We start from the raw sequence: 72089 nt of genomic DNA on the forward strand, positions 1-72089 counted from the left end.
ATACTAAAACAGCATCTTCCCTGACAAGATCTTCTGCCCAGAGCTGTGGATTTCCCCTGATTTCACAGGTAGGACAAGGGTCAAGGAGGTCTTGCCCCTGGATTAACCAGTGCAGTTCGAGCAGGTGTCTTCACATGAAATGGAATTCCCTTTCTAGTCTGCTCCTTAATAAAGACTTTTTTCTTTCTTTCTTTTTTTTTTTTCCTTTGAGACAGTCTTGTCTCAGTCAGTTGCTCTGGTTTAAGCTCCGTGATGTCATAGCTCGCAACAACCTCCAACTTTAGGCTCAAGCAAACCTCTTGCCTCAGCTTCCTGAGTAGCTGGGCCTACTGGCTCCTGCCACAATGCCCAGCTAATTTAGCAAAGATTCTTTTACAGTTTGGCTCTTAGTGGAATTACTTGGTTAAACATTATGCCTTTTCCTGAGGACAAGTTCTGTGCTATCTTCAGTTTAGATATACCCTTCTAATCGCCAGTCTTGGCTCTGTGCACTGGCTGTTACTCTGAAATGGTATATGACTGGCTTCTTTGAAATATATTCCATGCATTCAAAGCTTTAATCTGTTCTGTTTTGACAGAGCTGACTTGGAATAAATATACAAAAGATGAGGGTGGTGATTATTCTAATATTTTTAATTGTTACTCAGAAGTTCTAATGCTATATATAATAAATATTAATATTCTGAATCTTGAAGTATAGTATTACAAAGATGTTATATTTGACATTTAAATTCAACTAAAAGCAACTTGATTATTTAAAATTTCCAGTTTATAAAACATTGTACTGTAAAATATACAGTTCTTGAGCGTACAACTCAATGGATTTTTCTATACTTTTGCCCCCTGTAGCCACCACCAGTACATTAAAGATAGAGAACATTTCCAGCACCCCCAAAATAGCCAGGAGTTTTTTAAACTTAATGCTTTAACTGACATTTTCTTTGCAATAAAAGTGACCTTTCATATTTTCTGGATCCCTTCTCTTGTTAACAGAACTTTAATTTTCATGCTCTTCATTTGATATCTTCATTTAAAATAGTAAAGGTTTTTTTTTTTTTTTTGTAGAGACAGAGTCTCACTATACCACCCTTGGGTAGAGTGCCATGGCGTCACACGGCTCACAGCAACCTCTAACTCTTGGGTTTACGTGATTCTCTTGCCTCAGCCTCCCGAGCAGCTGGTACTACAGGCACCCACCACAACGCCCGGCTATTTTTTTGTTGCAGTTTGGCCGGGGCTGGGTTTGAACCCACCACCCTCGGCATATGGGGCCTCCGACCTACTCACTGAGCCACAGGCGCTGCCCTAAAATAGTAAGATTGCAAGAAGCCAATCAAGCCTTTTATTACTACTGAGGAAATGTACTTTAAAAATAGCTTTACTTCAGTAGCTTGGCATTGTGGGGGGAGCCTATGGTCCCAGCTTCTTGGGAGGCTGAGGCAAGAGAATCGCCTAAGCCCAAGAGCTGGAGGTTGCTGTGAGCTATAACGCCATGGCACTCTACCGCAGGCGACAAAGTGAGACTCTGTCTCTTAAAAAAAAAAAAAAAAGCCTTACTTCAATAGATAAAAGCTCATTTTTAAGATAACTTTATTAAAATCAAATTTAAAAATCATTAAAATGTGGAATAAAATGTTATTAGTTTCTGTGACCTGTATATGGAGGAGGGTTGTCTGAGAATATTGGCAGTGAATGATGTATCACAAAGTAAAACACAGAAAAATTTGAGTATTAAAAACGTCTCATAAATTGTAAATGAATTATCAATCTTAAATCAAAAATACAAAAATATTTTCCATGATAAAGATCAATAGAGAAGTAAAGTTAATATAGAAAGAACTCATGCAAATAAGACACTCAAGACACCAAAAGAAAAATAAAGCAAATGAGCTATTTACAAAAGAGGAGATACAAATGGGTGATTAATTATCAGAAAAACTGAACATTTCCTTAAGAAATGAAAATGGCCAGATGCAGTGGCTCTTGCTTATAATCCTAGCACTTTGGGAGGCTGGGGCACAAGGATTGCTTGAGGCCAGGAGTTCAAAACCAGCACAGGTAAGACAGCAAGATTTTATCTCTACAAAAAATAAAAATAAAAAATGAGCTTGGTGTGACTGCACATGCTTGTGGTCCCAGCTATTTGGCAGGCTGAGGTGGAAGGATTGCTTGAGCCCTGGAATTTGAGTTTACAATGAGCTATGACCATGCCATTGTACTCTAGCCTGGGTGACCCTCAAAAAAATAAAGAAAGAAAGAAAAAAATGGAAGCGTAAGATTCAGAAAAGTGCCCAGATGATGTCTATACAGCTCAACGAATGATCAGAAAGGAAACACACCTCAGTTGTCACTATTACCCCCCACCAGGCCAAGAAATAAAATGTTATCAATACCCCTGAAGCCCCTCACACATCCTCTTCCAATCTCTGTGTCTTCTTTTCTTCCTAAAAGTAACTATTGTCCTGATTTTTCATAATATAGATTCGCGGGCCGTGTTTTTAAACTGTATGTAAATAGAATCATACAATGTTTTTTCTCCAGCTGGCTTATTTTCAACAAGGTGAGAGTTACCCAGGTTGTTGTATGGAGCTGTAATTTATTTCCTTTGCTATGTAATATTCCATTGTATGAATGTGCCACAGTAATCTGTTCTACTATTGATGGACACTTGAGTTGTTTCTGTTTTCTGGCTATTGTAAATTATATTGTCATTAACATCTTTTGGTGCACACATGCAAACATTCTTTATGTATCTTGAAGCAGAACTTCTGGGTTATAGGATATGTATATGTTTAACCTTAGTGGATAATGTTGAATAATTTTCCAAAATGTTAGTACCAGTTTCATACTTCTACCATCAAATCACATTGCTTATCTCAGCAGCACTTAGCATTGTTAGTCTTTTCCATTTTAGTAAGTCGTTAGTTTCTTTAATTTGCATTTGCTTAATACCTTTTTAGAAAAATGCAGTTTTTCGCTTACGAAATTATCAAAGATGTTAATATACAATGTGTATTTGTATATACCTTTAATGCAAACCAAGGCTGGGAGAGTTTTCAGGGTGTTCCTATACTGCTAACGGAGTGTAAATTGGTATAACCTCTCTGGAAATCACTTTAACAAATTATTTAATGCTGAAAAATTGTTTACAATTCTGACCAGTCATTTTATTTTTGAAAATCTGCAGATTCGAGTCTGGTGGATTGCCCAGGTGCATGGGTGCAAGACCAGCCTGAGCTAGAGCGAGACCCAGCGTCTAAATATAGCTGAGTGTTGTGGTGGGCTCCTGTCATCTCAGCTATTTGGGAGGCTGTGGCAAGAGAATTGCTTAAGCCCAAGAGTTTGAGGTTGCTGTGAGCTGTGACACCACAGTACTCTACTGAGGGCAGCAAAATAAGGTTCTGTCTCAAAAAAAAAAAAAATCTGTGCAGTTCTAACGTTAGCACAAAGATGGTCAATTGCAGTGTTATTTATACTAATGAAATTGTATAGTAAAAAGTTGGAAGCCATCTACAGATCTTAAAGTAAAAGAATCATTCAGTAACATGTCTTTTTATTTTTTTCATTCAGTAACTTTTGGTGTACCCATATAATAGAACATCATATATCTATCAAAAGTTACTGTTTATCAAGAGTTTTTTAACACCATTGGCAAATGTTTATAATTAATTTTTAAGTAAAAAACATAAAAATTTAAATATAGCATGATCCTAATTATGCAGAGAACAAGACTGAAATAAAACATGCTAAAATGGTAACAGTGCTTGTGTGTGGTAAGATTAAAAACCCCACCCCCCTTTTACTGAGATAGAATTCAACATTTTAACTATTTAAAAGTATACAATTCAGTGGTGTTTAATATATTCACAATGCTGTACAACCATCTTCAGCATCTAATTCCATTACTCCAAGTCTAATCTGACATTTTCATCCCCCCCACAAAAGAAACTACCTCCAAATTGTCTCTTCTTCCAACTTTTGAAACCACTATTCTATTCCTGTCTCTATAGATTTGCCTATTCTGAGTATATCAAAAATGAAATCATACGGGCAGTGCCGGTAGTTCAGTGGGTACAGCACCCGCCACATACACCAAGGATGGCGAATTTGAACCTGGCCTGAGCCTGCTAAAATCAACGATGACAACTGTAACTACAACCAAAAAATAGCTGGGCATTGTGGTGGGTGCCTGTAGTCCCAGCTACTCGGGAGGCTGAGGCAAGAGAATCGCTTAAGCCCAAGAGTTTGAGGTTGCTGTGAGCTGTGACGCCACAGCACTCTACCCAGGGTGACAGCTTGAGACTCTGCCTCAAAAACTAAATAAATAAAGTGAAATCATACAGTACGGTCTGGTTTCTCTTCAGAGTGGGTAAATCTTACTAAAGATTTCCGTGGAGAATGGGCAGCACCTGCAGCGCAGTGGGTAGAGTACGGGCCACGTACACCCAGGCTGGTGGGTTCAAACTGGCCTGAGCCTGCTCAAATCAACATGACAACTGCAACAACAACAAAATAAATAGTCGGGCATTGTGCCAGGCACCTGTGGTCCCAGCTGTTTGGGAGGCTGAAGCAAGAGAATTGCTTAAGCCCAAGGGATTGAGGTTGCTGTGAGCTGTGACACCACTCTACCCAGAGCGACATAGTAAAACTCTGTCTCAAAAAAAAAAAGATTTCGGTGGAGAGGAACAAGTTGAGATTTTAATCAATTTTTTGAGGCCTTGCTTTGGCAAGGCTAATAATAAACAAATAGAATCAAATCAAATAGTCAAATCAAATGGAAACAAATAGAATAATAAATAAACAAATAGAAAAGGATCACAATATGTGATCCTTTCGGCTGGGTGTGGTGGCTCATGCCTGTAGTCCTAGCACTCTGGGAGGCTGAGTCGGATGGATTGCCTGAGCTCATGTGTTTGAAACCATCCTGAGTCAGAGCCAGACCTTGTCTCTAAAAAAAAAAAAAAAAAAAAAAAATAAAAGGCTGGGTGTTCTGGCAGGCACCTGTAGTCCCAGCTACTTGGGAGGCTGAGGCAAGAGAATCACTTGATCATAAACCACATTTTGTTTATCCATTCATCCACTGATGGATATTTGGGGTGTTTCCACTTTTTAGCTATTATGAATAATGCTGTAGGGTGGAGGCTGGTCCGCGGCCGAAGTACAGACATTTTTCCTGTGAGAAATACCAGGAACAGTTCAATATGGGGGATATTCTGGCTCATGAATCTGAAATACTCGAACTAGTGAAAGAGTATTTAGATTTTGCTGAATTTGAAGATACCTTGAAAACATTTTCCAAAGAATGCAAAATAAAAGGAAAACCATTATGTAAAACAGCAGGTGGATCTTTACAGGACTCTAAATCATTGATAATTCAGAAGGCTCTTGTCTCTGCATTTGACAATGGAGACCAGAAGGTGTTCTTCAATTTATGGGAAGAACACATTCCCAGTTTCATCCAAAATGGTGACGCCCTTGCCCAGAAGTTGGAATTCTATCTTCACATCCATTTTGCCATCTATCCTCTGAAACATTCCGTAGGGAGACCGGACAGAGAGGAGCTGGAGGAAAGGATTTCTTCCTTCAAAACCTACCTGGAGACCAAAGGAGCAGCGCTGAGCCAGACCACCGAGTTTCTTCCTTTCTATGCCCTTCCTTTTCTTCCCAACCCTATGGTACACCCTTCGTTTAAAGAACTCTTTCAGCATTCCTGGACTCCAGAGTTAAAGTTGAAGTTGGAAAAGTTTCTAGCTTTAATATTTAAAGATAGCAACACGCTGAAGCTTTTAACAGTGTATAAGGAGAATGGACAAAGTAACAAAGAGATGTTGCAGCAGCTCCACCAGCAGCTGGTCCAAGCTGAACTTAGGTCAGTGACCTACCTGAGACGTACAGTAAGATCCAAGCAGACTACCACAATCTCATTGGAGTCACAGCAGAGCTGGCGGATTCTCTCAGGCCACAGTCAGTGGCAAGATGATCACTCCTGAGTACCTCCAGAGTGTCCGTGTCTGCCTCTTCAGCAACCAGATGTGGCAGAGCCTGGCTCATAGCGTGGACTTCACAAGGCCTGGGACGGCTTCCAGCATGTTACAAGCTTCTTTGGCACCCGTGAGACTGAAAGATGTCCCATTACTGCCCTCCCTGGATTATGAGAAACTGAAGAAGGATTTGATTTGGGGGAGTGATCGCTTAAAAGCCTTCTTGTTGCAGGCTCTGCGCTGGCGCTTGAGCACCTCCCGTCCTGGAGAGCAGAGGGAGGCGGTTCTGCAGGCCTACATCAGCAACGACCTCTTGGACTGTCATACCCACAACCAGAGGAATGTGCTTCACTTGCTGCACGCAAAGAGTGAGGTGGTGCGGCAGTACATGGCCAGGCTCATCAACGCTTTTGCGTCACTAGCTGAAGGTCACCTCTACCTTGCTCAGAACAAAATGGTGCTGTGGATGCTGGAGGGAAGGCCGAAGGAGGACAAGGATGTCATCACCCAGGAGAATGTCCTTGGGGCCTTGCAAAAGTTCAGCCTCAGGCCCCCGCTGCATCGCTTCAAGATGGTCTCATCTTCTGGCTGATTGATATTCTGAAGGACTCTGATTGCCTGTCTGACTACACACTGGAGTACTTAGTGGCTTTGCTTATGAACCTCTGCCTCTGGAGTGCAGGGAAGAACATGTGTGCCAAGGTGGCAGGCCTCGTGCTCAAAGTCCTTTCAGATCTGCTTGGCCATAAAAGCCACGAGATCCAGCCGTATGTGAACGGAGCTCTGTACAGCATCCTTTCTATTCTATCCATCCAGGAGGAAGCGAGAGCAATGGGGATGGAAGACATCCTACACTGCTTCAGCAAAGAAGGCAACGCTGAAATGATCCACCAGATAGAATTTTTCTTTTTTTTTTGGCCGGGGCTGGGTTTGAACCCACCACCTCTGGCATTTGGGACGGGCGCCCTACTCCTTGAGCCACAGGCACCGCCCCGCCAGATAGAATTTATCATCAAGCAACTTAATTCTGGTCAGTTTAATGTAAAAGTCCAGGATCTTTCTTGTGAATCATTCACAAGAAATGTACCGGAAGGATACATGGACTGTCTTATAGGGCCTTGTCATGCTTCGGCCAGCATTCATTCAAGAAGCATTTAGGGAGGTGAAGAGACCTAAGTGAACCCACTAACAAGAGTTCATTCAGGTATTCAAGGCCAGATTGTCCAAAGATTAATAATATCTTATCACACTTAACAGATACAGCCAACAAAAAGAATTTAAAGGCAATTACAGAAGCCCTTCCCTAGCCTTGTGTGTTCTCTTTATGTGGCCCCTCCCTTTCCTCTCCTAAATCCTGCCCCACTGTTAAGGGTGGCTTCCCCAGGTTCCTGTCAGGGAATGAAAACAGGTGCCAGCCTTTCCAGCACCACTGTGGAAAATGGCATCCTCCCACATTTATTCATTCATTCCAAAACAAACAAACAAACAAAAAATAATGCTGCTCTGAGTAGTCCTGTGTGAGTTTTTGTGTGAACATACTCATGTGTTGTTATTTCTCTTGGATATATGCCCAGGAGTGGAATTGTAGGGTCATACAGTAACTGTTTAACTTTTCAAGGAACTATGAAACTGTTTTTCACAGCAGCTGTACCATTTTACATTCATGCCAGCCCTTCCCTTTTTATTTTTATTGTATTTTATTTATTTATTTTTTGAGACAGAGCCTAAAGCTGTCACCCTAGGTAGAGTGCCATGGCATCACAGCTCACAGCAACCTCCAGCTCCTGGGCTCAAGCGATTCTCCTGCCTCTGCCTCCCAAGTAGCTGGGACTATAGGCACCCACCAGAATGCCTGGCTAATTTTTGGTTATCTCACAGCAACCTCTAGCTCCTGGGCTCAAGAGATTCTCCTGCCTCTACCTCCCAAGTAGCTGGCACTATATGTGCCCGGCACAGAGCCTGGCTAATTTTTGGTTATCTCACAGCAACCTCCAGCTCCTGGGCTCAAGCGATTCTCCTGCCTCTGCCTCCCAAGTAGCTGGGACTATAGGCACCCACCACAATGCCTGGCTAATTTTTGGTTATCTCACAGCAACCTCTAGCTCCTGGGCTCAAGAGATTCTCCTGCCTCTACCTCCCAAGTAGCTGAGACTATAGGTGTCCGCCACAGCGCCTGACTATTTTTTGGTTGTAGCTATCATTGTTGTTTGGCAGGCCCAGGCTGGATTCGAACCTTCCGGCTTAGGTGTATGTGGCTGGTGCCTTTGCCGCTTGAGCCACAGGCCCCGAGCCAGCCCTTCCCTTTTTTAAAAAATATTTTTTATCTTTTGAATTCCCTGCAATGAATGTATATTGTTTGTAATTTTTTAACTTTTGAATTCCCTGCAACGAATGTACATTGTACATTCTGTAGAGAGTGAATCATTCCTCAGAATTGTCACTAATCCACACGTGGCCCATTTTTCATTTTAGTCCATTTTTTTCTCTTTATTATGTATTTATTTATTTATTGGCAACAGAGAGTCTCACTATGTTGCCCTTGGTAGAGTGCTTTGGTGTCACAGCTCACAGCAACCTCAAACTCTTGGGCTTAAGTGATTCTCTTGCCTGAGCCTCCCAAGTAGGTTTGACTACAGGCACCCGCCACAATGCCCAGCTATTTTTTGTTGCAGTTGTCATTGTTGTTTAGCTGGCCCGGGCCGAGTTCAAACCCTCCACCCTTGGTGCATGTGGCCAGCGCCAGAACCACTGTGCTGTGGGTGCTGTGTCTTTCTCCTTAGCCTTGATCTTCGTACCCATTTCCTCATCGTCACCGTTGACATCCAGGTTAATATGTTGGATATATGTGCTTGCATATCTGTATCTATGTAACTTTGTTAAAATTAGGCTTACTGATGCTTTGTGTGCGCACATATTTATATATATATATGTAGATAGAAAGGAAATATATATATCCTGTGTTACGGTTCCTTGTTTCTGGCTGCTGACTGATAGTCTCTGTAGTCTGTTACCATAGTTGATTTCCCTGATGCCTACTTTGCTTCAAATTCCTACTGTAGAGAATCCTGCAGTGAATGTCACGGTTACTACATGCCTTTGCCTGGTCCTGCACATAATTTTTGTATGGTTTAATCGCTAGAACTGGAATTTCTGGGCCCAGAGAAAATGCATACACAGTTTCACCAAGTATTGCCAGATTTCTTTACAGAAAAGTTGTCTTGTTCTATCTTCTCACCAGCAATACATGAGGGTGTCTCTTTCCCTAAGTCCTTACTAAATTCTGGTATTAGCTTTCTTTTTCCCTTTTTTTTTTTTTTTTTTTTAGAGGCAGAGTCTTACTTTGTCGCCTGTTGTAGAGAGCTGTGGTGTTACAGCTCACAGCAACCTCCATATCCTGGGCTTAGGCGAGTCTCTTGCCTCAGCCTCCCAAGTAGCTGGGACTACAGGATCCTGCCACAACACCCGGCTATTTTTTTGCTGGGGCTGGGTTCAAACCCGCTACCCTCAGTATAAGGGGCCGGCACCCTACTCACTGACCCACAGGCGCCAACCCGGTATTATCTTCCTAATTTTTGCCTGTTAGTAGATATAAAATGGTATATCCTTCTTGTTTTAATTTATATTTTTTGGTTATTAGTGAAGTTAGCATCTTCATAAATTTGCTTTGTCATTTACGTTGTCTCTATCAACTACCTCTTTATGCCTTTGCCCATTTGTCTGTTGGTTTCCTTGTTTTTTTAAAAAATAATTTTCTTACTGCTTTTATAATGTTAATAGATTTTGCTGGCTTTCTTACTATCAGTGCTAATATAGTTATTTCTATATTGGTTTCTATTTTAAAAGGCAGAAAACCTGTAGAAATGCTGTTGAAGTTATAATAAAGTTAATGTTTGTTTTTAGTCCAGATGTCAGAGCATTCCTTCCAATGGACAGTCCAAAACACCAGTCAGATCCATCTGAAGATGACGATGAAAGACGTATTCAGAAGGTAGTAAGAGGAATTTTTTTTAACAGAAAAAATACCATTCCCCCAAAGTTGAAATTAGCGGCAACATATACTTAAAATGAAGTAACTTCATCCATAGTAGGTTTCTGCTAAATAAAATACATAAAGACAAACATGTACAACTTACTGATCACTTTTTTTTCTGATCTCTATTTCATATAAAATTTATAGGATGAATATTTATGTAATAAAAAGTAGTATAAGTGAATTAAAGAAAAATTTGAAAATAGCAGTTAATAAAGTATTACCCATATTTTTTGCCACCCAGACCTAGTAATTTTTTTCAATTTACTTGTTTATTTATTTTTTACTTTTTCAAATTTTTTTGTTTTTATTAAATCATAACTGTGTACCTTGATGCATTTATGATACCTTTGTAATTATGATGCATTATGGCAGGATAACTGATTTGATATACAATGTGAAATGCTTACATTGAACTGATTAATATGTCCATCACAATTACACTCTTTCTATTTTTTTTTTTTTTTTGTAGAGACAGAGTCTCACTGTATCACCCTCGGGCAGAGTGCCGTGGCGTCACACGGCTCACAGCAACCTCCAACTCCTGGGCTTAAGCTATTCTCTTGCCTCAGCCTCCCGAGCAGCTGGGACTACAGGCGCCCGCCACAACGCCCGGCTATTTTTTGTTGTTGTTACAGTTTGGCCGGGGCTGGGTTTGAACCCGCCACCCTCGGTATATGGAGCCGGCGCCCTACTCACTGAGCCACAGGTGCCACCCATACTCTTTTCTTAATAGTTTTTAAATGTACCATTGCATTATGCACATTAGGTGAGGTTCCCCCCCCAAGTACCCTCCTGCCTCCCGAGACCTAGTAATTTTTAATATTTTAGTGATTTTCTTTCCTGTATTCTCCTAATTATCTAATTTTATCTCATAAAAATTAATCTTAATTTTATTTCTCTAATGATAATTATAACAGTGTGTACAAGTATATATTTTTCACTTTACGTCTTACTTTTTGATCATTATTTATATTTATCATCATCACTGTACTTGAAATTATTGTTTTGAATTTTGGCCAGCAGGAAAGGCCTTTTCAACCACAAATTACATAGCTCTTCCTCTGCCTTGTCAGGTTTTTATACATAGAGCAATCCGTACACACATGCCATTTGGCATCAACTTTTATTTCTATGTATAGGTACATAATATATATTCTTAACAGAGAATGGGGTATTGTTATCTTTTTTAAATAGATTATGATAGCAATAAGTAAAATAAACTTGTACCTTATTTTGAAGATGTTTTCATCATTTACTTTAGAAAGTTGTATAGAAAGGGAAAACTGTAATAATTTAACTCAATATATTATGTAGCAATTAAAATTATAATTATGGGGCGGCGCCTGTGGCTCAGTGAGTAGGGCGCCGGCCCCATATGCCGAGGGTGGCGGGTTCAAACCCAGCCCCGGCCAAACTGCAACAAAAAAAATAGCCGGGCGTTGTGGCGGGCGCCTGTAGTCCCAGCTGCTCGGGAGGCTGAGGCAAGAGAATCGCTTAAGCCCAGGAGTTGGAGGTTGCTGTGAGCTGTGTGAGGCCACGGCACTCTACCGAGGGCCATAAAGTGAGACTCTGTCTCTACAAAAAATAAAATAAAAAAGCTGCCCGGAGCAGCGCTCCCCATGCTGTCTGCACGCCTGGCGCCCACGCTGCTCAGTCCCTTCCTGCGGCGATCCGCTCCCACTGTAGGGCGCCATGGCCTCTGGGAGACGCTCCTGGGGAGGCGGTGCGCGGCCGCCGCCTCCTCCGGGCCCGCGTGGGACCTGGGCCCTGAGCCTCCTCATGGCCTCACGGAGGCTGAGAGTTAGGAAGGAAGCCCTAACATGCAGGAGCGGTTTCTGTTCCCCGAGTACGTCCTGGAGCCTGAGCCCGCGCCCACCCGGAAAGAGCTGCTGGAACAACTGCAGCAGCAGCACCAGGAGAGGGAGCAACCCAGGCGGACGCAGAAGCCACGGGTCGGCCGCCGGGCGCACCCTGTCGTGGGGCACCCGGACCCGGCGGTGCCGCCCAGCGGCCAGCACTGCTCGGGTTGCGGGGCAGAGCTGCACTGCCAGGACCCCGGCGTGCCCGGCTACCTGCCCAGCGAGAAGTTCCTGCGCGCGGCGCAGGCGGACGGCGGGCTGGCGCGGGCCGTGTGCCAGCGCTGCTGGCTCCTGGTGCACCACCAGCGCGCCCTGCGCCTGCAGGGGAGCCGCGAACAGTACTCTGAGCTGGTGAGCACCGCGCTGCGGCGGCCCGGGCCCGCCCTGGTGCTCTACATGGTGGACCTGCTCCACCTGCCCGACGCCCTGCTGCCCGACCTGCCGGCACTGGTAGGCCCCAAGCAGCTGATCGTGCTGGGGAACAAAGTGGACCTGCTGCCCCAGGACGCCCCCGGCTACCGGCAGCGGCTCCGGGAGCGGCTGTGGAACGACTGTGCCCGCGCCGGACTTTTGCTGGCCCCTGGCCACGGAGGGCCACAGCTCCCCAGCCGGGACGGGCCGCAGGACAGAGAGGAGAATTCGAATCGGTCGGACAGGTCGTGCACGGTGGTCCGGGACGTGCGTCTCATCAGCGCCAAGACTGGCTATGGCATCGAAGAGTTAATCTCGGCACTTCAGCGCTCCTGGCGCTACCGTGGTGATGTCTACCTGGTAGGATCCACAAACGCTGGCAAGTCCACTCTCTTTAACACGCTACTGAAGTCCGATTACTGCACCGCCAAGGGCGCCCAGGCCATCGACCGGGCCACCATCTCCTCTTGGCCAGGAACTACATTAAACCTTCTCAAGTTTCCTATTTGCAACCCAACTCCTTATAGAATGTTTGAAAGGCACAAAAGACTTACAGAAGATGCAGCTAAAGCCCTAGAAGATCTTAGCGAGCAAGAACAACATCAACTTAATGTTTTGAAAAAGCATGGCTATGTAGTAGGGAGAGTTGGAAGAACATTCTTGGATTCAGAAGAACAGAAGGATGAAGATGCCTTTGAATTTGATGCTGATTCACTTGCCTTTGACATGGAAAATGAACCCGTTACAGTTGAACCTACATCCACCAAACAAGTAGTATTGACTGCACAAGATGTGAGAGATGCCCGCTGGTTTTATGACACGCCAGGAATTACAAAAGAAAATTGCATTTTAAATCTTCTAACAGAAGAAGAAGTAAAGATTGTTTTGCCAACAAATTTCATTGTTCCAAGAACTTTTGTGCTTAAACCAGGAATGGTTCTATTTTTGGGTGCTCTAGGCCGCATTGATTTCCTACAGGGAAACCAGTCAGCCCGGTTTACGGTTGTGGCTTCCAACCTCCTCCCCGTGCACGTTACTTCCTTGGACAAGGCGGATAGTTTGTATGAGAAGCAGGCAGGTCACACGTTACTGCAGGTTCCAATGGGTGGAAAAGAAGGAATGGCAGACTTTCCTTCTCTTGTTGCTGAAGACATTATAGTAAAAGAAGGACTTGGGGAATCCGAAGCGGTTGCTGACATCAAGTTTTCCTCTGCAGGTTGGGTTGCAGTAACGCCTCGTGGGAAGGACAGATTGCATCTCCGAGGCTACACACCTCAAGGAACGGTTCTGACGGTCCGGCCCCCGCTCTTGCCGTATATCGTTAACATCAAAGGACAGCGCATCAAGAAAAGTGCGGCCTATAAAACCAAGAAGCCTCCTTCCCTCGTGTATAATCTGCAGAAGAAGAAAGGATAAATGTATGAGGCTGACTTTGTTCCTGCTGGATATTGACCATAACAAGACACATTGAAATTATATTAAATATGGGAGGCACCTGTGGCTCAAGGAGTAGGGCGCCAGCCCCATATGCCGTGGGTGGCGGGTTGAAGCCCGGCCCAGCCAAAACTGCAAAAAAAGAAATTATATTAAATATAGCCTATGGGCGGTGCCTGTGGCTCAAGGAGTAGGGTGCCAGTGCACATGCCGGAGGTGGCGGGTTCAAACCCAGCCATGGCCAAAAATTGCAAAAAAAAAATAAAATAAAATAAATATAGCCTATAATAAAATTCCCCTGCTCCTACCCCATTTAAAGATCTTAACAGTTGACTTTTTTTTTTTTTTTGCAGTTTTTGGCCAGGGCTGAGCTTTGAACCTGCCACCTCTGGCATATGGGGCTGGCGCCCTGCTCACCCAACAATGACCTTTTTTTTTTTTGTGGTTTTTGGCCGGGGCTGGGTTTGAACTCGCCACCTCCGGCATATGGGACCAGTGCCCTACTCCTTGAGCCACAGGCGCCGCCCCATAATTATAATTTTAATTGCTACATAATATATTGAGTTAAATTATTACAGTTTTCCCTTTCTATACAACTTTCTAAAGTAAATGATGAAAACATCTTCAAAATAAGGTACAAGTTTATTTTACTTATTGCTATCATAATCTATTTAAAAAAGATAACAATACCCCATTCTCTGTTAAGAATATATATTATGTACCTATACATAGAAATAAAAGTTGATGCCAAATGGCATGTGTGTACGGATTGCTCTATGTATAAAAACCTGACAAGGCAGAGGAAGAGCTATGTAATTTGTGGTTGAAAAGGCCTTTCCTGCTGGCCAAAATTCAAAACAATAATTTCAAGTACAGTGATGATGATAAATATAAATAATGATCAAAAAGTAAGACGTAAAGTGAAAAATATATACTTGTACACACTGTTATAATTATCATTAGAGAAATAAAATTAAGATTAATTTTTATGAGATAAAATTAGATAATTAGGAGAATACAGGAAAGAAAATCACTAAAATATTAAAAATTACTAGGTCTCGGGAGGCAGGAGGGTACTTGGGGGGGGAACCTCACCTAATGTGCATAATGCAATGGTACATTTAAAAACTATTAAGAAAAGAGTATGGGTGGCACCTGTGGCTCAGTGAGTAGGGCGCCGGCTCCATATACCGAGGGTGGCGGGTTCAAACCCAGCCCCGGCCAAACTGTAACAACAACAAAAAATAGCCGGGCGTTGTGGCGGGCGCCTGTAGTCCCAGCTGCTCGGGAGGCTGAGGCAAGAGAATAGCTTAAGCCCAGGAGTTGGAGGTTGCTGTGAGCCGTGTGACGCCACGGCACTCTGCCCGAGGGTGATACAGTGAGACTCTGTCTCTACAAAAAAAAAAAAAAAATAGAAAGAGTGTAATTGTGATGGACATATTAATCAGTTCAATGTAAGCATTTCACATTGTATATCAAATCAGTTATCCTGCCATAATGCATCATAATTACAAAGGTATCATAAATGCATCAAGGTACACAGTTATGATTTAATAAAAACAAAAAAATTTTAAAAAGTAAAAAATAAATAAACAAATAAATTGAAAAAAATTACTAGGTCTGGGTGGCAAAAAATATGGGTAATACTTTATTAACTGCTATTTTCAAATTTTTCTTTAATTCACTTATACTACTTTTTATTACATAAATATTCATCCTATAAATTTTATATGAAATAGAGATCAGAAAAAAAAGTGATCAGTAAGTTGTACATGTTTGTCTTTATGTATTTTATTTAGCAGAAACCTACTATGGATGAAGTTACTTCATTTTAAGTATATGTTGCCCTAAAGTTGCCACTAATTTCAACTTTGGGGGAATGGTATTTTTTCTGTTAAAAAAAATTCCTCTTACTACCTTCTGAATACTTCTTTCATCGTCATCTTCAGATGGATCTGACTGGTGTTTTGGACTGTCCATTGGAAGGAATGCTCTGACATCTGGACTAAAAACAAAAATGAACTTTATTATAACTTCAACAGCATTTCTACAGGTTTTCTGCCTTTTAAAATAGAAACCAATATAGAAATAACTATATTAGCACTGATAGTAAGAAAGCCAGCAAAATCTATTAACATTATAAAAGCAGTAAGAAAATTATTTTTTTAAAAAACAAGGAAACCAACAGACAAATGGGCAAAGGCATAAAGAGGTAGTTGATAGAGACAACGTAAATGACAAAGCAAATTTATGAAGATGCTAACTTCACTAATAACCAAAAAATATAAATTACAACAAGAAGGATATACCATTTTATATCTACTAACAGGCAAAAATTAGGAAGATAATACCAGGGGTGGCGCCTGTGGGTCAGTGAGTAGGGTGCCGGCCCCTTATACTGAGGGTAGTGGGTTTGAACCCAGCCCCAGCAAAAAAATAGCCGGGTGTTGTGGCAGGATCCTGTAGTCCCAGCTACTTGGGAGGCTGAGGCAAGAGACTCGCCTAAGCCCAGGATATGGAGGTTGCTGTGAGCTGTAACACCATAGCTCTCTACAACAGGCGACAAAGTAAGACTCTGCCTCTAAAAAAAAAAAAAAAAAAAAAAAAAAAGGGAAAAAGAAAGCTAATACCAGAAGTTAGTAAGGACTTAGGGAAAGAGACACCCTCATGTATTGCTGGTGAGAAGATAGAACAAGACAACTTTTCTGTAAAGAAATCTGGCAATACTTGGTGAAACTGTGTATGCATTTTCTCTGGGCCCAGAAATTCCAGTTCTAGCGATTAAACCATACAAAAATTATGTGCAGGACCAGGCAAAGGCATGTAGTAACCATGACATTCACTGCAGGATTCTCTACAGTAGGAATTTGAAGCAAAGTAGGCATCAGGGAAATCAACTATGGTAACAGACTACAGAGACTATCAGTCAGCAGCCAGAAACAAGGAACCGTAACACAGGATATATATATTTCCTTTCTATCTACATATATATATATAAATATGTGCGCACACAAAGCATCAGTAAGTCTAATTTTAACAAAGTTACATAGATACAGATATGCAAGCACATATATCCAACATATTAACCTGGATGTCAACAGTGACGATGAGGAAATGGGTACGAAGATCAAGGCTGAGGAGAAAGACACAGCACCCACAGCACAGTGGTTCTGGCGCTGGCCACATGCACCAAGGGTGGAGGGTTTGAACTCGGCCCGGGCCAGCTAAACAACAATGACAACTGCAACAAAAAATAGCTGGGCATTGTGGCGGGTGCCTGTAGTCAAACCTACTTGGGAGGCTCAGGCAAGAGAATCACTTAAGCCCAAGAGTTTGAGGTTGCTGTGAGCTGTGACACCAAAGGACTCTACCAAGGGCAACATAGTGAGACTCTCTGTTGCCAATAAATAAATAAATACATAATAAAGAGAAAAAAATGGACTAAAATGAAAAATGGGCCACGCGTGGATTAGTGACAATTCTGAGGAATGATTCACTCTCTACACCTGGTACAATGTACATTCGTTGCAGGGAATTCAAAAGTTAAAAAATTACAAACAATATACATTCATTGCAGGGAATTCAAAAGATAAAAAATATTTTTTAAAAAAGGGAAGGGCTGGCTCAGGGCCTGTGGCTCAAGCGGCTAAGGCACCAGCCACATACACCTAAGCCGGAAAGTTCGAATCCAGCCTGGGCCTGCCAAACAACAATGATAGCTACAACCAAAAAATAGCCAGGCTCTGTGGCGGGCACCTATAGTCCCAGCTACTTGGGAGGTAGAGGCAGGAGAATCTCTTGAGCCCAGGAGCTAGAGGTTGCTGTGAGATAACCAAAAATTAGCCAGGCATTGTGGTGGGTGCCTATAGTCCCAGCTACTTGGGAGGCAGAGGCAGGAGAATCGCTTGAGCCCAGGAGCTGGAGGTTGCTGTGAGATAACCAAAAATTAGCCAGGCTCTGTGCCGGGCACATATAGTGCCAGCTACTTGGGAGGTAGAGGCAGGAGAATCTCTTGAGCCCAGGAGCTAGAGGTTGCTGTGAGATAACCAAAAATTAGCCAGGCATTCTGGTGGGTGCCTATAGTCCCAGCTACTTGGGAGGCAGAGGCAGGAGAATCGCTTGAGCCCAGGAGCTGGAGGTTGCTGTGAGCTGTGATGCCATGGCACTCTACCTAGGGTGACAGCTTTAGGCTCTGTCTCAAAAAATAAATAAATAAAATACAATAAAAATAAAAAGGGAAGGGCTGGCATGAATGTAAAATGGTACAGCTGCTGTGAAAAACAGTTTCATAGTTCCTTGAAAAGTTAAACAGTTACTGTATGACCCTACAATTCCACTCCTGGGCATATATCCAAGAGAAATAACAACACATGAGTATGTTCACACAAAAACTCACACAGGAGGGCGGCGCCTGTAGCTCAGTGAGTAGGGCGCCAGCCCCATATGCCGAGGGTGGTGGGTTCAAACCCAGCCCCGGCCAAACTGCAACCAAAAATAGCCGGGCGTTGTGGCGGGCGCCTGTAGTCCCAGCTGCTCGGGGGGCTGAGGCAAGAGAATCGCGTAAGCCCAAGAGTTAAGAGGTTGCTGTGAGCTGTGTGACGCCACGGCACTCTACCTGAGGGCAGTACAGTGAGACTAGGTCTCTACAAAAAAAAAAAAAAAAAAAAAAAAAAAAAAACTCACACAGGACTACTCAGAGCAGCATTATTTTTTGTTTGTTTGTTTGTTTTGGAATGAATGAATAAATGTGGGAGGATGCCATTTTCCACAGTGGTGCTGGAAAGGCTGGCACCTGTTTTCATTCCCTGACAGGAACCTGGGGAAGCCACCCTTAACAGTGGGGCAGGATTTAGGAGAGGAAAGGGAGGGGCCACATAAAGAGAACACACAAGGCTAGGGAAGGGCTTCTGTAATTGCCTTTAAATTCTTTTTGTTGGCTGTATCTGTTAAGTGTGATAAGATATTATTAATCTTTGGACAATCTGGCCTTGAATACCTGAATGAACTCTTGTTAGTGGGTTCACTTAGGTCTCTTCACCTCCCTAAATGCTTCTTGAATGAATGCTGGCCGAAGCATGACAAGGCCCTATAAGACAGTCCATGTATCCTTCCGGTACATTTCTTGTGAATGATTCACAAGAAAGATCCCGGACTGTTACATTAAACTGACCAGAATTAAGTTGCTTGATGATAAATTCTATCTGGCGGGGCGGTGCCTGTGGCTCAAGGAGTAGGGCGCCCGTCCCAAATGCCAGAGGTGGTGGGTTCAAACCCAGCCCCGGCCAAAAAAAAAGAAAAATTCTATCTGGTGGATCATTTCAGCGTTGCCTTCTTTGCTGAAGCATTGTAGGATGTCTTCCATCCCCATTGCTCTCACTTCCTCCTGGATGGACAGATTAGAAAGGATGCTGTACAGAGCTCCATTCACATACGGCTGGATCTCGTGGCTTTTATGGCCAAGCAGATCTGAAAGGACTTTGAGCACGAGGCCTGCCACCTTGGCACACATGTTCTTCCCTGCACTCCAGAGGCAGAGGTTCATAAGCAAAGCCACTAAGTACTCCAGTGTGTAGTCAGACAGGCAATCAGAGTCCTTCAGAATATCAATCAGCCAGAAGATGAGACCATCTTGAAGCGATGCAGCGGGGGCCTGAGGCTGAACTTTTGCAAGGCCCCAAGGACATTCTCCTGGGTGATGACATCCTTGTCCTCCTTCGGCCTTCCCTCCAGCATCCACAGCACCATTTTGTTCTGAGCAAGGTAGAGGTGACCTTCAGCTAGTGACGCAAAAGCGTTGATGAGCCTGGCCATGTACTGCCGCACCACCTCACTCTTTGCGTGCAGCAAGTGAAGCACATTCCTCTGGTTGTGGGTATGACAGTCCAAGAGGTCGTTGCTGATGTAGGCCTGCAGAACCGCCTCCCTCTGCTCTCCAGGACGGGAGGTGCTCAAGCGCCAGCGCAGAGCCTGCAACAAGAAGGCTTTTAAACGATCACTCCCCCAAATCAAATCCTTCTTCAGTTTCTCATAATCCAGGGAGGGCAGTAATGGGACATCTTTCAGTCTCACGGGTGCCAAGGAAGCTTGTAACATGCTGGAAGCCGTCCCAGGCCTTGTGAAGTCCACGCTATGAGCCAGGCTCTGCCACATCTGGTTGCTGAAGAGGCAGACACGGACACTCTGGAGGTACTCAGGAGTGATCATCTTGCCACTGACTGTGGCCTGAGAGAATCCGCCAGCTCTGCTGTGACTCCAATGAGATTGTGGTAGTCTGCTTGAATCTTACTGTACGTCTCAGGTAGGTCACTGACCTAAGTTCAGCTCTGACCAGCTGCTGGTGGAGCTGCTGCAACATCTCTTTGTTACTTTGTCCATTCTCCTTATACACTGTTAAAAGCTTCAGCGTGTTGCTATCTTTAAATATTAAAGCTAGAAACTTTTCCAACTTCAACTTTAACTCTGGAGTCCAGGAATGCTGAAAGAGTTCTTTAAACGAAGGGTGTACCATAGGGTTGGGAAGAAAAGGAAGGGCATAGAAAGGAAGAAACTCGGTGGTCTGGCTCAGCGCTGCTCCTTTGGTCTCCAGGTAGGTTTTGAAGGAAGAAATCCTTTCCTCCAGCTCCTCTCTGTCCGGTCTCCCTACGGAATGTTTCAGAGGATAGATGGCAAAATGGATGTGAAGATAGAATTCCAACTTCTGGGCAAGGGCGTCACCATTTTGGATGAAACTGGGAATGTGTTCTTCCCATAAATTGAAGAACACCTTCTGGTCTCCATTGTCAAATGCAGAGACAAGAGCCTTCTGAATTATCAATGGTTTAGAGTCCTGTAAAGATCCACCTGCTGTTTTACATAATGGTTTTCCTTTTATTTTGCATTCTTTGGAAAATGTTTTCAAGGTATCTTCAAATTCAGCAAAATCTAAATACTCTTTCACTAGTTCGAGTATTTCAGATTCATGAGCCAGAATATCCCCCATATTGAACTGTTCCTGGTAATTCTCACAGGAAAAATGTCTGTACTTCGGCCGCGGACCAGCCTCCACCCTACAGCATTATTCATAATAGCTAAAAAGTGGAAACACCCCAAATATCCATCAGTGGATGAATGGATAAACAAAATGTGGTTTATGATCAAGTGATTCTCTTGCCTCAGCCTCCCAAGTAGCTGGGACTACAGGTGCCTGCCAGAACACCCAGCCTTTTTTTTTTTTTTTTTTTTTTTTTTTTAGAGACAAGGTCTGGCTCTGACTCAGGATGGTTTCAAACACATGAGCTCAGGCAATCCATCCGACTCAGCCTCCCAGAGTGCTAGGACTACAGGCATGAGTGAGCCACCACACCCAGCCGAAAGGATCACATATTGTGATCCTTTTCTATTTGTTTATTTATTATTCTATTTGTTTCCATTTGATTTGACTATTTGATTTGATTCTATTTGTTTATTATTAGCCTTGCCAAAGCAAGGCCTCAAAAAATTGATTAAAATCTCAACTTGTTCCTCTCCACCGAAATCTTTTTTTTTTTTGAGACAGAGTTTTACTATGTCGCCCTGGGTAGAGTGGTGTCACAGCTCACAGCAACCTCAATCCCTTGGGCTTAAGCAATTCTCTTGCTTCAGCCTCCCAAACAGCTGGGACCACAGGTGCCTGGCACAATGCCCGACTATTTATTTTGTTGTTGTTGCAGTTGTCATGTTGATTTGAGCAGGCTCAGGCCAGTTTGAACCCACCAGCCTGGGTGTACGTGGCCCGTACTCTACCCACTGCGCTGCAGGTGCTGCCCATTCTCCACGGAAATCTTTAGTAAGATTTACCCACTCTGAAGAGAAACCAGACCGTACTGTATGATTTCACTTTATTTATTTAGTTTTTGAGGCAGAGTCTCAAGCTGTCACCCTGGGTAGAGTGCTGTGGCGTCACAGCTCACAGCAACCTCAAACTCTTGGGCTTAAGCGATTCTCTTGCCTCAGCCTCCCGAGTAGCTGGGACTACAGGCGCCCGCCACAATGCCCAGCTATTTTTTGGTTGTAGTTACACTTGTCATCGTTGATTTTAGCAGGCTCAGGCCAGGTTCAAATTCGCCATCCTTGGTGTATGTGGCGGGTGCTGTACCCACTGAACTACGGGCACTGCCCTTATGATTTCATTTTTGATATACTCAGAATAGGCAAATCTATAGAGACAGGAATAGAATAGTGGTTTCAAAAGTTGGAAGAAGAGACAATTTGGAGGTAGTTTCTTTTGTGGGGGGGATGAAAATGTCAGATTAGACTTGGAGTAATAGAATTAGATGCTGAAGATGGTTGTACAGCATTGTGAATATATTAAACACCACTGAATTGTATACTTTTAAATAGTTAAAATGTTGAATTCTATCTCAGTAAAAGGGGGGTGGGGTTTTTAATCTTACCACACACAAGCACTGTTACCATTTTAGCATGTTTTATTTCAGTCTTGTTCTCTGCATAATTAGGATCATGCTATATTTAAATTTTTATGTTTTTTACTTAAAAATTAATTATAAACATTTGCCAATGGTGTTAAAAAACTCTTGATAAACAGTAACTTTTGATAGATATATGATGTTCTATTATATGGGTACACCAAAAGTTACTGAATGAAAAAAATAAAAAGACATGTTACTGAATGATTCTTTTACTTTAGGATCTGTAGATGGCTTCCAACTTTTTACTATACAATTTCATTAGTATAAATAACACTGCAATTGACCATCTTTGTGCTAACGTTAGAACTGCACAGATTTTTTTTTTTTTTGAGACAGAACCTTATTTTGCTGCCCTCAGTAGAGTACTGTGGTGTCACAGCTCACAGCAACCTCAAACTCTTGGGCTTAAGCAATTCTCTTGCCACAGCCTCCCAAATAGCTGGGATGACAGGAGCCCACCACAACACTCAGTTATATTTAGACACTTGGTCTCGCTCTAGCTCAGGCTGGTCTTGAACCCATGCACCTAGGCAATCCACCAGCCTCGAATCTGCAGATTTTTAAAAATAAAATGACTGGTCAGAATTGTAAACAATTTTTCAGCATTAAATAATTTGTTAAAGTGATTTCCAGAGAGGTTATACCAATTTACACTCCGTTAGCAGTATAGGAACACCCTGAAAACTCTCCCAGCCTTGGTTTGCATTAAAGGTATATACAAATACACATTGTATATTAACATCTTTGATAATTTCGTAAGCGAAAAACTGCATTTTTCTAAAAAGGTATTAAGCAAATGCAAATTAAAGAAACTAACGACTTACTAAAATGGAAAAGACTAACAATGCTAAGTGCTGCTGAGATAAGCAATGTGATTTGATGGTAGAAGTATGAAACTGGTACTAACATTTTGGAAAATTATTCAACATTATCCACTAAGGTTAAACATATACATATCCTATAACCCAGAAGTTCTGCTTCAAGATACATAAAGAATGTGTGCATGTGTGCACCAAAAGATGTTAATGACAATATAATTTACAATAGCCAGAAAACAGAAACAACTCAAGTGTCCATCAATAGTAGAACAGATTACTGTGGCACATTCATACAATGGAATATTACATAGCAAAGGAAATAAATTACACCTCCATACCACAACATGGGTAACTCTCACCTTGTTGAATATAAGCCAGCTGGAGAAAAAACATTGTGTGATTCTATTTACATACAGTTTAAAAACACGGCCCGCGAATCTATATTATGAAAAATCAGGACAATAGTTACTTTTAGGAAGAAAAGAAGACACAGAGATTGGAAGAGGATGTGTGAGGGGCTTCAGGGGTATTGATAAGGTTTTATTTCTTGGCCTGGTGGGGGGTAATAGTGACAACTGAGGTGTGTTCCCTTTCTGATCATTCGTTGAGCTGTATAGACATCATCTGGGCACTTTTCTGAATCTTACGCTTCCATTTTTTTCTTTCTTTCTTTATTTTTTTGAGGGTCACCCAGGCTAGAGTACAATGGCATGGTCATAGCTCATTGTAAACTCAAATTCCAGGGCTCAAGCAATCCTTCCACCTCAGCCTGCCAAATAGCTGGGACCACAAGCATGTGCAGTCACACCAAGCTCATTTTTTATTTTTATTTTTTGTAGAGATAAAATCTTGCTGTCTTACCTGTGCTGGTTTTGAACTCCTGGCCTCAAGCAATTCTTGTGCCCCAGCCTCCCAAAGTGCTAGGATTATAAGCAAGAGCCACTGCATCTGGCCATTTTCATTTCTTAAGGAAATGTTCAGTTTTTCTGATAATTAATCACCCATTTGTATCTCCTCTTTTGTAAATAGCTCATTTGCTTTATTTTTCTTTTGGTGTCTTGAGTGTCTTATTTGCATGAGTTCTTTCTATATTAACTTTACTTCTCTATTGATCTTTATCATGGAAAATATTTTTGTATTTTTGATTTAGGATTGATAATTCATTTACAATTTATGAGACGTTTTTAATACTCAAATTTTTCTGTGTTTTACTTTGTGATACATCATTCACTGCCAATATTCTCAGACAACCCTCCTCCATATACAGGTCAGAGAAACTAATAACATTTTATTCCACATTTTAATGATTTTTAAATTTGATTTTAATAAAGTTATCTTAAAAATGAGCTTTTATCTATTGAAGTAAAGCTTTTTTTTTTTTTTTTTTTTTAAGAGACAGAGTCTCACTTTATCCCCTGCGGTAGAGTGCCATGGCGTCATAGCTCACAGCAACCTCCATCTCTTGGGCTTAGGCGATTCTCTTGCCTCAGCCTCCCAAGAAGCTGGGACCATAGGCTCCCGCCACAATGCCAAGCTACTGAAGTAAAGCTATTTTTAAAGTACATTTCCTCAGTAGTAATAAAAGGCTTGATTGGCTTCTTGCAATCTTACTATTTTGGGCAGCGCCTGTGGCTCAGTGAGTAGGTCGGAGGCCCCATATGCCGAGGGTGGTGGGTTCAAACCCAGCCCCGGCCAAACTGCAACAAAAAAATAGCCGGGCGTTGTGGTGGGTGCCTGTAGTCCCAGCTGCTCGGGAGGCTGAGGCAAGAGAATCACGTAAACCCAAGAGTTAGAGATTGCTGTGAGCCGTGTGACGCCATGGCACTCTACCCAAGGGTGGTACAGTGAGACTCTGTCTCTACCAAAAAAAAAAAAAAAAAAACCTTTACTATTTTAAATGAAGATATCAAATGAAGAGCATGAAAATTAAAGTTCTGTTAACAAGAGAAGGGATCCAGAAAATATGAAAGGTCACTTTTATTGCAAAGAAAATGTCAGTTAAAGCATTAAGTTTAAAAAACTCTTGGCTATTTTGGGGGTGCTGGAAATGTTCTCTATCTTTAATGTACTGGCGGTGGCTACAGGGGGCAAAAGTATAGAAAAATCAATTGAGTTGTACGCTCAAGAACTGTATATTTTACAGTACAATGTTTTATAAACTGGAAATTTTAAATAATCAAGTTGCTTTTAGTTGAATTTAAATGTCAAATATAACATCTTTGTAATACTATACTTCAAGATTCAGAATATTAATATTTATTATATATAGCATTAGAACTTCTGAGTAACAATTAAAAATATTAGAATAATCACCACCCTCATCTTTTGTATATTTATTCCAAGTCAGCTCTGTCAAAACAGAACAGATTGAAGCTTTGAATGCATGGAATATATTTCAAAGAAGCCAGTCATATACCATTTCAGAGTAACAGCCAGTGCACAGAGCCTAGACTGGCGGTTAGAAGGGTACATCTAAACTGAAGATGGCACAGAACTTGTCCTCAGGAAAAGGCATAATGTTTAACCAAGTAATTCCACTAAGAGCCAAACTGTAAAAGAATCTTTGCTAAATTAGCTGGGCATTGTGGCAGGAGCCAGTAGGCCCAGCTACTCAGGAAGCTGAGGCAAGAGGTTTGCTTGAGCCCAAGAGTTGGAGGTTGTTGCGAGCTATGACATCACAGAGCTTAACCCAGAGCAACTGACTGAGACAAGACTGTCTCAAAGGAAAAAAAAAAAAGAAAGAAAGAAAAAAGTCTTCATTAAGGAGCAGACTAGAAAGGGAATTCAATTTCATGTGAAGACACCTGCTCGAACTGCACTGGTTAATCCAGGGGCAAGACCTCCTTGACCCTTGTCCTACCTGTGAGCATCAGGGGAAATCCACAGCTCTGGGCAGAAGACCTTGTCAGGGAAGACTCAGTTTTAGTATTTTTAGTAACTTAATAAATTAAGTAAATTAAAAAAGAGTGGAAGTTGGCTTGGTGCCTGTAGCTCAGTGGGTAGGGCACCAGCTATATACACCAAGGGTGGCGGGTTCGATCCCAGCCCAGGCCAGCTAAACACAAATAGCTGGGTATTGTGGCGGGCACCTGTAGTCCCAGCTACTTGGGATGTTGAGGCAAGAGAATTGCTTAAGCCCAAGAGTTTTAGGTTGCTGTGAGCTGTGATGCCATAGCACTCTACCAAGGGTGACAAAACGAAAGTGTGTCTCAAAAAAAAAAAAAAGAGTTGATGCCTTCTTTGAACTATGACGAAGTATATAAATGGTAATCATGGTTTTTAGAACAAGTGCTCAAAAACACAGTCCTTCAGTGTTGTACTTCTGAAAATATTATTTAAGTGTTTTGTGTTTACATCCTTATCCATATAAAGCACCTTCTGCATTTACATAGCTAAGTAAGGTGTGGAAAAGCTCCCCAGATATTTTACTTTACCTTCTTTATTTCTTCTTAGAATATAATACTTTATATGTACAAAACAATGTAAGTACTGTAACATATATTAAATTACCAAGGACAATAAAGGTAATCATTATGAACCAACTACTAGACTCAAAAATAAAAACATAAACTAAGCCACAGATCTACCAATGTTTTCACAGGTATTTCTTTCTTTTTTCTTCTTCTTCTTTTTTTTTTTTTGCAGTTTTTGGCTGGGGCTGGGTTTTTAAACCCACCACCTCCGGCATATGGGGCCAGCGCCCTACTCCGTTGAGCCACAGTTGCCACCCTTCTTTCTTATTTTTTACAGACAAGGTCTTGCTATGTCACTCAGGCTGGAGTACATTGGTGCCATAGTAGCTCACCATCAAACCATTTTTAAATGGGGTTCAAACAATCCTGTGTCTTCCTGAGGAGCTGGGACTACAAGTGCTACCACACCTGGCTAATTTTTTTAATTTTCTAGAGACAGGTCTTGCAATACTCAGGCTGGTCTCAAATTTCTGGCCTTGAGTGATTCCCCCACCTTGGCCTTCCAAAGAGCTGAGATTACAGGCATGGGCCAACAGGGCAGCCAGGCCTGGGAAAGTGCCTTCATCTGCCTACAATACTATGCCGAGAAAGACTAGAGGCCTTCTGCGGGTCAACAGAACACTGCTGCAGCTAGAACAAAGGCTGGGGGCATGTGTGCCTGACCCTACCAACGCCATCAGCCTCGTCTCCTTTCCAAAACCCTACTCTGTTCCAGTCACCATGGAATGTTGTAAGTGGCCTCGTGGTTCCGGGTTTTTGCATCCTCTGTTACATGTACTTCTCCCTTTACCTGAATGTTCTCCCTACCTTTTTTTCTTGAATGATTATACATGCATTAAGTCCTAGAAGGCTTTCCTTGACATCCTCAAAAAGAGAGGGCCACATATTTTTCTGTTATCTTCTGACATCTCTACCATAAAAACTACCCAGCTTCAATTACTTGTTTATACGTCTGACTCTCCCACTGGGCTGGGAACCCATGCCTCTAGAAGGGATGAAAGGGATGGAAGTCATTTTTTTTTTTTTGTGGTTTTAGGCCAGGGCTGGGTTTGAACCTGCCACCTCCGGCATATGGGACTGGCGCCCTACTCCTCGAGCCACAGGTGCCGCCCTGGGATGGAAGTCATTTAGCTTTACATTCCCAAAGCAGGCAATGGGCACTTAAATGCTTTTTGAACGCACAAATATAGTATCAAATAATTAGTAAAATGTTTTAACTGAATTATGCAAATTTATTTCAAGTTTAATCTGTAAAACTAATTCAAATATAAATGGAAGAAAGAAAAGAAAACAAGTTGATGAAGGGCAAAGGGAACTAAGGACATCAGGGAGGAAATGCTCCAGGAAGACTTTACGAACATACCTAGTATACAGCACAATTTCACAGAAGAGATAAAATCTGTATGAGGCTTATTTAACATTCTTAGATTTGGTTTCAGCATCCCTTCAGAATACAATGATAATGACTTACTGGTTGTAGAGCTCTGGATGCCTAACCAGGTTCTGAATAAATTCATTCAGTCCTGCTCTTCTTTGTTTAATAAAATCTGTTAAGAGAAATATAAGACCTTCGGTTTATTTATGTCAGATTATGTAACTATCATCAATACAATTACATAAGAATAAACAGGTATAGACGGTACATTTTGATTAAGAATCTATTTCTCAATTCATGCTTCTTGGTTACAATGAGGAATAAATGCTCAGAAATATACATCTATAAATCCCATAATTAACATAAATCAGATAATGTAGTTTCCAAAATAACTTAAAAGCTATCTATTTTGGATTGTGAATACATTCAACTACAAAACTTAGAAAACTACTTTGCTTTGTCTAACTCCTCATGTACTGTCAAGTAAAGAATAAAAATTAACACTAATAACTATCATGCTAACTTTTAAAAAACAAATGACAAAAATAAGTATTACTGGAAATCCTTTGCAACTGGGGAATAGTGATTAATTGATTAAGTGAGTATTACCAAAACTCTGGTTTAACCCTCATTGTTAAAACCCCCTTGAAAATGTATGGGTACATTGTCCTAACAAGTACTTGTAGAGCATCTTCTAAGTATTTTATTTGTTGATAATTGAGGGTCATATAATAGCAGTTTAGTAATAAATGTGAAGCATAAGCCTTTCTTTGAATTCGAAAACTTTACCCAAGTATCTTGTCTCTGGTACTTATTGGATGACCTTAAACCTTTCTAAGACTTAAATCCTTACTTTAAAATGGGGATAACAACAGTATTCATATGTCAAAATGCTGCTATATGATTAAATGAGACACACAGTAATGCATATAAGCTTATAGCAGAATGTCTGGCAGATGGTTAGGATGTAATCATTAGCTGCTATTATTTTTATTAAATGTAGGGTTAAAAAGCCATCATCCTAAACCCTAATACTTAAGAAATATACAGAAAAAACTGAAGAAATGTGACTTGATAAAGTGCCTCCTAATAGTGAATATCTGAATAAAAACCCACAAACAGTATGTCACTGAATAATGAATTTTGGTTTAGTAAATCCACTCAATAAAGGATTTAAAGTACACCATTTGTCCCCAAACTGATGGGTTATTTCCAGTCACGTAGGTTTATTTCTACTTCTTATAGGTTAAGTATGGCTGTTAAAGAACAAATATAAAATTAGGTGCGGACTTTTGGACTGATGCACTTGGTACATTTTTTGTCAACTATGAATTCTCTGAAGAATTTCAGGTATCTTGTAAGATTCTTCCAAGGACATTTTTTCATGTCACCAGACAATGCACATGTGAGGATTACATCAAAAACTGTACTTGAGGCTTGGGCCTGTAGCTTACTGAGTAGGGTGCCGGCCACATACACTGAAGCTGGCAGGTTTGAGCCCAGCCTGGACCTGCTAAACAACAATGACAACTGCAACCAAAAAATAGTCGGGCATTGTGGTGGGCACCTATAGTCCCAGCTACCTGGGAGGCTGAGGCAATAGAATCGCTTAAGCCCAAGAGTTTTGAGGTTGCTCTGAGCTGTGATGCCACAGCACTCTACCAAGGGTGACATAGTCAGACTCTGTTTAAAAAAAATAAAAAATAAAAAACTGTACTTGAAAAACAGTTATTTCTTGAGAGCTGGACTTAGGAACATGGGAGGAAGAACTAATATGAATGACTGCATTGGGAATATTAAAAGAAAATTTATTTTCTCCTTGGAGGCAGAGTCTTACTATGTTACCCTCTGAGCTACAGAGTGCTGTAGCATCACAGCTCACAGCAACCTCAAACTCTTGGGCTTAAGCGATTCTCTTGCCTCAGCCTCCCTAGTAGCTGGGACTACAGGTTTCTGCCACAACACCCGGCGATTTTTGTGTTGTAGTTGCCATTATTGTTTAGCTGGCCCCTGCCGGGTCAAACCCACCAGCCTTGGTGTATGTGGCCGGCGCCCTACCCACTGAACTATGGGTGCTGCCTTTAAAAGAAATTTTTTTTTTTTTTTTGAGACAGAGTCTCACTTTGTTGCCCTGGGTAGAATGCCCTGGCATGACAGCTCACAGCAGCCTCCAGCTGTTGGGCTTAGGCGATTCTCTTGTCTCAGCCTCCCGAGTAGCTGGGATTACAGGTGCCCACCACAACACCGGCTATTTTTTTTGTTGTTGTTGCAGTTTGGACGGGGCCGGGTTTGAATCTGCCACCCTTGGTATATGGGGCTGGCGCCCTACTCACTGAGCCACAGGCACTGCCCCTAAAAGTAAATTTTAATGACTGTATGGAAGGAGCTTTAAATTCTTCTCTGGATATTATTAAAGATGTTTTACTTTTGGAGACCAGTATGATAACAGAGGGAGTTTTCTTTTTTCAATGAGCTATAGGCCGCGCTGCACTAAGCGCTACAGACTTTCTAGTTCATCACTAACTAAACAGTTTTGAAATCCCAGTGTGAGGCCCTATACGGAAAGAGAAAGAAAGAAGTCTGCAATCAAACAAGAAGTTCAGCAGCAGTCAGAATTTAGGAACAATTCCAAGCTTCATTTTTTTAGATCAACATTAAGCATGCAAATATCTGAAAAAATTCCAGAAAAGACTAAAATGTGTACCATGCCATTATAGGATTAAGTGCCAAGAATTTTTATAAGGTTGAGATATTGTGTTAAGAATTATAGTAGGCATTTTTAAAATCTCTCTAATGAAGAACTTATACAAACATATCTGTTGTAATTAAAAAGAAATTTCAATTAGAAATTCAGAAAAACCCTCAATGCTCAGATAATAAAATGAAAAGCTTTAGTCTCCAAAATACGTATTAAACTGAACTATTCCCATTTCTATCATTTTGCTCTTCATGAAAAATCATCCAAAAGGACACTATCCTCAACAGTGTGGGGCAGAGGAAAGAATCATCGGACTGACTGAGGAGATGTTGGGTTTTACGACCAATGCCGTGAACTCTGCTTTTAAAGGCATCCTATGTTTACACACGAAGCAGACAGCAAAGAGCTGAGGGAATGAGCTCTGAAGACGGACGACCTGGCAAGTCTGATTCTGCCCTGGATTAGCTATGAGACTCGGGAAAATGGCCTCGTCTTGCAAAATAGAGGTAAAAGGCACTACCGTATAGATAGGAACTCAAATAACAGCACAGTCACCATGACGACTCCTACTAGTATAACGGCCTGCCACAGCAAAGGACACTGGAGTAGTCTCCTAACTCTGGATCTTGCCTGTGCCGCTTTCTGGCTTTCTAACCGCAAACAAATGCCCCTTTACTTTATCTCATGATCTATAAGAGATCCTTCCAGCTATACCACTTTGTGATGGTCGTCTAAAAAAGAAAGGGCGTGGGAAGCTAGCTAACAAAATTATTCTACCTAATTTGGAATCCTTGATAATTTAGAAGTTTAAGTTATACAGTAAGTGATATTTAAAAGCTTTAACCTAATATTCAATAGCCTTTCTAAAAGAAGTCACTCAGGTGAAAATGGCATACAAGCATTCATTTATTCATTCATTAATCATCTATTATACACTTTAAAATGTGCAATGCACTGGAAATACAAAAATGTTTCATTAATACCTGGTAACTATCCTCAAGAAGTTCACATTCTAGGCTGGGCAGGGTGGCTCACGCCTATAATCCTAGCACTCTGGGAGGCAGAGGCAGGTGGACTACCCTGGACTCAGAGGTTCGAGACCAGCCTGAGCCAGAGTGACACCCCATCTCTACCAGAAAAAAGCCAGGCGTTGTGCCGGGTGCCTGTAGTAACAGCTACTTGGGAGGCTGAGGCAAGAGAATCTCTTAAGCCCAAGAGTTGGAGGTTGCTGTGACCTATGATGCCATGGCACTCTACCGAGGGCCACAAAGTGAGACTCTGTCTCAATAAAAAATAAATAAATAAAAAGGAAAAAAAAAGAACTTCACATTCTAGTGGAGAAGAAATTTAAACAAATCACTACATACAGGCACACCAAGGGTACTAAGAGCAAAGAACTCACAGGTTGTTTCAAGAGCAAAGAGATTCCCAACCTATCTAGGGATTAGCTCTTAAGAAAAATATCCTGGACAGCTGACATGACAACAAGGCTTATAAAAAGACCTGGGTAGATAGGAAGTCTGGACTTCAGTAGAACTCAAAGACTGGGACTGAAATAGGAAGTAGTCTTTTTATTTTGTACAAACTTATTTGTCTTCAATAAGCAGAGGTAAATATTGAGTAATAAAAGAAGTTTATAGCTAGGCCAGATGTGGTGGCTCACTCCTGTAATCCTAGCACTCTAGGAGGCCAAGGTAGGTAGACTGCCTGAGCTTAGAGGTTCAATACCAGCCTGAACAGGAACAAGACCCCACCTCTAAAAATAGCCAGACTTTATAGTCCCAGGTACTTGGAAGCCTGAAGCAAGAGAATTGCTTGAGCCCAAGAGTCTGAGGTTGCTGTGAGCTATGACACCATGGCACTCTACCAGGGGCGATAAAGTGAGACTCTGTCTTAAAAAAAAAAAGGAGTTTCTATCTAAGCTGTTTAAGGGAAGGATCATGCCTTCCTGGTGGGAATGCAAATTAATACTCATCATCCTTAATGCTCATCATCCTTAATCATCAGAGAAATGCAAATCAAAACTACTTTGAGATATCATCTAACTCCAGTAAGATTAGCCCATATCACAACATCCTAAGACCAGAGATGTTGGCGTGGATGTGGAGAAAAGGGAATACTTCTGCACTGCTGGTGGGAATGCAAATTAATATATTCCTTTTGGGAAGATGTTTGGAGAACACTTAGAGACCTAAAAATAGATCAGTCATTCAATCCTATAATTCCTCTACTAGATATATGCCCAGAAGACCAAAAATCACATCATAACAAAGATGTTTGTACCAGAATATTTATTGCAGCCCAATTCCTAATTGCTAAGTCATGGAAAAAGCCCAAGTGCCCATCAATCCACGAATGGATTAATAAATTGTGGTATATGTACACCATGGAATATTATGCAGCCTTAAAGAAAGATGGAGACTTTACCTCTTTCTTGTTTACATGGATAGAGCTGTGATATTTTTCTTACTAAAGTATCTCAAGAATGGAAGAAAAAGTATCCAATATACTCAGCCCTACTATGAAACTAATTTATGGCTTTCATATGAAAGCTATAACCCAGTTATAACCTAAGAATATGGGGATGAGGAAGGGGGAGAGACAGGGGAGGGAGGGGGGAGGATGGGCAGAGGGAGGGTGATTGCTGGGATTACACCTGTGGTGCATCTTACAAGGGTACATGTGAAACTTAGTAAAAGTAGAATATAAATGTTTTTTTTTTTTTTTTTTTGTAGAGACAGAGTCTCACCGTACTGCCCTCGGGTAGAGTGCCGTGGCTCACTCACACAGCTCACAGCAAGCTCTAACTCCTGGGCTTACGCGATTCTTTTGCCTCAGCCTCCGGAGCAGCTGGGACTACAGGTACCCGCCACAACGCCAGGCTATTTTTTTTGTTGCAGTTCGGCCAGGGCTGGGTTTGAACCCGCCATCCTCGGCATATGGGGCCGGCGCCCTACTCACTGAGCCACAGGCGCCGCCCAAATATAAACGTCTTAACACAATAACTAAGAAAATGCCAGGAAGGCTATGTTAACCAGTGTGATGAAAATGTGTCAAACGGTCTATAAAACCAGTATATGGTGCCCCACGATCACATTAACGTACACGGCTATGATTTAATAAAAAAAAATTGATCTTTAGCCCTTAACATCATGTCTTACAAGGCACTTAATACTTAAGAATAGGCTCGGTGCCCATAGCACAGTGGTTACTGTGCCAGCCATATACATCCAGACTGGTAGGTTCCAACCCAGCCCAGGCCAGCTAAACAACAATGACAACTGCACAACAACAAAAAAAATAGCCAGGCATTGTACTGGTCACCTGTAGTCCCAGCTACTTGGGAGGCTAAGGCAAGAGAATAGCTTGAGCCCAAGAGTTTGAGGTTGCTGTGAGCTGTGATCCCACTGCACTTTACTGAGGGTGACACAGTTAGACTGTCTCAAAAAAATATATATGTAGATAGATATATATTTATATATGTTAAATAAATAATTAAAAACTTGCAATTAAAGAAAACACTGAGCAACCATTTATACATTCTAGCAATTCACATTTTCTAAATTTCATAAAACCACCCCTTAATGAACTCAATTTCTTTATAATTTTGCCATTTTGTTATTTTCAACAATAAGCTTTTTTGGTAAACAAAAAAGTGGTTTCTATATTGATATCAGGATCCCATCAGCTTTTCTGGGCAGCACCTGTAGCTCAGTGGCTAGGGTGTCAGCCACATACACTGAGGCTAGCAGGATTGAACCTAGTCCAGGCCAGATAAAACAATGGAAACAAAAAAAAAAAGCCGAAAGCCAAGAGTTCTGGCAGAAACCTGTAGTCCCAGCTACTAGGGAGGGAGCCTGAGGCAAGAGAATCACTTGAGTCCAAGAGTTCGAGGTTGCTGCAAGCTGTGACACCATAGCACTCTACCCAGGGTGACAATTTGAGACTCTGTCTTGGAAAACAGAAAAGAAAAGAAAGAAAGAAATATGGTTTCCTTTGGGTGTGCCTTATAAAAAATCTTATATTCAAAATAAAATTGTAACTTTGAAAAATATAAGCAGAAATCATTCTTAAGCCTTCAAGCACATAAAACTCATCTTACAGAGGTTGGCAACCATCAGAATAAAGAAATAAAAAAAGAAAATGAAGACACAGGCTTGTGCTGCACCCCAAGGACTCAGAAAGATGTAAAACAAACTCAGGATGATGGCTGCCAAACACAAATAAAGTTAAAAGGGGAATTTCAGGCTCGGTGCCTGTGGCTCAAGCGGCTAAGGTGCCAGCCACATACACCTGAGCTGGCGGGTTCGAATCCAGCCTGGGCCCACCCAACAACAATGACGGCTGCAACCAAAAAATAGCCGGGCGTTGTGGCGGGTGCCTGTAGTCCCAGCTACTTGGGAGGCGGAGACAGGAGACTCCCTTGAGCCCAGGAGTTGGAGGTTGCTGTGAGCTGTGATGCCATGGCACTCTACCCAGGGCGACAGCTTTCTGTCTCAAAAAAAAGCGGGGGGGGGGGAATTTCAGGATAGTTTTCTAAGGTATGAATTTATTTTTAACTTTTCACTGTGGAAAATTTTAGAAATACACAAAAGGTGACAGACGAGCATAATGAACCACATGTACTCATTACCCTGCTTTAAAAATTACCATACCAACATTCTGGTATTGATGGCTCATTTATCCCTATTCTTCACTTTTTTTTCTGGAGTATTTTAAAGCAATTTTAGACAACTTTGTGGTTTTGTTTTTTTAAATACATCAATGTGTATTGCTGGTAATATCTTTTTTTAAAAAACGTGAAATCATCTTACAATGTCCATAAAGTCTTCGATTTGCCTCCAATCTACAGACAGAGCTTAATTCTTCTCTTGAATGTGTGTTGGACTAATGACTATCTTTGAATTAACCGAATATGGTGGATGTGATGGTATGTGACTTCCAAGTCCAGGTCATAAAAGGCATTGCTAGTTCACTTGGATCATTCATTCCAGAAAAGCCAGTTGCCATGTTGAAAGGACAGCGAAGGCTATGTAGCCCACATGCAAGAAGGCTTTCTGCCAAGAACCACAAGAGTGAGTCATCTTGGAAGTGGATTCTCCTGCCCCAGTAAAGCTTTCATCATTGATGGTCTGTGCCTAGATCCATTAACTCATCAGAAGTTATACAGTGATTCTTCCCATTTTGTCATTCCTTTTGCAATTATGAGCTGTTGATTCTTCTATGAAGAAGTACTACTTTCCATCATTAGCTCTTTGGTACAAAGAAATTATGTTTCATACCAAACAAGGATAAATGTTTGATTCTTTGACTGATTGCAAGAATAATAAATCAGTAATCTAGTAACCTCTAAGGTATTTGATGAGTTGTTCTATTTTTTTTTTTTTGAAGAGTCCATGTGAACTCAAGGGTCTTTATATATTAATGTGTTCTAACCCACTCCAATACTCTTTCTCCATGTTCTAATTGTCCAATCTTTGCTCAACTAAAGCTCCCATAAATTCAGCTCTTTTGTAGTTTTGATAAACCTTCAGTAATTGCAGATCACTTCTGTGTGAAAATTTAAGGCAAGATGTCTTGAGATAATCTTGTACATTGCTTGCCCAGAAGCTGAAATGACCGTTTTCCAGGAACTCTGGTTCCCTTGAGAGGAAAATGGTATTGAGAGATCACAACTTGAATGCTGGGGTTGTTGATTGCTACTTATTTGTTACTGCTTTTAGGCATTTCCAGGAGAGAACACTAATACATACGGTTTGAAAATGTAAAAAAAAGAAAAAAATTATGATTCCATGTTATGTTTCAAAATGAAGCAAAAATTATAGGATTTTCACTTAAAATCTTTGATTTCATATTTGTTTCTCTTTCCTCTTCTGCCTAAAATCTTGGTTCCCATGACATTAACATAATTCCAGGATAACAACTTTATATAACTTACTATCGAATGCCATATAAAACTTCTTTGAAGGTTTTTGTTTTTGTCTTTGGCATAGAAACCCATGAGATATAGTCAAAATCTTATTATTCTAATGGTTAATTATTCTCTAAGTATTTACAACAAAAATCAAAATATAGTTAGGTTATTTTTTCCTTTAGTTTATTTTCCATTGTTAGAGGTCTCTTTGTTATTGCATTTTAATTTTTGTTTTTAAATCATGTAAAACAAGGGCTGGGCCCAGTGGCTCATGCCTGTAATCCCAGCACTTGGAAGGCTGAGGTGGATGGATTGCCTGAGCTTACAGGTTCCAGACCAGACTGAGCCAGTGCAAGACCCTGCCTCTAAAATATAGCCAGGCGTTGGGAAGCTGAGGCAGAGGATCACTTGAACCCAAGAGTTTGAGGTTTCTGTGAGGTAAGACGCTACAGCACTCTACCAAGGGTGACCAAGTGAAACTCTGTCTCAAACATACATACATACATAAATTATGTAAAACAAATACATGGTTCCAAAGTCAAAACAATGAACAAGATTCACTCAGGGACATTTAACTTCCACTTCTGTTGGGTCCCCTAGCCTCTCCCTCCTCAAAGTCCCAGTTTTGATTTATTCCTTCATAATCTCCTCAGTAGAGTGCCGTGGCGTCACAGCTCACAGCAACCTCCAGCTCTTGGGCTTCGGGGATTCTCTTGCCTCAGCTTCCCAAGTAGCTGGGACTACACGTGCCTGCCACAACACCCAGCTATTTTTTTTGAAGTTTGGCCAGGACTGTGTTTGAACCCACCACTCTCGTTATATGGGGCTGGTGCTTCCCTGAACATACATCATTTTATGTGCAGTTTATCTTTGGGATAGATTCCTAGAAATGTAATTTCTTGGTCCAAGTGAAATACATACAGTTTTCCTAAATGTTACCAAATTTCCATTGACATGGATTTCCATTTGGCATTCCTACCGGCAAAATGTAAGAATGCCTGTTTCCCCAGCAAGGCTTAACCAAACAGACATTCTTACCTATTTCTGGATTTTTACATTAAGAGTTACATTTGCTATCCCTAATGCTTTTCAAGATTTCTGTCACGTACAACGTAGTTCACTGTTACTAAATCATATACAACACACTTTAAGATAGACTGCAAATGGCTTTTCAATAAAAATCCATTTTCAGTGTCAAATAATTAATTCATTAAAACATAGGTACCATTGGGCATTCAGTCTGGTATCTTGTCTTTTATAAGAAAGGAGTAGAGCTGCGGATCTTTTACTTCTTTGTGCCTTCATTCCTTGAAGGAATGACTGTCTTCACGATTCAACTAAGGGCTCTACTGAACTCCAACCCAATTTCAAGTGTCATCACTAGCATAGTTTGATTTTTCTTAAAGTCTTTCTGCCACTTCATATTAATTAATTTTCTCAGTCAGATCATACCTGACACTTCACTTATCTCTCATTCTCTTCTTTATGTGGCATTACTAAGCAATTATCAAAATTTCTTACAGATTTATCATTAGAAGAGCTTTTGCACACGGCTCATTTTTTAACCCTATTCCCACTCGAGTCCCGGTGCTCATTATCTAACGCCATGACTGGTGGGAATACTCTCTTAACCAGCCTCCCACTCTCTACTTGGTCTCTCCTCTCTGCAGTGCCTACTACAGGGTATTCTAAAAGTCTCCACACATAGGAAAAACTTTAACACAACAGATCCCTTAGACTGTGTTCTCCAGGAGTAAGGGAGAAGACTGTGTATGTTACAAAGAGGTGGCCATAGAGAACACATAGAGAATATTTTGTAATTTTTTTCTACATATCTATATCTATCTTTCTTTAATTCAAATTGAGTAAAAAAGGGAAATTAGAGGCTCAGCACCTGTAGCTCAGCAGCTAGGGCGCCAGCCACATACACTGGAGCTGGCGGTTCAAACCCAGTGCAGGCCTGCCAAATGATAACTACAACAAGAAAAGAAAAAACAAAACCAGCCAGGCATTGTGGCAGGCGCCTGTAATCCCAGCTTCTTAGGAGGCTGAGGCAAGAGAATCACTTAAGTCCAAGAGTTGGAGGTTGCTGTGAGCTGTGACAGTATCACACTCTACCGAGGACAATATAGTGAGACTCTGATGCAAAATAAAAAATAAAATAAAATAATGGGAAATTAGACAAATTGATATCCTTAAAGCCTAAAAGAGGATATTTTTACAATCCTAGTATCTGCTACCCTTAAATTAAATGCCAATGATGGCATGTATAAGGATTTTTGCAAAGTACAATAAACTTTACACACAGTGGAACAGACTATTATGTGACATTATTCAGCAATATGATTACTAGAATCTGTCTCATTACAATAGCAAAAATATTTTCAGCATGTACCAAAGAAATGCTTGAACTATGTATCTTACTATGTAGAACAAAATTATATAAAATTATATATATATATATATATATATATCGATCCATCTATCTTGGGCTCGGTCCCTGTAGCTCAGAGGTTAGGGCACCAGCCACATACACGGGAGCTGGCATGTTCAAATCCAGCCTAGGCCCGCCAAACAACAATGACAACTACAACCAAAAAATAGCTTGGTGTTGTGGCAGGCGCCTATAGTCCCAGCTACTTGGGAGGCTGAAGCAAGAAAATCGCTTAAGCCCAAGAGTTGGAGGTTGCTGTGAGCTGTGATGCCACAGCACTCTACCGAGGGTGCAAAATAAAACTCTGCCCCCCACCCCCCCAAAAAATATATACATATGTATATAGGTTCAGTGCCCATAGCTCAGTGGCTAGGGTACACTGAGGCTGGCGGGTTCGAACCCAGCCTGGGCCTGCTAAACAACAATGACAACTACAACAAAAAAATAGTCCCAGCTACTTTCAGAGGCTGAGGCAAGAGAATTGCTTAAGCCCACGAGCTTGAGGTTGCTGTGAGCTATGACTCCACAGCATCCTACTGAGGGTGACATAGCAAGACTCTATCTCAAAAAAAATAAATAAATAAAAAGTTTCTAAATGTAAAAATAAATTCCTTTTCTGGCATTGTTTAAAGTTAGAAAAGTACCCCTAAGTTAGCGATTACTAAATTTATCTGAGGCAAGATTGCTTGAGTTTAACTTCTGAAGCTGCCATTTACCCTGTGTGTGTGACCCTGAGCAAAATAATGAACCTAACTGTGCCTCAGTTTCCTTATCTAATAATGACAACAATACCTACCTTATAGGCTTGTTGTAAGGATTGAATAAATTAAAACACCTGGCACACAGTAAGCACATTCCAGAAGCAGTATTTTCATAAAGCACAAGATCAATTAGTTTTCTAAAGTCCTGCACTATGACACAGTCCAATGAATATGCTCATGACTTCTTCAAACCTGAACTACCACTTAATTCCTGGTCTATAAAGTTACAGCTTACCTGGATCAAAATTATCACCAAATATTCTCTTGGCAGGAATCTTCAGGGCCATAGCAGGAAACTGCTTCTTTAACTAAAAAAAATTTAAAATAACATTACAAATTACAAATAATTTTGCAAGTGGTCTAGTTATGCATGCACCAAAACCAAATATAACCTGATTTTGAAGAAAACCCATTCTAAAACACTTTTAAACAGATGCCCACCCAGTGTACAGTATTAAGTTATACCAGTAAACCACACACTGACTAAGCATCTTTATTTGCCCCAATAAAACACTTGGTATCTGTGTTGCCTTGTATCAGTTACTTAACATCTCTGGGCCTCAGTTTTCTGGCCTGTGAAATGGAAGTAATTTTAGCAATTCCTTTACAGATTTATTGTGAGACTTAGAGGAGATTGTATGTTAAGTGCTTGGACGAGAATCTGATGTGTAAGTACATGTTACTCACCATTTATTACCTCAAGAGGAGATGTGATCTTTTGTGTTCCCTCTACATGAACAGATTAACAATAGTTTTCTTTCTTTTCTTTTTTTTTTTTTTCTTTTGTTTTTTTGAGACAGAGCCTCAAGCTGTTGCACTGGGTAGAGTGCCATGGCATCACAGTTCACAGCAACTTCCAGCTCCTGGGCTTAGGTGATTCTATTGCCTCAGCCTCCCAAGTAGCTGGGACTACAGGCGCCCACCACAATGCCCGGATAGTTTTTGGTTATAGATGTCATTGTTTGGCGGGCCCGGGCTGGATTCCAACCTGCCAGCTCTGGTGTATGTGGCTGGCACTGGCCGCTTAAGCTAGAGGTCCTGGGCCAACAACAGTTTTCTTAAAAAGCTGATGTATTGACACCTGCCCACGCTCGATGGGCTCCAGGTAGGGTCTCCAGCCCTGGTCGGAGTCCAGGGCTCCACGTCCTGCCCCCCTCCAGCGCCCAGGCCAACGGGAGGCATTAGAGGTGAAAAGGAGATCAGGTCACCACCAAGGGAAATGTATCCGGAATGTTCTCAATGTCTGCCCTCTGGCTGAGTGAATGGATTGCTGCAGTTCAGGCCTGTTGAATCAACAAGACATTCAGTAGTGAGACTTTTATTATCAAATAGTACTTGACGGAGGAAGTTTAGTTTCCTCTTCTGGTGAGAGGATATTCTGTGATGGTTTAATTTTTTCAGGGCTACTCATCAAAACATCGTGTGATATAATTGAAGAATTAGCTCCATTCCTTCCACAACATCTGAAATTTCTTCTTTTTTGTTAATATTATCTGCTACTCCACCAGCAAGAAGAGGCAAACTCAATTCTTTCAATGGGTAAGTAATGCACGCCAAAGTTTACCTTATTTTCATCATGTTTCGCTTCGATTAAATCTTGTGATCCAGGACACTGAGCATCTTCTCCTAGGTTGCTCTGGCTTTCAGGAGTATTTTCGAACAAAGTCTTCTTATCATCGTGTTCATTTTTGGTACTCCAAGGACTGGAACTCTCTGGTGATGCAGTTTGTCCTAGGAGGCCCACCGCACCCCTGCTCTGAGACGCAGCTTTGCTGACAGACTTAGGTATTCAACGTCTTTTGAGAAGGATGTTCAAAAGAAATGGAAAGTCTTGAAAATGATATAACGGGACTTTCAACCCTGAAAAATCCAGCATCAAACACTATTTTATCAACCTCCTTTGGCATCATAGAGGCTGCTGCCTCCGCATGTTCTCCCAGCTTCGTCTTCTCTCTCTCTGCACTTTTTATTGCAGCCAAGCGATTTCTAGCTGCAATTCTTCCTCCATCATGTGGAAGAATTTGTTTTGGTTTATTCACCATACTTGAGATGACTTTTTTCCTGAAGACTAAAATGCTTGCATTACTATTGTTTTGCCACCCAGATTCTTCAAGTCTGGTCAGATTGTTGAATTTTTGCTTTACATCTTCTATCTGAAAACTAATCATATCCCAGAACCTGTCCAGATCTGTGTGAGTAATCTCCTTTTCACCTTGTTTATATTCACAATCATTCACTAGTCCTTCAAATTGTTTGACCCTTTCCTTCATAAGGAGTCTTGTTGGACCAACTGCTGTGCGAATAAGATCTTCAGCATCATCTGGAATGTCCGATCTCAGCTTCTTCTCCCCCTGAAGGCAACTTGACATTGTTAATTTCTCAGTTTCTGACTGGAGGATATTTCTGAAATATGGTACATATCTGTCCTTCCTTCATTTCAAGTGATGGGACCTCTGTTACTGGAAGGCCATTTGACTTTTTAATAGATTTATTATGATTTAAGACCTGTTCTTCATTCCAAACTGTTAGAGAACCCAAAGGATGTTGTAATTCATTTGAATCTTGCTGTACTAACTCAGTAGCTGACATTTTACATTTTAGCACCAAAATATCTTTTGTTGCTTCTTGAGTCTTATCCTCTTCTATTTTGCAAGGGGTCCAGGTGTAACTGGGTGTCGAGAAATCGTCATCACTTCTGGGAGTCATGGGTGTGACTTGATAGGTCTTCAGACCATCCAGGGGCTTTGCAGGTTTTGTTTCTTTTGGGGGGGCGGGTCTTCCTTTCTTTGGTGCCTTTCTTCCTGGTTCACTGTCACCAGTGGCTCTTGAGAATGGCTTTCTTGCTGTGCTGGATGAGACTGCTCCAGCAACCTGCTTTACTGCTTGAGCAGCAGATCAAGTCATTCTCACCGACGTGGGCACTACAGGCTGTCCAACTTTTCCCTCTTTGTCCAACACTTTGTTTTCAGAAGTTTGTCTTTGACCAGGTCATACTGCTGGTCATACTCCCATTATTGGGAGTGATGTTCGAGCAGTACGAGTGAGCCTCCTAGGACAAACCAAACAGGTCTTTGGCCTTTGACCTTGTAATCCATACAGAAGAAGTCTTTTGTGGCCCAGCTTTCATAGCATTCAGGTTTGATGAAAGGAAACCAGGCGTATCAGGTCTATAAAAACCCACTTTAAACGCTTCTCGTTTAGCTTTCTCTTTCACTGTGCTTTCAATTTTTGTAGTTGCTTTTCTTCTTTGTATTTTTGGAGCGTTTGTTTTCGTTGGTCACACAGAACAGTTTTTATTGACCTTGGCTTGGCGTTTTCTAGAGCAAGCTCTTGAGATGTCTCATCTAATTCAACAAGAATTCTACCTTCCAAGGTTGGAATGCTGACATCTTTCAAACCAAAGAGTCGGTTTTGTTCATATTCCTTATGTGTGTTTGTGTTTCTCAGACAGTGATTTCCTTTGAGCAAGTTTAGTCCTAATCATTTCAGTACTGAAATCCTTTCTGAACCGACTGGCAAAATGTGATGAAGACATTCTGAAGCACGTCCTAGCGTGAACCTCAAGTGAATCAAAAGTTAAGGAACCCTGGAAGTGGACGCACACCACCGCCTCCAAGGCTCGCCTCCATACAACTAAACTTCCTGCACTGAGCCCATCTTTGGATTTTTAAATAATGCTTTCTGAGTATTGTATATAAAATTTTAGAAGTGAAATTTCTGTGCCAATGGATATAGAAACATTGCTTTAAATTTTTGCTAAATATTGAAAAAAAAAGCTGATGGATTTTGCTTTAAATAACCTCTGCTCTAGCCTTCTTATTAATATTCTAATACATTCAGGCGGCACCTGTAGATCAGTGGGTAGGGTGTCAGAAATATACACGGAGGGTGGTGGGTTTGAGCCTGGCCTGAACCTGTTAAACAATGACAACTGCAACAAAAACAAACAAAAAAAAAATAGCCAGGCACAGTGGCAGGCACCTGTAGTCCCAGCTACTAGGAGGCTGTGGCAAGAGAATCACTTGAACCCAAGAGGTGGAGGTTTTGAGCTGTGACACCACAGCCCTCTATCAAAGGTTACAAAATAAGACTCTGTCTCAAGAAACAAAAAAAATTATAGAAGGCTAGCCAGGCATTGTGGTGGGTGCCTGTAGTCCCAGTTACTTGGGAGGCAGAGGCAAGAGGACCACTTGAGCCCAAGAGTTTGAGATTACTGTGAGCTGTGATGCCAGAGCACTCTATCCAGGACAATACAGACTATGTCTCAAAAGGAAAATCATGGAAGGTATTTATTTGTATGCACAAAGTTCTACTGGCTTCTACTTATTTCAAAAGTGGAACTTTGGCAGGGAACAGTGGCTTATCTTGTAATCCTATCACTTGGGCCTCTGTGTAGGATCTTCAAGGCAACACTGTCCACAAACATTGGTACCTGTGTAAGATCTGGCCTGATGTATCACAACAGAGGTGGTCTGGGGCCTACTCTAGAAAGTATGTACTAGGAGCACTGCAAACACTAGATTATGAATACTATTTCATATCTGCACTATGAATGCATAAAAATAGGTTTTAATTATTTAAGTAAATAGCTAGGGTCTCTCATCCCAGGTAACTATCAGAAATTCTGAAAGTTTATACACATTTCAGTTGTGTGAGGTACTTAAAATCTGGAACCTGAGACTTACCTTCTAACTAAGTATGAAAGGAGAGTGGGTACATGACATAATTTCAAACTTAAACCTTACAGTTGGGCAATTTAAACAGAAATATCTTGATGATTAACCATTATCAAAGAGGTAGGTAGAAACAATTGATTTCTAACATTCTAGGACAGTAAAATGTACAGGGTGGCCATAAAGTTCGTGCATGAACTTTAAGCCATTATCTAGTTCTCTTACTTTCAATGATTTATTTGGAACCTCTCAATGGTATCTGCTCATCTTCTTCTGTAAGAATTCTTTAGAGTTACAATGCATTTGAAAAATCTTACCCTTTTCTTCTTATCTGATATGTGCAAATATTAATTTAATCATTCAAATAAATCTCTCTCATTTGGTCATTTTCTCAGGTTATTTTGTTTTAAACAAAAATCTTATAAAACGACTATTCCTTACAGTGTTATAAAGTTTATCAAACTCTGCATATCTCCTGAAGACAAACCATTCACTCCTGCCCACTGAGACCAGAACTTTATAAACCTGTGGAGATAAAAAGTAACATAATGAAACAAAATTCAATTGCAAAAAAATTTACTGTCTATTTAAATACGTGAAAATCTGTTTTCTTATCCACGACACTGATATATATTGTGATTCTGTAAGATACATAAGCATGTCAACTAAAACACTTATTATATCTTGACAAAAGGTGATACTCTATTTTAGAAATGTTGCTGGGCATGGTGATTACTGCCTATAATCCTAGCACTTTAGGAGTCTTGAGGCAGAAAAATCACTTGAGGCCAGGAGTTTGAGACCAGACTAGGCAACAGCGAGAACCCATCTCTATAAACAAAATCAGCCAGACAAGGTGGCAGACACTTGCAGTTCCGGGTCCTCAGAGGGGTGAGGCTGAGGACTGCTGAGGTCAGAAGCTACGACGATGCCAGTGCCCTCCAAGCTGGGCGATAGAATAAGACCTTGTCTCCAAAAGTTGTGAAATATTTCTGTAATTTTCAAAGAATAACACTATGTTTGCTGTGGATTTTCTCTGAAAATTACAGAAATGTTTCTTTGTGCTCATTATTTAGAGCTATTAAATTCTCTCATTTTATCATTCTTGCGTCATATTTTTCCCCAAGAATAAAATATTATAGATTCAATTGACGTCATTTTCCTCTCTTCTTCCTCAGCCATATATATATATATATATATATATATTTTTTTTTTTAGAGACAGATTCTCAACTTGTTGCCCATGGTAGAGTGCTGGCATCACAGCTCACAGCAACCTCCAGCTCTTGGGCTTAGACGATTCTCTTGCCTCACTCAGCCTCCTCAGTAGCTGGGACTACAGGCGCCTGCCACAACACCCTGCTATTTTTTTTTTGCAGTTTGGCTGGGGCTGAGTTCGAACCCACCACCCTCGGTATATGGGGCCAGCGCCCTATTCACTGAGCCACAGGTGCCACCGCCTTAGCCATAGTTATTACTTTGAAATTATAAAGTATTTTAAAAGTGATGCCTGGCACACAGTAAACAATTATTAGTCCCCTTTCTTCAAGATCATCTTTTAAACATTATATTTCAAGATAAAAACTTATCCTCAGGGGTCTTACTTCCATCTTACATGCGTTTAATATATTCCTACATAATCTCACATAATCATATGAAGCCTATGAAGTAAGCAGAATATTGCAGCTTCCACTATACCTCTACTATACATGAGGAAATAACAGAACAAAAATTTATGGAACTTGCCTAAGTTCACAAACTTAATAAAAAAACATAAAACTGAGACTAAAATCTAAAGCTAATTGTCTACCCACAAGAAACAGTATCAATTATAATATACAATCAACCCTCATAATTCATTCTACAGGTACTCTCAGAATGTAATTCAACATACCAACAGTAAGAAAAGAGTTTGGAGGACCAACGGTCTTGGACCATTTCTAAAGCGAAAATAATAAGAATCCAGCTATATGAGGAAAGACTAGATGATGCTGGCTTGAGTTACCAATCTTACTATGTTACAGTGATGATGAGGGGAAACATATGATTTGCTCTGGGGTTTATGATGCAACTTTCCACAGTCTGTTGAACAAGTTAAAAGAAGAAATAAGATTTACTTCAGAAGACAGGCATACTAAAGTGTATAAACTATCTCTGCCCATGAAAGATAGGTAACCTATACTCACAAGTTCATATTTAGATAATATTGTGGGGAAAACATCTCTCTGATCCTATAGGTGATATTATACATGAATTCTGTAGTACTGTTTAAACTTTAAAATATGGTCACACTGGCTGGGTGCACTGGCTCACACCCGTAATTCTAGCAGTTTGAGAGCCCAAGGAAGGAGTATTACTTGAGGCCAGGAGTTTAAGATGAGCCTGGATGAACACAGTGAGATTTGGTCTCTACAAAAAATTTTAGAAATCAGCCATGCATTTTGGTGTGTGCCTAGCTACTTGGGGGACTGAAGTGGGAGGACGGCTTGAGCCCAGCAATCCTGCAGTGAGCTATGATGGTACCACTGCACTGAAGCATGGGTGACAGACAGAGACCTTGTCTGCGGATGAGGGGAGAAGGTTATATTAACAGCTCACCCATAATGTCCGTGAAAAGGCCTAGAATGCAAAGCTATGTCCTTCTGTAAAAGAGGGGGAAAGCTCTCATCCAGAAGGTGAGGCAAACAAGGTAGTGGTATCAGTCACCTGGGCAAGGAATGCATGCATCCGGGTGGATAGGAAGAGAGGGTAATGTGTAGGTGGATGATCTGGCCCTTTGGGTCTGAGCCAAGAGGGCAGCCAATGGTTTAGGAGAAGCTACTGGACGAAAAATCTTAGAATAAATAGTAATGGCTCGGTGCCTGTAGCACCGTGGTTACGGGACCAGCCACATACACTGAGGCTAGCAGGTTGGAACCCAGCCAGGGCCAACTGCAACAAAAAATAGCTGGGCCTTGTGGCAGGCACCTGTAGTCCCAGCTACTGGGAGGCTAAGCAATAGCATCCTTTAAGCCCAGGAATTTGAAGTTGCTGTGAGCTATGATGCCACTGCACCCTACAGAGGGCAATATAGTGAGAATCTGTCTCAAAAAAAAAATAGAATAAGTAGTGAGATGATACTCCCCACATGGAAAGAATGCAAAGTGGGCTCAGCGCCTATGGCTCAAGCGGCTAAGGCGCCAGCCACATACACCTGAGCTGGCGGGTTAGAATCTAGCCCAGGTCCACCAAACAACAATGACGGCTGCAACGAAAAAATAGCTGGGCATTGTGGCAGATGCCTGTAATCTCAGCTACTTGGGAGGCGAAGGCAGGAGACTCGCTTGAGCCCAGGAGTTGGAGGTTGCTGTGAGCTGTGATGCTACTGCACTCTACCCAGGGTGACAGCTTGAGGCTCTGTCTCAAAAAAAAGAACATAAAAGTGGAGGGTAAAGGACCTAGCCAAGATCCTAGTGAAGCCTAGGAAATAGGGTTGCTTTTAGAGTATAACCAATATGCTTTAGCTTTTATTTTACATTAGTTGGGTCACACTAGGATAGGTGGTTAACACGATTATTATCGAGAAATATCACGAAGTGCGTCCTTCCTGCATAACGGTGCTCTCCTATCTGAGGATATGAAGACGTATCAATACTAAAGTACATGGATTTGACTTACAAGAAATTTATTTTAGTACTAATAAAATAATTCTCATTTCTAATTCTGGGAGTCTTGTCCATTGTTTGCTTTCTTTGGGGAACCATTTCACTTCCAGCCCATTGGCTCTTTGTATCTGAAATAACAATATGATTGTGATATTTCTCTCTTTGGCTAACCTTATGTGTGCATTCCTCTAGATATTCAAATTCATACAATTGCAATATTCCATAAAATAAAATAATTTCAAATTTCTTGTGTCCTGAGGTCTCTGTCACAGATTTCCTTACAGTGCGTTAGTTGAATCATCGATGAGATAAGATTAGAGATCATTGATAGCCACTATTGTCAGAAATATTTACAAGAAGGAACCTTTACAACAACCTTACAATTGGCACTTATGAAAACAGAGGGGTGAGAAAATGGCCATTACAAATGACTTTTTAAAAAACAGAGGAAAGGAGCAAGTGAAATATTTTCTAAAAAACCTTATATGCAATGATGCTTCTAAAAAGTTATGTGTGTGTTGAATGTTGTCTTAGGAACTCTTTATCTTCCATTCCTGCTGATTCCTGTGAGGGATGTTGTATAATTCACTGAATAAAAAACAAAACAAAACAAAACAAAACTGATGTTACTGTAGTGGGTTTGAAATGCTCAATGCACCACAGTATACAACCTTAAAGTTAAGCTCCCTTTTCACAGCAACCACTGTATAGCTCCTCAAGCGTCTTTGGACCCAACTGCATGTACACACTGAGGCCCCCTGGTCTTTGATGCACCGTTTAGAAGTTTTGTTGGTTACATAGGCACAAACTTGTGGGGATTTTTCCTTCATTTGAAAACTCAGCGATAATTTTGCTGCAAGAGGTGAGCGGCAGTGCCCCCTAGGAAAGCACTAGTGGGATTCCGATTATTTCACAAGGTAAAGCAGGGGTGGTACCTGTAGCCACGAGGTCAACTAAACTGAAAGATTGCATAGGCTTTGACATGGCCATAAGTTCTGGGGTAGCCGCTAAGCTGTGCTAGGGAAGAGGTGGCAAGTGAAAAGAATGCATGGGGTGGTGCACTGAGGATGGCACACGTCTGTAGGTTTTCTTGTTTTTTAGACAGTCTCACATGGTTGCCCCAGGCTACAGTGCTGTGGTGTCAGAGCTCACAGCAACCCCTAACTCCTGGGCTTCAATGATCTGATCCCCTTGCCTCAGCCTCCCCAATAGCTGTGACTACAGGTACCTACCATTTGCCCATCTAATTTTTCTATTTTCCATAGAGACAAGGTCTCCATCTTGCTCAGACCGGTCTCCACCTCCCCAGCTCAGGCAATCCACCCACCTCAGCCTCCCAGCATGCTAGGATGACAACCATGGGCTATTGTGCCCAGCCAAATCTTTGTCTCACCTGAAGCCTCTCACTTTTTTATTTTTATTTCTTTCTTTATTTATTTCTTGCAGTTTTTAGCCAGGCCCTGGTTTGAAGCTGCCATACCATTATGTGGGGCCAGCACCCTACTCCTTGAGCCAAAAAAGCCTCTCCCATTTTTAAAGAATCTATTCTTAAGCCTCTCTGAGCTGAAAAATAGGACTCATATTTTTAAAACAACATTACTACTTAACAACCACAAATTTTAAATGAGAACTGCTTGTATGACTGTATGTAATTATAAGGGTGACACAATGTGCCAACCGCATTATAAAGCACTTTACAAATACAAACCCTTTTAATGCCCACAGCAATTTTATTAACACAATCTTCATTTCATAGTGAAGGCAAAGGAGCCATTGCTTAAATAATATTCCCGAAGACTCACAAAGAGTAAGTCACAGAGCTGGGAGAGAATCCGGAGAGTCTGGTGCTAGAATCCCGCCTTACCATTACCTTCCATTACACATTTCAGAAAAAACTAGAAGGAAGAAACAGAACAAACCACGGGAGTCTGTACTCTCCTCCAACACTACCACGAGGAAGGAGACTAAAACCTTCTTTAGAGAATCTAAATTTTTTTTTATCAAAAGTGAAGTTTCTCCAACACACATTCCCTCAAATTGTGGTGAGGAGGAATTAAAATCATTAGTACTCTAAAGTCAAATGATAACAGAAGATGCTTCAAGCACATGGAGGAGCTAGTGAGAAACACCAGGTAGTGTAAGTTTAGGGTAGTGCTGCTGCTAGCAAACTAATCAATAGGAGTAGAAAAGAAATTACTACTAGTCTAATCCAGACCATCTGAGCCACGATAGTGTAGGATGGTCCTCGGGTCCAGAAAATGTGGCTTGGGCAGCACCAATTAAGCTGTTATGGATGGTCATCTCGTCCAAGTCTATTGTTCTATGACAACTGAACTCTAAAAAACACATCTGTTCTGGCATTTTCATAAACCTTCAGGCCGTCTGCGTCTCCAGAGTGGAGTCGGCAGGACAAACTCTACCACCATAGAGAAACCTACGTGCACCCCTTTTGCCAGCCACCCTTTTCAGCTGGACCAACCTCTCCTCTTCCTCCCCCTGCTCAGCCAGCATGAGTGGAGAATGAGGATGAAGACCTTTGTGGTGAAACACATCCACCTTTAGTAGTAAAGATCAAGTTGTGTTTTGTCCGGTTTTGGTATCAGGGTGAAACTGGTGGCACGAAGTCAGTTTGGAAGTGTGCTAAATCCATACCACGAAGTGTAGAAGGACAAAAAGAATTAGGAAGCCTTTTGAAAGCAGATACGAGACAATCCTCCAGATGTCATTCATGAGGTGCTCTTTGCAGAAACTCTATACAGGAGAGGTGGATCTCCACACAGCTCCCTTGAGTTCACATAGATAAGCGACAGCCTCAGATCATGAAGAGTTTCATGTCTGTGGCATCCATGCGTTCACAGAGCACACTCTCAAAATGATACAGACTAGCCACGACAGCTATAGAGAAAAATCATGAAGAAAACTGATAACAATATGGAACATGCATTTATTTAAGTGAAAGCCAGGGATGAGGAGCAAGGAATAAGGGATATAGATGACAGGAAAAGGGAGTGTCAGGGCGTAGTAAATGAACAGGATTCCAGGGGGGTGTAAGGGAGTGGCAGGGGAGAGTAAATAAAAGTAGCTCAAATGTGGACACAGTCCCAGGACAGGTCTCCTTGGCCTTGATGTTGTTTTGGCCTATTGAAATGGTGGCTCCAGCTCCCAGGAGAAGTTGTGGCTGCAGGACAGAGAGGCAGCTATGAGGCCTCCAGGAACAAAATTCAGGACCCCCGCCCAGGGTCTGCCTGGCAGGCTTGGACACCCGGCGCTCAGCAGTCACCATGCGCCAGGGACTGTTGGTGACCAGGGAACCACGGCCACAGGCTCTTTGCAGCTGGCCACCAGACAGAGTCCTGAGCAGGGATGCACAAAGGTCCCCCTACCCTCCGCCAACGTTTGCAGGCACTCACATATTGTACTGGTCCAGTGGCTTCATGGTTTGGAACCAGGACTGAAAGTCTCTGTCCGGTTGAAAACAGAAATTATTGGCAGTCACCTGCAGCAACTGCAGCTGCTGGACGATCTTGAAGGCCTGGAGCCAGAGAGAAGGATGGATGCTGACTGGGCCGGGGGGAAGATTCTGAAGGGGCCATGCTGGGGAGGGCAAGGGGCCGATCTCTGGCGCCTTTCTCTGGAGTGGTTCCCTTCTCCCCTCCCATCCTCTGAAGGCCCAGTCTGTCCTCAGAGTTGGATGTCAACTGCCTTTCTCCAGGAGTTGGTTTTCATTCCCATCCTGCACGTTTCATGGGGTGGACTGCCCCTTCCCTGACGTCAAACCCTCCCAGGAAATCTACGATGTGGAGGATGCAGAAAGGGAATGTCCTCCCAGGGCAGTCTCTGACTTCCACATGTTGTGCTTCCCCAGAGAGAGGCCCCCAGTTGCCCACCTTCCCCTTTTTGTTATGTTGAGCACATTTCCGTGCAAGGCACAGCCAATGCCCGGGAGAGAGGCCCCCCATCCATGACTCCCCCCTCCTTGGGCTCCCTTGCTGCGTGTCATCCAGGCTCAGTGGCCAGGGGACCTGCGCACAAGGCACTTGCACCCACATCACGCTGTGGGTTGTGATGAAGGGAGCGTGCGGGCTGGTGCTCAGGGGCCCTGTGACCCAACACTTCCTCATGACAAGTAGGGGCACACAAAATCTCCTTGCACACAAAGAGAGTTTGGAGCCACATGGGAGCTGCCTGAGTGTGGAGGGGCCAATTTCAACTCCTCCCGTGGGCAGCACCTGAGGGAGAGGCTGAGTCCAGCTCAGCCAGACACTCGGGCAGCTCAGCAGTCAGGCAGCTCTGCAGCTTCTGCCTTGGGAGCAGGGACTGGAGGCTGACGTCGGGCCTGATACCCCAGCTCACAGGGCTGCCTGGGAGCAGTTTTGCTGAGTGCTGAGTTCTCAGGGCTCCATCCAGGAATGTCTCCCCCCAGCCTTAGGATTCTGGTCCCCAGTGTGCCAGCCCTAGGCTCACTCACAGCCACATTATTCTGCGTCCACTTCTGCAGCAGAGTTAGGTCATCGACAAAGATTCCAAGAAAGGGAATGACGCCCTGTGTCATTGGGGTGGGAGTGGTGATGAGCACCCACCTGCAAGTGGCCTTCCCCGTTCTGTTGTCCGGAATCTCACACCCCACCCCGGTCTCCTAGACCTCTCCTCAAGATCTCTGACTTGGAGCAGCCAGACACCTTCAGCTTCCTCCTTCCATTCTATCCCTCTCCTCCCCCAGCTGCACCCATGGTCACCTACAGCCTGGGATGTTCACAGGTCACAATGCCTTGTGGTCCCAGACCCCACCCTTCCTGTAGGGCATGCTGAGCCCAGCTCTTCCAGGCCTTTCTCCTGGGCCCTCTGCTGAGGGCATTTCAGGCACCAGCTACAGGAAGTAGGGCCTAGTAGGAGGCCCTTGCTCTCCTGATGGGGAGACTCCAGCTGGGGGGAGGCCCTGCCCTCCGTCCCAGTGGCCCTCCCCACCCACACCAAAGGAGGCTCACCTTCCGTTTCTGCTGCCTCATCTGGGCTCTCTGAGGGTTTTTTTCCTGGCGGGCCAGCTTGGAGATCCCCAGCTGCCAGGGTCAGGACAAGGTCAGTGAGACTATCTTACCCTCACTCAGCTACTCCCAGGACCCTGACCTCGCACTGTGGACACCTGGACACAGTCAGCTGGTGAGGTTCTACAGTCACTCAGTGAGCTCTGGTTCTAGACCCAGCCCTGTGTCCTACAACCACTTGCTGTGTTACTGGGGCATGCAGCTCAGCCCCTCGTTTGTCTGGAGACCCTGCCCCAGCTGCCCACACCACACACCAGCAATAGAGGCCCGGCTTTCTGGAGAATTTCTGGCTGGTTTCGGGAAAGAAAGAAGTCACCCCCACCACCACCACAACATTTCCCCATCGCCTGGTGGAAGCTACATAACCAGAGGGACCAATGCAATGGATATTAGCCAGAGCCCTGCTAATTATCCAGCTCGTCCCTGATGAACAGCCAGGAAAGCCCCTTCTCTCTTCTGAACAGGACTGGCGACTGGTACTTTTCAGGTAAACGTTGAGTTAGAAAATTAACCAAAAATCACCCGGCCCGGTACCCTTTCCAAATTCCCCTCTCCCTGCCCTCTAAACATTTGCCCCCAGCCCCTGCCCCCCTGTACCTTTATCAGCTTCTCCCGGGTCATCCTGTCATCGCGTGCGCACAGTTCTTTATACGCTGTCGCGCTTTCCCTTTGCAGAGGGGAAAGAAAGTCGGATAAATCAGGGAGTAGCGGGGAGGAGGGCGAGTTCACATTCCTTGAACTGGGAATGAAAAGGATCCAAACCAGCAGGATTTGTGTTTCCTCTGGGCTCCTGATTCCCAGAGGCTCCACAGGACTGGAGCGGGCGCTGACCTGCTGTTCATCTGGCCCAGCCCAATGTCAACTGGGCAGCTCACTTTCTCAGTTTAGATGTGCGCTAGACACGGGAATATCTCCAATGTGGCAAAGGCCCGTGCCCCACGGTGAAGAAAACTTGGTGCTGAGTTAGACGTTCGGTGCTAACACCCAGTGGACTGAGAGACCCTGGCAGGCCACCCATTCCTGCCTCCGGAGGTGCTGGGCTCCCCTCCCCTCCCAGTGCAGTGAGGGAGCATGGCAGACCCGGGAGAGGTGCTGGTGTAGCTCAGGAGACACACGCCCACCCACCTGGATACTGCTCTCCAGGTCTCCTGGAGACTATGGATGGGCGCAGCCTTCAGGGCTGTGACTATGCCATGCAAAGATGAGTAGTTGCTCAACTTATGACACTCCTGGGGAGGGAAGAGGATGCACCGTGAGGTGGGGAGTTGGAGCCCCACTGCCCGAGCTGTGCGCCCTGTGCTGACCTTTCCTCTGTGGGGAGGCAGAGGCCCAGGGAGGCACAGGAGAGCAGTCTGGGCCCCAGTGAGTTTCACACTCTGGGAGGACAATTACAGTTCAACCCAACGTCGGTGTCCAGGCGCAAAGGGCGCACCAACACTGGGCATGGAAGTCAAGCTCAGTGTGCCCCGGACAGGAACGGGGCTGGAGGCTGTTGAGGGGCTTGGACTCTGTTCAGCAAATTTGACATCGGACAGAGGAGAGAACGAGTGTCCTAGGGCCTCCCATGCTTTACCGAGGCCACCTGGATCCAGAGCCCCAGCACCCTGGCCCTGTCTCAGGCCCTCCCACAGCTTACCCTGGCCACCTGTATCCAAAGCTCCAGCACCCTGGCCCTGTCCTGGGCCTTCATGGTGCGGGTCTCCAAACACGTGCTTATCACAAAATACACCACAGTATCGAAGTGAATCAAGGCAGCACCGACTGTGGGTGCCACCAGAGCTATGTCCATCCCGTCCAGCTCAATCAAAAAGGTGTCCAGGCACTCCCACGGCAGCAGCTTCTTAAATTGCTCCTGGGGAGGAAGAAAGATCCACATGGGCACCGCCCAGGGCAGCTCTGAGTCTAAAGTCACCCCTTGACTCAGGCAGGTGACCAGATTCTCAGCTTTGGCATTGGCTCTCCCAGAGTAGTCGGAGCCCCGGGTTTCATTCCCCTTTCACGGAGGGCGCGAAACGCATAGAGCCGGGCAAGGAGAGAACAGCACGTGGTGTTTCCCCCAGGCCGGCCTCCAGGAGCCCACACTCCGCAAGGTGCTCAACCCGGCCCTTCCTGAGGCCACCTGTGTGCCAGGCCTTCTTTCTGTTGAGACGCATGTGGCCCGTGGCAGCCACATCCAGGGTCTCAGTGCGGGTGTCTGGTCTGAAATGGAGTCTGTGCCAGATGTGTAGTAATTGCTGAGGCTGGTGAGGCCTCCCGGGCGGGGGGCTTAGCAGCCGGGGCGGCATGCTAAGTGGGCCACCCCTGCATCTAGTGGGCCAGGCCCCCACCCTGTACTCTGTCCCCTCCCATGGGATGTGCCCAGCAGATGTGTGTAGCTGCCACAGACACAGGGACCGTAAATACAGAAAGAAACTCAAACAGCTGGCCTGGCTCATAAGTCGTGCAGCAGGGTGGGACCAGATCGCTGGCCTCTGGTCAGGGAAGGGGTTTGAGCAACTGCTCACCGCATCCAGCAGCGTGAGCTGCTCAGCCACTTGTTTCCCTGTGTACGCCAGGATGCTAGACGGCCCCGCCCTGTGCAGCATTTGTTCAGGCACAGTCCTGGGCTGGCTGAGGCCTACGATTGCCTTTGGTTGTGCCTTGCCAGTTTTCACTGGCTTTCCAGATGGCTCTGTCCAGGGTGCTGCCCTTGAGCCTGGCCCTGGAGCTGGCTCCATATACATTGGGAGATCCAGGGATGCAGGCACCCCTGGCTCCAGAGCAGGCCTCTGCTCGCCCAGATCTGCCGGCGCTGGTGCTGGTTCTATGGCCAGCACTGGGATTGCCTGTTGTTCTGGAGATTGAGCAGGAGATGGAAAAGGAGATAAAGTCAGCCGCATCTGTCACTCCCTACTGGGTTATCCAAACACACCATTACCTCCCCATGACAAAGAGAATTTCAGCCCCAAACGCTACCTTTCTGAAGCTGGTAAACTGCTGCCATCCCACCCTCTGGGTTTGTGCCAATGGGCCTGAATTGGTACAGCCAAGCAAGCGCGATGGTGGCTTGATGCCCCAGGTATGATGTGGACACGGTGACCTGTATGTCAGCCACCTCAAACCTGAGCCTTGGAATGCTCACATTCTTGTCGCAGAACACAGGGCTTCCATCTGGCCAGGAGACGTAGATGGAAGAGGTGCTTCTGGGGATGACAAGTGGAACCTGAGTCAGAGGCCTGGCTTTTCCTCTGACACCCTTCCCAGGACAGTCCTGTGTATTTATGTGTCCCTGGGCCTACTCCTCCAGTCTAGAGGACAGGCTGAACTTCCCTGGCTGTCTCTGCTGCCCTGGCAGGGACAGAACTGGTCATGGATCAGGATTGGACACACTATTGTGGGCCTCGCCCTCCCCCTGCCATTGTCACTGCAGATCAACCGCAAGGACCTCTGCACCCCTGAGCCCTCAGGGCTGTGACTGGAGGCCGGAGGGTCAGCAGGGTGCTCATCATCACACCAGTGTGGGCTCCTGCTGCTGTGGTCGGGGACGGGGTGTGGGCTGGAGGAGACAGGAAGAGCTGGGAAGGTACTTGTGCTGAGGATGGGCCCCTCAGGGGCAGCTCTGAGCCACGCTTCTCCTCTCTGCAGGGACCTGCCACCCCCCCACAGCTCTAACCGACTCATGTCTTCCTTGAAATCCCCTGACCTTAGCCCTCTCATGAGCATCCTCAAGTGGCTGAGACCCAGGCTCTGTTTTGTTTCCCCAGCCACAGTCCCACAGAGCCCCATACTCTGAGTAGAAAAGGAGTTCTTTCCTTGGACCACAAGCATGCCTTTTGAGTTACTCATGGGGTTCGTGATGGAAAAATCCCAGAATCTGGGATCTTTCTCTGTGCATAGAAGATGCTGGGTGGTCCTCAAGGAGGAGGACGTTACCTCCTCGTGTCTGCTCTGACTTCCTGACTCCCTGCACAGAACTGCAGCCCGAAGACTGTCATCTTCTTTGTTCATTAAATTAAGTTTCTAGAACATGCCTGCACAACCAGCTGGTTACTGAATGACTCCGACAGAACCTTGGCAGATATCTAAGTGGTCCTCGGGACTCTTTCCCCGCCCCAGGAAACGCCTGTTCTCTCAAGGACAGGGACAAGGTGGAAGGAAACTCAAAGCTCTGCGAGTGGGACCAGGTTTGCTCTCTCTGTGCTTTTCCCACAAAGGGACACAGACGTATGGGCTACTGAGGTGTGAGGCAGAGGGCGCCTTCTGTGAGGAGACTGACGGTAAATGTGAACAGCCACAGCAGCCCCTGAAGCCTCTCCACAGAGCCAGGAGCGAGGGACCCCAGCTGCCACCTCTTATTCTATTGATTTTCCTCCAAAACCTCATAAATGTAATCCTCTGACCACTCCACTTTTCAGAGGAGTGAAGCGAGGCTCAGGGGAACTGAATGACACCCACAGACCTAGTTGGCAGGTGGGGGCAGCACTGTGCCTTGGCCACTCACCTCCTGACCAGTTTCTCTAGGAACCGTGCCATGGTGTTGATGTCGTGGTAGGAGCCCTGGGAGGTCATGGAGCAGATGTTTTGTGCCGAAAGGACTGGCACCAGGGAGCTCACCAGCATGTCCCAGGTGGCTGGCCGGGAGGTCCTCACTTGCAGCTCCGTAAAGCAGACGGCCGACTCATTTCCATACTAGCGGGGACAAAGAGGGACACACAGTCAGTGATCCTGACCCTCCAGAGAATGGGGTCTGATGCTCAATGCAGGAAGCTCCAGCCCTTCAGAGACTTGTGCCTTTAGAAGTCATGGGTGTCCCTAATTCTACACTTAGGACGTAAAATGTGATGAGCACGAAGAGCTGCATGAAACCCCTGATACCCTGGAGGCTGCTTCAGGGGGCTTGTTAGGCAGCAAAAGAATGCCCCTGCTCAGACACCCTGTATGAAGATCCCAGTGCCCGTGAGTCCCCAAATGACCCTCACTGTGCAAATGAGAAAATTCAGGCTCTGGGATGTCACCTGGCTGTCACCCGCACATGGGTCAGAGCTGTGGCCCTCCCAGGGAAGGCTGCATGAATTTTCCCCTAAGCTTGCAGCAGCTCAGCCCGCTCTCACTCAGGGAGAGGGTCTTGACCCAGCCTGTTTCCCCCCTCTCTGTGGAGACCATGCACAGGGCCATGCGTCCTAGAACAGGATTCTCCACTGAGAACCGCGCAAGTGTCTGTCTTTGTTACTTTAAAAGAAGTCTTGAGAGACAGCCTGAGCAACTCTCGGCTTGGCATAGGGGTAAATGCAGTGAGACCCCAGGGTGGAAGAAAGCTTGTTACAAGTCCACAGGGCTGAGGAGGTGACTCAGCGGGGAGAAATCTCAAATAGGTATGCAGAAATGTATAGGGAAGACTGAAATATGACTCCCAGGTGTCAGTTGCAAAACTGGAAATGGAAGCAATGATGTGATTGCATTTCCTACCAAACCTACATTGGAAAACACTTCAAACAATATTAAAACCAGGGAGGCTGGCTGCAGAGCAGCAGCGACATTCAGAGACCACTGCTAACCAGTCCGTGCCCCAGGAAGTCTGGAGCTTATACTTAACAGTTGCCAAGTACCCCCTTCCTGGGAGCCCACCTGAGCACATGTCATGGGCCGAAATTCATAACTTCATGTCTGATGTCCCCAGAACATGACGGCATTAGGACAAAAGGTCCTTCTAGTTACATGTCCCTAATAACATATCACTGGTGTCCTTCTAAGAAGAGGTGCTAAGGACACAGACAGGCATGACAGAGGACCTCTCTGTGAATGCGGAGATGAAACGTGGCCACAGAAGCCAAGGAGAGAGGCCTCTGAGAGACCTCCCCAGCCGGCAGCGTCACGTGGGACTTCCAGCCTCCAGAACTGAGAGGAAGTCAATTTCTATTGAAGGAGCCCTTCGGCCTTAGGGTTAAGTTCTGCCAGCTCCTCGAACTGTCCCAGCCAATTGGGACACAGCAGTTTCCCTGCAGCATGGCTGACTGAGAAATAGGATTGTGTCCAGTCAGGCTCCGCGGGCATTGAAAGGCTGGGCAGCAGTGGGAAATGGCCTCCCTGAGGGAAAATGGCCAAGACCGGAGGGCAGAGCACCTGCCTGGTGGGGCTACAAGGATCTGTTCCCGAGATGTCACTTTGCAGACAAGAGCAGGCAGCAGCATTGTCTCCTTCTGTGTGTGACCCCTCCCATTTTGTTTAGACCCCCTGGTTTAGTGTTGGCTGTTAGTGTTGGAGAGGCCTGGCTGGGAAGGGAACTGCCTGCCTATTCCGGGAGACCCCCTGGGCCATATTAAAGCTGTGAGAGCAGCAACCACATGGGGAACTATCCCTGGACTAGTGTAAAGTGAAAACTACAGGAAGCATTTTCTCTGACATCCCCACAACTACGTGAGTAGTGAACGTGCCTCTTACCAAGTTGCCACTGGGGAGACACAAGGCCGGAATATTTAGGGAGTGGATTGTGGGTCACTCAAGGGCTAAAACAGCCAAGGACAGAGCCCGGGGCATCCCTCTTTGGGTCTGTGGAGACCCCTTTGCGCCCATTCTCACCCCCGGCTGGCGCTGGCCACGGTCAGGGGCCTGCTGCATCAGTTCTTTATCCAAAGGAGAGCCGCGGACTCCTCCAGCGGCTCCTCCTGGATTACCTCCAGGGAGCTCTGGAAAGAGAGGCCCCGACGTCGGGCCGAGAGCCTTCGATGGCAGCCAGGTGCTCTCCTCAGGGAAACCACCAATCGAGACTCATCTCTATTCTAGCATGGACAAAGAGAGACACACAGTCAGTGACCCTGACCCTCCAGAGAATGGGCTCTGATCCTCAATGCAGGCAGCTCCAGCCCTCCAGAGACTCGTGCCCTTAGAAGTCAGGGGTGTCCACGATTCTACGCTTTGCACCTACAACGTGATGGGCACAAAGAGCTGCATGACACCACTGACACCTTCCAGGCTGCCTCAGGGAGGTTGTTAGGCAGAACAACAATGCCCTGCTCACACACCATGGATGAGGAGCACTGTGCAGTGAGTCCCCAAATGGCCCTCCCTGTGCAAATGAGAAAACTCAGGCTCTGGGATGTCACCTGGCTGTCACCAGCATCTGGGACATGGCTGCGGCCCTCTCATTGAGGCCTCCATGATTTTCCCTCTAAGCTCACAGAGACTCAGCCTGCTCTCACTTGGGGCGAGTGTCTTGGGCCAGCCTGTTTTCCCCCTCTCTGTAGAGACCATTCCCGGGACCAGATGTCCCAGGAGAAAGCTCTCTACTGAGAACAATGTCAGAGTCTGTCTTTGTTACATTGAACGGATTCCTGAGAAACAGCCTCAGCAACACTGGGCCTGGCATAGGGGCAAATGCTATGAGACCCCAGATTGGAAGAAAGCTTGTTACAGGGCCACAGGGCTGAGCAAGTGACTCAGGGGAGAGAAATCCCAAATAGGTATGAAGACACTGAAATGTGGCTCTCAGGTGTCAATCACAAAACTGGAAATGACAGCAATGATGTGATTGCATTTCCCACCAAACCTACATTGAAAAACACTTAAAACCACATTAACACCAGGGAGGCTGGCTACAGAGCAGTGTGACATTCAAAGACCACTGCTAACCTGTCCGTGCCACAGCAAGTCTGGAAGTTATACTGATCGCAGCCAATACAACTCTCTAGTGTAAACTGTTGGCAAGCACCCCCTTCCTGGGAGCCCACCTGAGCACATGTCATGGGCCGGAATTCAGACCCTCATGTCTGATGCCCTCAGAATGTGACTGCATTAGGACAAAAGGTCCTTGTAGTTACATGTCCCTGATAACATATGACTGGTGTCCTTATAAGAGGAGGTGCTAAGAACACAGACAGGTTTGACAGAGGACCTCTCTGTGAATGCGGAGATGAAATGTGGCCACAGAAGCCGAGGAGAGAGGCCTCTGAGAGACCTCCCTAGCCGGCAGCGTCACGTGGGACTTCCAGCATCCAGAACTGAGAGGAAGTCAATTTGTATTGAAGGAGCCCTTCGGTCTTGGGGCTAAGTTCAGCCAGCTCCCCGAACTGTCCCAGCCACTTGGTACACAGCAGACTTTACAATGTCTGAGCTGTTTATAATTGAAAGGATGTCTTCCATTTCCCCAAATAAAGCTAAGGCCTAGAGATTTCTATTTAGATGTAAAGCAATATACTCCTTACTTAAGGAGTGGACTTTGGGCATAAAGGTAAGGTGGGTATTCCTGAAGCAGCGTCTCCTCTCTCCTTTCTTTCTCTCCTCCATTTATCCCACCAAATCTCCTCCATTTATTCCCTGCAGCATGGCTGACTGAGAAATAGGACTGTGTCCAGTCAGGCTCCATGGGCATTGAAAGGCTGGGCAGCAGCGGGAAATGGCCTCCCTGAGGGAAAATGGCCAAGGCCGAGGGCAGAGCTTCTGCCCGCTGGGGCTACAAGGATCTATTCTAGAGATGGCACGTTGCAGACAAGAGCAGGCAGCAGCTTTGTCTCCTTCTGTGTGTGACCCCTCCCATTTTGTTTAGCCACCCTGGTGTACAGTGCCTGTTAGTGTTGGAGAGGCCTGGCCGGGAAGGGAACTGCCTGCCTTCTCCAGGAGACCCCTGGGCCGGATTTAAGCTGTGAGAGAAGCAGCCACATTGGGAGCTCTCCCTGGACTCGTGTCAAGTGAAAACTACAGGAAGCATTTTCTCCGTTATCCCCACAAGTATGTGTGCAGTTTTGATGCATCTTACCAAGTTGCCCTGGGGATACACGATGGCTGGATTCTTTAGAGAGGAGATTTTGGATCACTCAACTGGGAAAACTGCCGAGGAGAGAGCCTGGGGCATCCCTCTTTGGGTCTGTGGGGACCCCCTCTGTGCCCATTCTCACCCCAGTCTGGCGATGGCCGTAGTCCATAGACTGGTGCACCTGGTCTTCATCTGCGATCAGAGATTGTGTGGAGTCCTCCATGGACTCCTCACGGAGGTCCTGCATCCCCACGCACCTCTGCAAATGGAAGGCCCCATGCCGGGGGAAGAGGCATCAATGGCTGCCTGGCACTCTCCACAGGGGAAAACCCCTGGGAGATTCTGCTCCCCAGAACACACACACAGTGGGACGTCTGAACAGACCTCCCACCAGGGAAGAAGACAGATGACAGCTGGATGTCTAGGGATGACATCTCAGTAGACAAACTTGTCCTTGACACTCACCTTTCTGTCCCAACAGCCAGGACCTGGAGTTCTGAGGTACCAACATGACAGCCCCACCAGGATTCCCATAGGTGATCCCCTGCTCCTGTTCAGTGGGGGTCCCCTTGTCTCTTCCTTCCCCAAACATAGTGATATGAGGCGTGCGGATCTCCCCAGATGGGCTCACAGGTGAGACCTTGCCTGCAAGAGACTACCTGGGGCTGCCCTGTGTTACCTGTAGATGCCCCCTGCCAGGTCTCCGCAGGCAACGGGAGTAGAGGGAGCGCCAACATTGGCCAATTCGGACAAGGCACCCACTTCGGGCTTTCCGGACATGAGGATTAGGAGAAGGTGCGACGCAACACGAGAACATCCTCCTCTCTTGAGCGTATCCCACAAAATGAGCCAGACACAGGTCTGTGTCTAGAATGTGGGTGCCTGGCTACCAAGGCTTCTAAGTTCTGTTGGGGTCTGTCACCAAGGAAGTGAGGTCACTTTTCCAAGATTCCACATTTGGCCCTCACCCTCTTCACTATGTCTACTCCTCACCTGTACACTGTTATACAAACACAGCCCCTTCAGTGCACGGTCCCCCACCCTGTGGAGACAGGGCTGGCTCTCAATCTCCCTTCCTGACCTTGAAGGTCACCCTAGACAAGTCCTGTGTGTTTTTCCATTCGGTCCCCCAGTCGAATACGTGCACAGTGGGGATCGTGCTATCCTCTGTATCCTAGGGAATTCATCAAGTGTACTTGAAAACAACGTAGAGAGCTCACAGTGTCTTATCACCTCTGGATAACACACAGACTTGTGGGTGGAAGAATCACAAGAAGGGGTGGAGACAGAACACTGAATGATACCAGTTGATGAGGTTATTCAAAAAGCCCACCAGATGTTTGAAACAGCTACAAGTTTACCATGTTCTGGTATTAAAGGGATATGAATTCCTTGGTGGAAAAAATAAACACATCTGCTCTAATCCCTGAGAGCACTCTGAGGCAGGGGAATGCAACTGCACAGGTGTGAGTCACCACCTTCCCTAGACTGTCATTGTCTGAGTTTCATATAATTGTGATTGCCCGTCACTTCAAAGCAGGGATAGTCGAAGTGTAAGTCAATCACTTCACAAATAACCCAGGGACACGGAGAGAACAAGAACGTCTTCTAACCATCTCTCTAACTGCATAGCATTCTAGAGAGAAACTGAGAAGCAGATTGTAAAGGGAGATTATACAAATCTGGAGCCCAGCAATATGTACATGTATTATAGTGGAAATGCAGAAATTGTCCCTTTGGAAAATAAACATGTATCTCAAGTGGACCTATGAACAGTGTAGAAGATTTAATCAATTCTGATAGACATTCTATGTATTCACTCTATTAAACTATGAAGCAAGATATCCTTATAGGATATTTTACTGCACAACTTAGGAAAACGTTCCCTAAGAAAAATTTCCATATTTAATGAGAATGTCTCCAATTCAAAAATGGTCATGTGTAGGATAAACAAGGAAGGTGTTTTGATGTAGCCTTGGTGTAATGATTGGTTGAAATTATGACGACGAAGAAAATCCCTCAAAGAAAATAAGAATACACCTTCCATGATACCACTGACAGCAGATCATCTGCTCCGATAAGTTTTAGATTTCTCTCTTAATTCCTTCTTGTTTTATTTTTTTTCTTTTGACAAGATCATGAAGTAAAAACTGTCCCTAAGGGACCAGAAAATACATGAGCAAATTGTGAAAGTTGCTGTATACCATTTCAAGTTTTCTGTTATGATTTTTATTAAAGTTAATTTTTAAAATATGTAATGATCTTACAAAAGAAAAGATTTCCTTTTTTGTGACAGAGTCTCACTACGTTGCCCAGTAGAGTGCCACGACATCACAGCTCACAGCAGTCTCCAACTCCTGGGCTTAAGCGATTCTCTTGTCTCAGCCTCCCAAGTAGCTGGGACTTCAGGAGCCTGCCACAGTGCCCAGCAATTTTTTGGTTGGAGTTGTCATTGTTATTTTGCAGGCCTGGGCTGGGTTCAAACCTGCCAGCTCTGCTGTACGTAACCGCGGCGTAGCTGCTGAGCTACAGGCGCCAAGCCACAAAATAAATTATTCTACAAAAAAAAAAAAAAATGCAATACAAATGCATTAAACATAAACACTCCTGAAACTTTACATCAGGGAACTATATCTTGTTCAGCCAGCAAATTGTTTTTATTTGGTTTCATATGTTTAAAACATGTCAATATTTATTTATTTATTCATTCATTCATTTCTTAGACAGGATCACACTCTATCACCCTGGGTAGAGGGCTATAGTGTCATAGGTCACAGCAACCTTAAACTGGGGCTTAAGCTATCCTCCTACCTCAGCCTCCCTAGTAGCTGAGATTACAGGCGCCTGCCAGGACACCTGGCTAATTTTTCTATTTCCAGTAGAGATGGAGTCTTGATCCTTCTCAGGCTATTCTCCAACTCATGAGATCAAGCAATCCACCCACCTTGGCCTCCCAGAGTGCTGTGATTACAGGTGTGAGCCACCACGCTCAGCATAAATATCTAGACATTTAAATCACTTTTCTCAATCTCAGCTAAAGAAAGATGCTGCGAGAAAGCTGAAAGCACATGGGAACTTTGCAGCATGACCTGCTCACTAATGGTAAAGCAGAAAAGAGCAGGAATCAGGATTCCGGAGTTGGTCACATGAGCCTTTCTTGAACAGTATTCTTACCAGAACTAATAAAATCAATGTGATTTAGCACGATTAAGGGTTCTATACACACACATGTATGTTCATGTGGTGGGAAACCTGTGGCCTTCTTGATCCTTGTATGCAACTTTTTCAATGAATCCAAATTTTACAGAGCCAATTATTCTCTGGCAGTGCCTGTGGCTCAAAGGAGTAGGGCACCGGACCCATCTACCAGAGGTGCTGGTTCAAACCCGGCCCCGGCCAAAAACTGCAAAAAAAAAAAAAAAATTTGATTTTATTCTGTGAAATTTGGATTTGATCAATGGACCGTACCTGGGGTTCTGAAGGGCCATATTGGCCTGAGGCTGGTTTCCCCACCTTTCAAATCTGGATGGTACCGCATGCTGCACGCCCAGGCTGTGGGACATGGCCTAATGATTTTGGACTACAAATCTGTACAGCATGTTCTGAAAATAGTAGGCAATCGTGACAGTAAGTATTTGTGTGTCTGAATAGGTCTAAACTTTGAAAAGGTGGACTACAAATACAGTATAAGAGATTGTTTTCAATGGTATCCCTGCACAGGACACTCAGCATGAAGGAAGCTTCCAAAATTAGAAGTAAGTCTCTGGGTAAATCAGCGAGTTAAGGAGTGGGTAATGTTAAGGGTTAGGGGATTATCATATACTGTTGTAGACTTTATAAATACTGTACACTTAGCTACACTAAATTTATATTTAAAATTATTCTCTCTTCAGTAATAAATTAACCTTACCTTCCTGTATTGTTTTATTTGTACATCTTTGAATTTTGTGAACACACTTACTTTTTTGTAATAAAAGTTTACATAGCCCAACTGTACAAAAGTATTTTCTTTCTTTATATCTTTATTCTATAAACTTTTTCTGCTTTTACGATTTTCTTCATCTATTGTACATAATGCAATGGTACATGTTAAAACTATTCAGTGTGGAGCATAAATGTCTTACCATGAAAAATGAGCAAGTCGGGTGCTGGTTATGTTAACAAGTTTGAAGTGAGCTTTGCAACCTGTATATCAATTTAGCACAATGTACCCTATAAATGCATTACTATACACAGTCATGATTTCATAGAATTAAAAATGAAAGTCATTTTGATTAAAAAAAATTGAAGAAGGTAATCAATGGCAAAGTGATTTGCCAAAGGTCCAACAGAACGTGGCTAATAAAGGCAGCATTTAAAACTTAAGAAAGGATTTTCTTCTGACCTTTAAAGTTTTTTTGTGACTGGATGCAGTGGCTCATGCTTGTAATTCTAACACTCTGGGAGACTGAAGCTGGTGGATCGCTTGAGCTCAGGAGTTCAAGAGCAGCCTAAGCAAGAGTGAGACTCCATCGCTACTAAAAATAGAAAATCCTAGCCAGGCATTGTAGCAGGTGCCTGTAGTCCCAGCTACTTGGGAAACTGAGGCAAGAAAAGATTCCTAGAGCCTGAGAGTTTGAAGTTTGAGGTTGCTGTGCACTGTGACTCCATAGCAATCAACCCTAAGGCGAATGAGTGAGACTCGGGCTCAAAACAATAACAACAATTTTCTTTTGTTAAATACTCAGATGCAGGCACACACAGGATCAGGATCATGATTACCACCTTTTCAGCACCACATGCTGTCCCACTGGAAGGTCTTCAGGGAAAACAACATACACGCAGACATCTCCTACAATAACAATGCGTTTTTCTGAAATACCACTGATAAACATACTGAACGTACCAGGGATAGAGTTTTGGGGCAAGGGTCTATAAAAGGAAGAGGAGGCCAGTTCATGGATTGGGAACACTTTATTAGCGGAGAAAGGAGTGAGAAAGGGTAGAGGGGAGTGAGCCCAGGGCTCACACAGTTTGAAGAGACTTTTATTATCCCATATCCGTAGGGCAGAATGTGGCAGAGGGTTCAGGGAGTCATTCCTACTACAGAGACACTAATTTTTATACTCCAGGAAAATCTAGGAGTTGTTCCCTTAAGTGGCCACTGGCGTCAACGAAGGTGTAAGAATAAAGGTTACTGCTCAGGAAGATGCCTGACTGCAAACCTCGGCAGAGGCTCCTGACCAGAGCTAGGAAAAGTGGACAGAATCAGATACTATGAAGCCAACGGTGGAGAGCTGAGCCAAGAAAGAAGTTCAGCAAGCTGTAAGTCCAAGGAAGAACATTCAAAAAAAAAAAAAAAAAAAAAAAACAAATTACAGATACAAAGCCTACTGACTGGAGGACAGGAGACCCCTCCCCTACGTAGGAGGCCCACCACAGCGTCCGAGCAAGCGGAGAACAAAAGTCCTCTCATTTTACCTCGTTGGAGAGAGCCACTAAAAACCAGATTTCCCTCTCCAGATAGGTCCTACTTATGAACCTACACACAACACCACCACACATAAAATTGAAGAGACATTTCCCTCCACCAGTCCAAAGTCCCAGTCTACCCTTGCCACCTAGCATGGCAGTCTGGAGTTCTGCCCCCTGCAGAGGGCAGAGTGTTTGGTCTTTTCCTGAATGATTGGGGCATAGTGTTGACCACCAAACATCAGGATGAAATCTGTGTGTACCAGGGGAATAAGAGGTTATGAGAATAAAGGGATACTCGATGGGAGAAGGAACTGTGCTCTGGTTATGACCATGCACAGCCAGTGGTGGTATTGACCCTGAGTTTGGGCTATGCCTGGTGTGATGCGGTGCAGAACCCACGGTGGGACAGTGGTTGCCCCGTGTGGACTGAGCTCGGTAGGCAGGGTTGGGCCTGTGAGCAGAGTCTTGCCAGGAATGGACTGAGTCCTGAGGGCAAGAGCATGTTCCCTGACACCAACAGAACTCTCCAGCAGAAGCTTGCTGGGTGTGACGCAAGACCCGAGGGCTGGGGCGTGGTCCCCTGTCTACAGCAGGGCAGTGAGCAGAGGATTTCAAGACCAGCCTGAACAAGAGGGAGACCCTGTCTCTTCAAAATAGCCAGGCATTGTGGCAGGCGCCTGTAGTCCCAGCTACCAAGGAAGTTGAGACAAAAGAATCACTTGGAGCCCAAGAATTTGAGGTTGTGTGAGAATCACTTGAAGCCCAATAATTTGAGGTTGCCGTCAGCTATACCATGGTCCGCTACTAAGGGCAGAAAAGTAAAATTCTGTCTCAAAAAATTAAAAAATTAAAAAAATAAGCAGGGTTGAGTTGCCAGATCCACCATTTCTAAAACTCATTTCATCTCTGGACTACTATGTCAGTCAATAAATGCTCTTATTTTTTTTTGAACAAAAAAAAAAAAAAAAAGAGAGAGAGAGAGAAATAATTGAAGCTTCATTGAATTTCAAATAGTTAAAGCATTTGTGGTCAAAATCTTAAAGATTACAAAATAGGGGCAGCAGATGTATAAAAAAGAAATGCAATTAGTGAAATCATGGCTTCTGCATTCCAAGGAAGCCAGATACGGGACAGTGCAGTGAGGTGAAGGTAAACAAATATCTCATCTAGGGGCAACTGGGTTTAATCAAGAAAAATCACTAAACCCAATGTTCCTAAATCTAGTCCCTCCAACTAGCTGCCCAGCTACAACCCTGAGAAGTCAAGAACATTATTATGTTAAGATAAATTGAATAAATTGCTTCACACTTTGTGATTCACACATAAAGAGAAATCAACAGGAATCTATGGAAAAATAATGCATAACAAGTAGAAGGAAATACCATCGTGATGATCCAGAAGGTGGAATGATGTTTGAAACAACATTATCACTGAAAGCAGATGCAAAATCATTGTTAACATTTGACATCTTCTATAAATTATAAGTAGACATCTCCATAAAGAAATGTAGAGAGCCATCCGGGTACAGTGGGGTGATGTGACTGAAAGGCAGGATCAGGCTAAAACAATAAGATATGAAAAAAGAAGTGGAATAGGCCAAGATAAAGATGGATTTAGAAGGCATTCAATTTTTAAGCTTCAACCTACATTAGAAATTGTTTGAAACAAAACAAAAGAAAGTCAAATCAATTTCATAGAAGGCAAACTTTATAAGTTTTTCAAAAGTATAAAGAACAAGGAAATACAGATATCATAGAATGAAAGAAAATTATGGATATTAAGGAAAATGGCTAGAGCAATTGAAAAAGAAGGAATAAACAGAAATGAAAGTGAAAATAAACCTTAGACTATAGTTCAAGGGTTCAAATGGCTCACACCGAGCAAGTAACCTGGTGGATGTGAGCTGCACCAAGAGAGAAGGTTGAAGAACGCACATCAACCCCACTGAGGCGAGCTGCGACCACAAGGATACAAACCAAAGGTACCAAATCCATCACCAAAAGGACAGGAGTCCCCTCCCCCATGAGAACAGCTCAGAGTGCCCCACAAACAAACAAGCAGAGTTCAAAGGTCCTCCCACTACACTCTATGGGAGAAACCCTCTAAAACCTTGACCTCCCTCCCCTATTAGGGTACCAAGGCATTCTCCTGCTAGGCATAAAACTGTATAAAACTGTGTATATTCCCTGCCTGCAACTCTGAGCTCCCAGCACTCCCCTCCACTCGCACTCTGACGTCTGGAGGCCCGGCCCCCAGGAGTCCAGATTCTTGGGTGATTTCTCGAGGGATGTGGACAGTGCCTAAACTGCAGCTGGTCAGTGCTGACTCTGGGGCACAAGAGTGAGGACAGGACTGTAGGCTGAGAGGGAACCACACCCAAGCAGCAGTGCCCTGAGGCACAGAGCAGCAGCCTTCTTTTAGCAACAATACGGCTCACTCCCAGATATCCTGAAGCCACATACCCTGTCTCTCTGCGCAAACAGAGGAGGCCTGGCATCTACTCAGGTGGCAACCACCACTGAACAGATCTGGGACGGAAACGCAGGCCCCGTGAGTAAAGGATTTGCCTTAGGGGGTACCGACCTTGGTGGAGCGCAGGGACTAGATACTCACTGGCAGAACCGGGAAGTTCCCAGGGTGGGGCTGACCCAGAGGACCGTTTTACTGAGCCAAAGACGCACCCGGCCCTCAGGGGATCGTCAGCCTATAGACAAAGGAAGGCAGCAGGATAGAACTGACAGGTAACCAAATACAAACCTGCAGGAGCAAAGACAGAGCCTGAGGCACAGGCTCTGGGAACTCAAAACAGCTTCTCTTCTGCAGGGGAATTTAGCAGGAACAGAACAAATTCCCTCAAAGTTTTTCTGTTCTGTTTTGTCAGTAACATCAATCAGGGGCGGGGCTGGAACTAAGTGAACACTCCCCAGCCTCCATCAAGCGCCCGAGGTTGTCAGGCCTCACCTCCTCCTGCTAGATAGAGGCAGAGCGCAGCAGAATGACAGCAGAAATAGATTTCCTTGTGATTCAGGCAGGTGCAAACCCCTGGAGTATCTGTTCACTACAGGAAACTGGGTCAGCCAACTGCAGGGCTATCAGTGACTGGGTGTGACAGAGGTACAAGGTGGGGAAGGAGGCATCAACCTTCCAAGACTGACCTATTTGCTGGGTGGCTCCTCCTGACTCCACGCAGCACTGGAGCAAGCCATATCAGAGTAGTCACCAAACCCCTGTGATCCAGTTGCCAGAGACCTTTTAAACTCTCCCACCTGAGACAGGTGCTGACTGAGACGATTGATTTGGACCTTTTGAACTGAGCCAATCACCTGAGGACTATTCAGGTGGTGCCCTGGGTGTGTGGTTATAGGAAGGTTTCCTTTTGTAATTGTTGCCTGTGGGGGGCGGGGTGACTTAACTGCTGCTATTTCTCCACAGCTGAGACTTCAACCCAGAGTAACTGTATCACTAGGGTCAACCAGAAAGCAGCTGAAAACAAGAAAGAACCACTTAGCCCCACCACACCAAACAGGGCCCCGGTTTGTCAGGCCATAGCACTTTACGGGTCCTCGACAAAGCTCCAGGGGAAAAATCAAACGGTGTAAAACAATCATGGGGCGGAATTGGCGGAAAAACTCTGGTAACATGAATAACCAGAATAGATCAACACCCCGAGGAAAGATATGGCAGATGTAACTGAAGATCCCATTCATAAACAACTTGCCGAGATGTCAGAAATCGAATTCAGAGTTTAGGTTGCAAACAAGAGTAATAAAGTGGAGGAAAATTTGGAATTAGAAATTCGAGCAACAATTCAAAACTCGGAATTAGAAATTCGAGGAGAAATTCAAAATTGTCTCAAGAATTTAACAAATTTAAAGACAAAACGACCAAAGATTTTGACCCACTGAAGCAAGAATTTGCAGTTTGCCAAGATCTGAAAAGTGCAGTAGAATCCCTCAGTAACAGAGTGGAGCAAGCAGTAGAAACGATTGCTGACATTGAAGACAAAGCCTTTGAACACTCCCAAACTCTCAAAGAGGAAGAGAAATGGAAAGTAAAAACAGATCATTCTCTCAGAGAGATCTTGGATAATTCGAAGAAGGCTAATATCCCCCTCATTGTAATTCCTGAAACTGATGAAGTGGCCTTCCTAGGCACAGAGGCCCTTCTCCATGAAATTATGAAAGAGAATTATCCAGACGTGCCAAGAGATTCAGAAATTCAGATAGCAGACAGTTTCAGAACCCCAGCATGACTCAATCCCAAGAAAACATCCCCCAGGCATATCATAATTAACTTCACTAAAGTTAACATGAAGGAGAAAATTCTCAAAGCAGTCAGACATAAGAAATCCATTACCTACAAAGGGAAGACTATTAGAATGACTGGAGATCTCTCTGCTGAAACTTTTCAAGCCAGAAGAGGGTGGTCATCGACTTTTAATCTCCTAAAGCAAAATAACTTTCAACCCCGGGTCCTGTATCCAGCTAAACAGAGTTTCATTTATGATGGAGAAATTAAATACTTTAATGACATTCATATGTTGAAGAAATTTGCCATAACCAAACCAGCTCTTCAGGATATTATCAGACCTATCCTCCATAATGACCAGCCCGATCCTCTACCACAAGAGTAAACTCCCTCAGAAAATTTGATCAAACTCCAACTTCCATGGTGGCAAAAGGATTAAAAATGTCCACTGGACTTTCAAAAAACTCAATACACAACATTTTACCAGACTTATCAATATTCTCCATTAATGTGAATGGCTTAAACTGTCCTCTAAAGAGGCACAGGTTAGCTGACTGGATACAAAACTCAGGCCAGATATTTGCTGCACACAAGAGTCACATCGTACCTTCAAAGACAAATATAGACTCAGGGTGAAAGGATGGTCATCCATATTTCACGCAAATG

The 72089-nt window shown here is 43.9% G+C and overlaps 4 pseudogenes; 2 read left to right on the plus strand and 2 right to left on the minus strand.

The window, feature by feature from the left end:
* Nucleotides 1-5201: 5201 nt before the first annotated feature.
* On the plus strand, nucleotides 5202-7139 carry LOC128563343 (lisH domain-containing protein ARMC9-like; annotated as a pseudogene).
* A 4466-nt stretch (nucleotides 7140-11605) lies between these two features.
* LOC128563689 (nitric oxide-associated protein 1-like) lies at nucleotides 11606-13856 on the plus strand (annotated as a pseudogene).
* Nucleotides 13857-18760: 4904 nt separating this feature from the next.
* LOC128563344 (lisH domain-containing protein ARMC9-like) lies at nucleotides 18761-20697 on the minus strand (annotated as a pseudogene).
* A 16048-nt stretch (nucleotides 20698-36745) lies between these two features.
* On the minus strand, nucleotides 36746-43173 carry LOC128563686 (disks large-associated protein 5-like; annotated as a pseudogene).
* Between the last annotated feature and the right edge of the window lie 28916 nt (nucleotides 43174-72089).

Source organism: Nycticebus coucang, chromosome 13 (assembly GCF_027406575.1).
Source record: "Nycticebus coucang isolate mNycCou1 chromosome 13, mNycCou1.pri, whole genome shotgun sequence".
Taxonomy (NCBI): Eukaryota; Metazoa; Chordata; class Mammalia; order Primates; family Lorisidae; genus Nycticebus; species Nycticebus coucang.